Source organism: Cryptomeria japonica, chromosome 6 (assembly GCF_030272615.1).
Source record: "Cryptomeria japonica chromosome 6, Sugi_1.0, whole genome shotgun sequence".
In the NCBI taxonomy this organism is placed as follows: Eukaryota; Viridiplantae; Streptophyta; class Pinopsida; order Cupressales; family Cupressaceae; genus Cryptomeria; species Cryptomeria japonica.
In genome coordinates this window covers 546703517-546775605 of record NC_081410.1, presented here as the reverse complement: position 1 = coordinate 546775605, position 72089 = coordinate 546703517, and positions in this window count along the sequence as shown.

The window sequence follows — 72089 nt, the reverse complement described above, 5'->3', positions numbered from 1 at the left end:
CTGAAACAGGGCCACATTCTCAAAGGGGATGGAATTCCCAGTTTCATGGGAAGAGGAGGGGTCTCTTAGTGATTTTTTAGGGGGTTTGTGTTGGCAATATGAAAGAATTTATTATGTGTTGCATTGATGTTTTGTCATTGATGTCAACACTAGTTGTTATGATTAGTTACCGACATATAGATTTTGGTTACCGATAGAAGAACCAGTGTTACCGACAGAAGGGACTATCAGTTGGATACTACCCACATGTTTGGATCAATGGAATATGTTTGGTTTGATGTTTCTGGAGTATGTTTTGGTCAGTTGGTATTGACTTGATGATCAGATTCTATCATACACTCTAGTAAGGCTATACCGGTAAGGGTTTAAGGTTTTACTGACAGAGATTTTACTGAGAATCTTTGACAGGATGTATAAGTGGTGTTGGTGCGGCTTCTAGATGGAATTCAGGATGCAGAAGGTGATCTTTGTTCATGCCTCGACTAATTGGAGTCATCGCCTTGGTGTGTGTGGACCCAAATCAGGTCTGGCACCTATCTAGGTTATGAAACGGTATCATGTTACGTGTTCTCTACACGTTACTGGGATGATTTATGGATTGGTTAATGTTGTTTTGGTCTAAATCTGACATGGTATATCATTGTAATGATCTTATTGTAATATCTTTTAGGTGGCTGACTTAATTGGTTTAGGCCTTAGGGTTTGTATAAATTGATGTAAGATCTCATTGTAGATCATGGTGGTCATGGTCATAGAATGAAATATTATATGTGAAAGAGATTTGGTCGATCATAGGTGATCAAATTGGGTTTATGTAAGAGGTCAAAGGCCTCTGGTATTGAGCTTAACCAGGACTGTAATAAGGCATGGTAGATGTTATCATCGGTAGTTCATTCTTTTGGATTGTTCTCCAATTATATTGAGATGATTATAACCTCTCTGTAGTCAGTGAGACTCCTTTGTAATGAGCAATACGCTCTAGGTAGTGTGCCTTCCTACATGTGTAGGCCCCTTATTGTATCACATACTTTTTGTAGAAGTATTATTTGACTGTGGGTAGGCTTCACACCATGGTTTTTCCCTTTATTGGGTTTTCCACGTACAAATCATGGTGTTATGTGGTATGGTTGAATTGTGTTGATTCTCTGTTTCACTCTTAAGTTTTATTGTTTACCGATATCTATTTTTTCTATTCCGGTATTTAATGTTTATGTGCTCCAATTAAAGGTTATAAAGTGGTTTGATTAATATAATCCATTGACAACTGATTAAGCCCCCCCCCCCCCTCTTAGTTGTCCACCAGTTATTGTAACAATTAGTATCAGATCTTTGGTCCTCTTTTGTAGAAGCTTAACCGCTTGAGGTAGATCCTATGGCAACGAAGCTATTTTCAGAAGAGAAACCCCTAAGCTTGATGGAACAAACTATGGGATATGAAAAACCCGAATGGAGACTCATCTTAGGTGTCTTGGCAAGGATATTTGGGAGATCACTGAGAAAGGATATACACCTTATGATCCGGCGTCTGGCAATCCTGCTCCTGCAAACTTGGACAAAAATATTGAAAATGATTGCAGAGCTAGAGAAGCCCTCTTGTGTGCACCCATTGATCAAAAAATCATAGGATTGATTGATAAATCATCTGCAAAGGTTATGTGGGATAAATTGCAAACCCTAAATGAAGGTGACCCTACTATCAAAATTGCTAAACTTGATGGTTATCGGGTAAGATATGAGAACTTGAAGATGGAAGATAATGGAAGAATTGCTACATTTATGGAAAGACTAAATGAGATTGTCATGGGAATTCAATATTGTGGAGGATCTCTGAGTGAAGATAAAATAGTTTCTAAAGTTTTGAGATCCCTACCACCGGCTTACAAGATGAAGGCTATTGCAATCAATGAATTAAGAACAATGGAAAATACTTCAGTTAACAGAGAAATTTTGATTGGGAAATTATCTGCTTTTGAGCTTGAAGAATTTGGACCCTCTGGAGTTGTAAAGTCTGAACCTGCTTTTCATGCATCATCATCTACTGACAAAAGTGATTTGAAAGCCCTATATGCAAAAGAATTGGAAGACATGAGGAAAGAGGATGAATAATTTGGGCAACTTGAAGCCTTATTTTCTAGAAGAGTACCTAAAGGACCGACATGAAGTAAGTATGAAGGAAAATCACCTTTTAAATGTTTTGCATGTAATAAGATTGGTCATTTTGCATCTAGATGTCCTGTAAGGAATGCAAGATTTGAAGAAAGAGTTAAGAAATCATTTAAGCCTAATCAGAACAAATATAGATTCAAGAAAAACAAACTATGCTACATAGTAGATGAGGAAGGTATTACTGTTTCAGAGGATGAACCAACAGAAGACTCTTCTAGTGGATCTGACAATGGAAAGGAATGGGTGCTCTATGCTATAAAGGAAGATGAACCAGAACCGATTATCAAGAATGAAGAAAAGGCCCTGGTAGCAAAAGTTGAAGACAAGGATGAATGGGTAATTGATAGTGGATGCTCACATCATATGACTGGAGATAAAATAATTTTTTTGTCCCTGTAAGAATACAATGGTGGTCAAGTCAGATTTGGGGATGACAAAGCATGTATGATCAAAGGTAGAGGTATTATTTCTCTAGATGGTAAGCATAATACTGATAATGTTTATTATGTAGAAGGTTTAAAGAATAATCTTTTAAGTGTTGGTCAATTGGTGGATAAGGGATTCCAACATCAGTTCAAAGATAGAAAATGTAAAATCATTAACAAAACTGGCTTGGAGATTGCAATCGGTACTACGACTGGAGGTAATATCTTTCACTTGAACACTGGTGATAAGACATGTTTGATTGCTCATATTGATGAGAGTTGGTTATGGCATAAGAGGTCATGTCATATTAATTTTGATTGTATTGTTAAGATTAGTTCAACAAAGGCAGTTAGAGATATACCTAAGATTATAAAGCCTCATAATCCGGTATGTAAAGAATGCCAATTGGGAAAGCAAGTTAGAAATTATTTTAAGAGCATACATGATAAATCTAATGATGTGCTTGATTTGATTCATATTGACTTATGTGGTCCAGCAAGGACTAGAAGCTTTCAAGGTGATAGGTAGCTCATGCTAATAATTGATGATTATTCTAGAATGATGTGGGTGACTTTTCTAAGAGAGAAGTCTGAAGCTTTTGAGAAATTCAAGATCTTTAAAGCAAAGGTGGAAACAAAAATTGGATTGAAAATCAAATGTCTGAGATCAGATCAAGGTAGTGAGTTCATATGTCATAAATTTAATAGTTATTGTGAGATAAATGGAATTAAGAGATAATTATCTACACCTTTTAACTCCTCAACAAAATGGACTAGTGGAAAGGAAGAATATAACCATTTTGGATGCAATTAGAACAATGATGATGGAAGCCAAATTGACTCGCATCTACTGGAGAGAAATAGTAAGTACAATAGTCTACACATTCAACAGAGTTCATATGAAAGGTGAAACCGGTAAGACTCCTTATGAATTATGGTTTGGACATACACCTTCTCTTAAATATTTTTCAAAATTTTTAAAAGTAAATGTTATATCAAAAGGGATGATTCAATTAGGAAGTTTGATCCAAGATGTGATGAAGGGATATTTCTTGGATATTCAATTCAGAGAAAAGCATATAGATGTTATAACAAAAGATTACAAAAAATTGTGGAGAGCACAAATGTGAAAGTGGATGAGAAATGCAGAGATAAATCTATATCATATGACAGAGAACCAGAAAGTGGAAGTGATCATAACTAATCTGACAATGCCTCAACCAGTACAAGACAATGAGACAATTACACTGGTACAATCAAAAAATTTAATTGTGATTGATGATCAGAATAGAGAACCTGAAGTTAAGAAGACACCAAGGTATGTAAGATTAAATAATTCTGAAGATCAAATCATTGGAGACAGGAACAAGGGAGTTATGACAAGAAAAAGATTGACAAATGAAGAGGTATGCCTTATTTCTGAAATTGAACTGGCATCTATTATTGAAGTTTGGAAAGATAAATATTGGTTAAAGGCTATGGAAGATGAATTAGATCAGATAGAGAAGAGCAAGGCTTGGACTTTAGTTCCCCGACCTAAAAATAAGAATGTTATTGGAACTAGATAGGTTTTTAGAAATAAACTAAATGAGGATGGTCAAGTTGTAAGATACAAGGTTAGACTGGTTTGTAAAAGGTATTCTCAAATGGAAGGAATTGATTATGGTGATACATTTGCACCAGTAGCTAGAATTGAAGGTGTTAGACTATTTCTTGCCTATGCAACATACAAGAACTATAAGGTCTATCAAATGGATGTGAAATGTGCATTTTTGAATGGTGAACTTGAGGAAGAAGTATACATTGAGCAACCTGATGGATTTTCACTTACAGATGACAAGGATATGGTTTGCAGGTTAAGGAAAGCATTATATGGATTGAAACAAGCTCCTAGAGCTTGGTATGCAAGGTTGGATAAATATCTTTTGAAGCTTGGTTTTACCAAAGGCAGTGCTGACAGTAATTTATATTACAAGATCACTGATGATGATATTCTAACTATTGAAGTATTTGTTGATGATATCATTTTTGGAGGTGAAGATAAATTGTACATGGAATTCTCTAATAATATGAAGAATGAATTTGAAATGTCTATGACTGGTGAGATGAGATTTTTATTAGGTTTACAGATTACTCAAACTAACAAAGACATTTTTATCTGTCAAAGAAAGTATCTAAGGGAATTGTTGAAGAAGTTTGGCATGGATAATTCCAAACTGGTAAATACTCCTATGGTGACAAGTGAGAAATTATCTATCAAAGACACATCTGCACTAGTAAATTCGACAAGGTACAAGTCTATGATTGGTGGCTTGTTATATCTAACTCAAACTAGACCGGATATTATGAATGCAGTAAGTATTGTTTCAAGACATCAAAGTAATCCTAAAGAAAATCATGAATGTGCAGTAAAGAGGATATTTTGGTATTTGCAAGGAACAACATAATATGGCTTATGGTACTCTAGAGATGATAACTTCACTTTATGTACATATAAAGATGTAGATTGGGCAGGAGATACCGATGATCGGAAGAGCACTTTTGGTGGAGCTTTCTTTCTTAGAAATAAATTGGTTTCATGGATCAGCAAAAAAATAGTCATGCATTTCTTTATCTACTACAGAAGCTGAATATGTTGCAGCAACAACTAATTGCACTCAAGTCTTGTGGATGAAGCAAATGTTGAAGGATATCAAGGTAAATTACAGTGAACCGGTAGTTATCTATTATGATAACTCTGCAGCTATTGACATATATAAGAATCTGGTATTTCACTCTAAGACTAAGCACATATCAATAAAATATAACTTTTTGAAGGAAAAGGTGAAAGAAAAGGAAGTCAAATTGGTTTATGTGAACACTAAAGAGCAGATTGCAGATATATTCACTAAACCACTGTCTAAGGAATCATTTGAATATTTGAGAGACAGGCTAGGGGTATCTACCCTGCCGACATAAACTTAATTGATGGAGCAAAGCATTAGTCTGGTATGCATCACCAGCTTTATCCTTTGCTCCAGATTGATGTAGTGGTGCTACTACTCAAGGGGAGTAGTTAGCTTTGAGATTCACAAGATTTTGATATCTATGTCATATCTTTGGCATTGATGTCAAAGGGGGAGAGTTATATGTGAAAAATAATGTCATATTATGTCATATGGGAGAGATTCAGACCAGTTTCAGATTTTGCTGCACTCCTCAGGGGGAGTTGTTGGGATTTTTTAGTTTTTCATTATTATATCTTCTATGAGAAATTTTTGCCATTTCTTGGCACTTAGATGTTTTCTTTTTCACATCTAGTGTTGCCATCAATGCCAAAGGGGGAGATTGTTGGCAATATGAAGGAATTGATTATGTGTTGCATTGATGTTTTGTCATTGATGTCAATACTAGCTGTTATGATTGGTTACCGACATACAAATTTTGGTTATCGGTAGAAGAACCAATGTTACTGACAAAAGGGACTATCAGTTGGATACTATCAACATGTTTGGATTAATGAAATATGTTTGGTTTGATGTTTCTGGAGTATGTTTTGGTCAGTTGGTATTGACTTGATGATCGAATGCTATCATATACTCTAGTAATCCTATACTGTAAGGGTTTAAGATTTTATCGACAGAGCTTTTATTGAGAATCTTTCACATGATGCATAAGTGGTGTTGGTGCGGCTTATAGATGGAATTTAGGATGCAGAAGGTGATATTTGTTCATGCCTTGACTGATTGGAGTCATCACTTTGGCATGTGTGGACCCAAATTAGGTCTGGTACCTATCCAGGTTATGGACCGGTATCATGTTACGTGTTCTCTACACATTACTGGGATGATTTATGGATTGGTTAATGTTGTTTGGGTCTAAAGCCAACATGGTATATCATTGTAATGATCTTATTGTAATATCTTTTAGGTGGCCGACCTAATTGGTTTAGGCCTTAGGGTTTGTATAAATTGATGTAAGATCTCATTTTAGATAGTGGTGGTCATGGTCATGAAATGAAATATCATATGCGAATGAGATTTGGTCGATCATAGGTGATCGAATTGGGTTTATGTAAGAGGTCAAAGGCCTTCGGTATTGAGCTTAATCGAGACTGTAATCATGCATGGTAGATGCTATCATTGGCAGTTCATTCTTCTAGATTGCTGCCCAATTATATTGAGGTGGTTATAACCTCTCTATAGTCAGTGAAACTCCTTTGTAATGAGCAGTACACTCTAGGTAGTGTGCCTTCTTGCATATGCAGGCCCCTTATTGTATCGCATACTTTCTACAGAAGTATTATCTGACTATGGGTAGGCTTCCCACCATGGTTTTTCCCTTTATCGGGTTTTACACATACAAATCATGGTGTTATTTGGTATGGTTGCATTATGTTGATTCTCTATTTCACTCTTAAGTTTTATTGCTTATCAGTATCTGTTTCTGCTATTCCAGTATTTAATGTCTATGTTCTCTGGTTAAAGGTTATAAAGTGGTTTGATTAATATAATCTATTGACAACTGATTCACCCCCCCACCCCCCCTCTCAGTTGTCCACCAATTATTCTAACAGTTTGGAGGCCAGTCTCATAGAACGACAAGGGGTGTTGGCCTCATCTATAATTTCCATATCAGAATCAATCTCCCAGATTATAACTTTCTTAGGGGTTCTAACATCCTCAGGAGGGCGCTTTTTATTTTTCTTACTGCAGGAGCAAATTTCAGGTAGCTGAGGAGAGCTTGTATCAGTTTTAACAGTAGCAATAGCTAGGGGACAGTTTTCAGCCACATTCTGGACAAAGATAGTTCGGGGTGGGCAAAGGGCCAGGTGGAAGTTGTAGAGATGAAGGATGAGGCCTTGGTGTAGAATGGGGAAGTCTTTTTCATTTTTCTTGGCGTCGACAATATCCTTAACATTTGAATCCAGTGAATGAAGCAGGAAAAATAGAATGGAGATGTAATCCTTGTTTCTAAGGTGGTTAAGGAACGAGAGGTGGTAATAGTAAAAGATTCCATACCTTCCTTCCAGAGTGAAGTATTTCATAATGATATGGCAGACCTCATGCCACGGCGGTGGAAGCTCCTTCTGGTTGAAGCTGACCACCCTCTTCACCGGGTTTTCACCTTCATGAAAAAATTGGTTCAGGCTAGTGGTATCTGAAATGCGGCTTTGTTTCTTCCATTTCCTTCCCTCCATTGACAGACCCATCGCTTGGGAAATTACTTCTTCATTTAATTAGAAGGAGATACCCCCCATGGTAACCCTTCTATCCTCCCAGCAAGACACTAATTTCTTAGACAATCTCTCATCGTTCCCTTTCATTCTTTCCATAAATTGATAGTAAGTAATGACGTTGAAGCCCCAGGGAATGAATGAGTAGATGAATTTATGTAATAAGAGATAGTTTCTATGTTGATATTTCCATTTCCGTTATATATGATCATGATGTCTTAATCATTAATGTAGATATTAATTTATGATTTTGAATAATGATAGTTTATTATATTGCATTTGTAGCTGTTTTAATTTTTAATTATTTTATCTCTATTCTTATGTTAGATATGTTTATTTCTCTAAGGTATTTTGGTGGGCATTACACTAGGAAATATCACCTCCTCTCATGTGTCCCCATTAGGGTTGTGAAGAAATAACTTATCTCCTTATGATCCAAGATCAATAAACTAGTTGAGGAGTAGAGGAACTACCTACATTACATGATAAAAAGTTTGAAAAAATCTTTAACATCTGATTAATAGTTACTAATAGTTGAATTCCTATTTATAATAATTTTTTTTTATATCAAACATAATGACAACATTACTAATAAGTTGTCATAAGAATAGATTAATCCATCTAAGGGACAATGATACCAATATAGAGAAATACATTCTAAGGTTTTAAGAAAAAAAAATTATGACCACCCATCCTAGAAGAGTTCCTACACTCTCATGGTATAGGCCTTGATGTGTGACATAGGATCTCCCACTCTAAAATTTGAAATATTAGGGATAGTACATGGTAGAATGTCATTGAGAATTTTGAGATCTAGAAACTCCTTAAGATAGTACAAGTGTTGGGATCCAAGAACACTAAGAGGGGGGGTGAATCAATGTTCTACTGGTATGAAGAAATTTAACCTTATTAACACAACAACTTAGTGTTGGCATTATAGTAGACAAAGGAAGATTGTTGGCATTCCAATTACAAGAAGAGATTGTTGGCATTTCAATGAGGATATTGAGAAGGTTGTTGATGATTATGGATATAACTGATTAAGGATATTTACCGTCTTAATATTATTATTTTGTCATTGATGTCAAGAAATTGATTTTCTAATTCAGTATGATGTTGCCATATCTTAAGAAGTATGATTTGAAGAGAATTAAGATGTCGGTAAAAGACACAGAAAGAATATGATGAATAAGGGGTGGAATAAGTTATTCAATGGGCAACTATTACCGAGTCAGACAATGATGAGATCATGATGTTTAGATTGTTTTGATATCCTACATATGTTGTTGATTGTAAGGTTAATGCTATTCTATGTTACCGAGTAAAGAACCTAGTCAGTTAACCCTAAGGAACCTAGTCGGTAAACCCTAAGGTTATTGCTATTGGTTAATGAAGGCGGAATGTCTACCGAGTAAAGTTTAGTATTCACCGAGTTGCAACCGAGTAATAACAGAATGCATTGAATGAATACATACGTTATTTAATGATGGAAGCTGATGAGCTGGTTATGATTAAATGATTGATACAACGTGTATGAAGTTTGTTAAAGAATCTATGGCAATGAAAGATCGGCAGGAAGATCTACAACTCAGATTGAACCACAATACCTTAGCACAAGTTCCAAGAAATATATGCAAGTTCCAAGGTGAGGTAAAACATTTTCAGATTAAAGGATACATTGAACCTAGTCAAGTTTGAAGATCTGATGGCTATGATTGATCATGGGAAATGTGATCAAGGAGATTAAGCGGTTAGCAAATTGTTTATAAATAAGGAACTATTGATAAACAATGTATGCGGGCAAATGTAAGCACAAGGATGCTACATAGTGATTACCGAGCACAAAAGCTTGAAGACCTGTTTGATTAACAGAGTATAGAGCCCAGCAGAAGGACAAGATAAGTCCTATGACTAGATTGTATTGAACAAATAAGAATCTGCTTTAGCATTTTTAGATGTGAAGTTGCAGATATATTTTTATTACTATTATTTTGTAAAGTAATAGAAAATCTCTTAACTGAGTGGACTTAACAGTCTTATTTGTAAAACCCTCTAGCAAGGTGACATTTTGAGTGAGTGTTTGAAATCCTTTAACAAGGTCACTTCTAACAAGGTGAAGATCCTAATAGATCTAAGGGAAATCCCTTAACCGGGTCACATCTAGCAATGTGTTTGTAATATTTAACAGGATTTGCTTTTAACCGAGCATACTCTAGAAGAGTATATTTCTTAGTGGGTCCGAAATCCCACAATGGTTTTTCCCTATTTGGGTTTCCACATTAAATCTGGTGTTAAATGTTTTGTGATCTTATTTGTTTATGAGTCTGCATGCTTTACTATTTTTTTGATAAGGTTACCGAGGTTGAATCTGTTGTTTTTATGGAAGATTAAGTTTGTATGATTCACCCCCCCCTCTCATCTTGTTAGCTTGGCATCTGTACTAAACATTTAGTATCAGAACTATCACTTAGCAACTGGTAAACATAAAAGCATATAAAAATAAGAAACAATTCAACCGCAAAGATGAGCAACATAACACCACCGATTTATACGTGGAAAACCTCAAAGAGGAAAAACCACGGTGGGATTGGAGACCCACAACATCTATCCATTGATTAGATGAATAAATATTACAACAAGGGGCCTGCACATACATGAAGGCCAACAACCTAGAGCACATTGCTCATTACAAAAGGAGTCTCATTGACTACATAAAACATCAGACTACAATCTATAATGAATATCGAACTGCAAGTATAACATCTTCTATGCCTAATACAGTTCTGGTTAAGCTCAATATTGAAGGTCTTAAACCTATTTCACCAACCCAATTTGATCAACTATGACCAACCAAAATCTCTACATATGATTACAAATTTATTCACACACATATAATCCCATAACCTTAATCCCATACCATAACCATGATCTACAAAGGGATCTTACATCATATTTATATCGACCAGGGACCTAAATAATTAGGTCAGCCACCTAAAAGATAATACAATAAATTCATAATATTAACCTACAATCCAATGAACAACCAAGTTGGCCTAAGACTGAAACAACATTAATCCAATCAATAAATCCAACCGGTAACACATCAAGATCATCCACCAACACGTTACATAAACCGGTCCATAACCTAGTAGAATAATATAGCATTAGGTCTGGTCCTAAATGCAACAACACCGATCAATAGGAACACAAATAAGATAATCAACAACATCTTGATAACCTTCTAGAAGCTGCACCAACACCACTTATTGGATTCATCAAGATATCTTCAACAAAGCTCTACTGGTAAAACCCTTAATGGTAACCAAAAGGCTTACTAGAACAAATGATAGCTCACGAGTCATCAAATCCCAAACCAACTGATTGTGATACGCATCTGAATAGCATGAATGACATATCCAAACCAATTCCACAAAATAAAGCATACCGGGGCATACCAGATCAATATCATAATCCAACCGCTCTACCGAAACCTACCAGAAACTAGTAAACAACTAAAACAGCTGGTGTTTCCATCAATGACAAAACATTAATGCAACACATAATCAATTCTTCCAAATTGCCAACAATCTCCCCCTTTGGTATTGATGGCAACACTAGATGTGAAAAACTCCCAAGTGCCAAGAAATACCAAACAAGTCTCCCCCAAAGGAAGACATTCAACAATCTCCCAAAATGATATAACAATGAAGTTTTGAACCAAAAGACCAAACTCCCCTTGTGGGATACAACCAATTTGAAATTATGTTCCTCCTCCTTGTGCAAACAATCTCCCCCTTAGACTGATATCTGTATTAAGCTCCATTTTTCACATATATCTCTCCCCCTTTGACATCAATGCCATAAATCTGACATAAACACCAAAGAAAAATTATAAATCCTCTGAACCACACTGCTGACTACTCCCCTAGAGTAGTAGCACCAACACATCAATCTGGAATGAATAGTATCTCTTTAAATGCACACCAGACTAATGCCAATCAACATCACTCAAGTCTCTACTAGAGGGGCAGAAAATCTCAATCTCTCTTTCAAGTACTCAAATGAATCCTTAGGGAGGTTTAGTGAAGATATCTATAATCTACTTTTTAGTGTTCACATAAACCATTCTGACTTCATTTGATTCCACCTTTTCCTTGAAAAAGTTGTACTTGATAGATATGTGTTTTGTCTTAGAATGAAATACCAGAGTCTTTGATATGTTAATAGCAGCAGAGTTATCACAGTGAATAACTACCAGTTCATTACAATCCACCCTTATATCCTTCAACATTTGCTTCATCCATAGAACTTGTGTACAATTAGTAGCAACAACAACATACTCAGCTTGAGCAGTAGATAAAGAGGTACATGACTGCTTCTTGTTGATCCATGAAACATGTTTCTTTCCAAGAAAGAAAAATTCATCGGATGAGCCTATCCGGTTACCTATAACCCTTGGCTAATCCACATCTAATCATTCTCATAGTGTAAAGTCATCATAAACCAAAAATCATACCTGAAAAATCCTTGAAAATATCTGAAAATCCTAGCTACCAGAGCAAGGATTCAACATAATCAATTCCTTCCTTCTGAGAATATCCTTTGCAAACCAATCAAGCCAAGTTCCAATAACATCCAAGTCCATGTGTTGTTCTTTTCTAAGTAATCCAATTCCTCTTCCATAGCTTACATCCAACATTCATCCTTACAAGCTTCATCTACTGATGCTGGTACGACTAAAGAAATTAAGCATACCTCATCAACTGCCAACCTTCTTCTTGTCATCACTCCTTTATTCTTGTCTCTAATTATCTAATCTTCTAAATGGTTTAACCTTACATACTCATGAGTCTTTTGACTTTATGTTCCTCTTCTCTGATCTTCAGTTACTGTTGATTTTTCTGATACTGCCAGAGTAACTAGTTCAACATTCTGTTTTGGTGTAGGTGCTACTAGTTCAATTATGATCCTCTCCACTTCCAGTTCTCTCTCATAAGTTCTGATTTGACCTTTGTATAACTCATCCACCTTGACATTAGCACTCTCCATAATTCTGTACAATATTTTGTTATAACATCTATATGTTTACTTCTATTAGAATAACCAAGAAATATCCGTTCATCATATCTAGGATCAAAATTCCAATTCACTATCAAAGATTCTGAAGTACTTAATTGTAGGTGTATGACCAAACCATAACTCATAAAGTGACTTACCGGTAAACCAAACCAGATCCAAGATCCAACAAATATTCACCAATTAACCTTCAAATTGACTCCTCCAAATTTTGAAGTAGGCTTTCAGACCACTACTAGGGGAAATACAAGATCTATCTTCAATTTGCCTCCCCTAAGGCGAATACCTTAGATACCAGATGAGTTTACTGTCAGTGCAGGAACATTCTTCTCTGTCGATTGAGTAACCGGTGAATTTGCCTCTGTCGGTTGATCATTAGACTTCATAACCCACTTCTTCTCATGCTCCTTCTAAATATCATCAACCCTCTGCTTCCCCATCTCATTAGATTTATCACTTCCTACCGGTAGGTTCTTGCTTCTGCAAAATTTAGCAATATGTCCTACTTTGTTCCATGCATAGCAAGTAACATTGTTCTTCTGAATTTCCTTACTGTAACCATTCCTTGACCTACATTGATTAGCCATATGTCAAAAATTTCCACATGCATGACATCTCACATTCATTCTACAATCTTCTATCCTATGACCATACTTTTTACAGTTTGAACATTGACTGAGAAATGCATTATTATTCCGATTTGCTCTATTTCTGGAATGTCTTGCCATATGACCAAATTTATTGCAAACAAAACATCTACCATTAAATTCATGTGCATTGGGTTGCCTTACCGGTGATTTCGGGTTGTTGATAAGTGGATTCTCCTTCTAACCGGTTGCTTCAACTTCATTCGTAGTACCAGAGATTCCTCCATGCTCAAATCCAAGACCTCTAGTGTCTCCAGTGTCTCTTTGATCCTTCAATAACTCATCAAGCTTAGTAGAACTAACCTTGAACTTATCTTTGTATTCATTTGCAGTATCCAGATCTCCCCTTAAGACTATTATCATTTTTTCCAACTTCTGCTCATTATTCTGGGATTGCACCAATTCAGTTCTCAACATATCATTCTCATGTGACAACCTAATGCATTCCTCTGATCTGTGTTGGTATTTTGGTATGGTTTTGTCATTGATGTCAACACCTACTAAAAGCACTTTGGAGATCCAGCAAACATTCACCAGCAAGCAAGTAACTATTGCACAATTACTAGTATATGGTACACCGACAGGATATAATGATCACCGACACTTGGAATGGCATGGAAGACACTTGGTAATGTCGAAGACATCTTGTGGACATCTTATCTTGGAGATTTGATCATTAGTATATTCATATTTGCATATTTTCTTTCACCGACAAATAGGTCCAGGGTTATCCAGGGTTACATCAGCAGGCTTATCTTTTCCAGATCAGCATGGCACACTATGGAGAAGATTAATTAATTTTGTAAACGCATTAAGCCGACATGTTAAATCGGTTATTACATCGGATATTATATTGTTTGTAAAATGTTTTTATTGTAATATCTTGTAGAGCCGACCTACTAAAATTGGTCTAAGGTTATGGTATAAATGTAAGATCTTAACTGTAAGATCAAATGTGGAATGCGAAGAAGGTATATTGTGAAGGGATATGCGAGATTAAGCAGAGCTATACATGAAGACATCATTTGAAGGTGAAGCTAGGTTTCTGTGAAGACATATTAGCATTACATCGGTACTGGATCTAGCATATGAAGATGCTATTTTAAGCAGTACATTCTTATTGGATTTAACCATCCAACTGTAGTCAGTGTGACTCCCATTTGTGTTTGAACAGTGAACTCTAGGTGCTTGGCCTTTCTACATGTGCAGACCCCATTTATGTACACTTACTATCTGCAGTAGTATCATCTGATTGTGGGTAAGGTTTCCCACCGTGGTTTTTCCCCTTACAGGGTTTCCACATACAAATATTGGTGTCATGTGTTGTGGATGATTTTATGTTTTGATTTCATGCATTAATCTTTACTGGTATTGCATTTATCTGTCAAATCTGTCTACCGGTATAATAGACTATCTCACTGGTATTAAAGCAGTAATTGATTAAGTTGTTTTTGGTTTAAATTTTTAGACAACTGATTCACCCCCCCTCTCAGTTGTCCCTGAGACCTAACAATTGGTATTAGAGCCAAGTCCTCTTTTGTAGAAGTTTAACAACTTGAGGAGATCCAATGTCTACTAATTTTGTCAAAAAGGACAATCCTAAACTTGATGGAACCAACTATGGGATATGGAAGATCAGAATGGAGACACATCTGAATTGCATTGGAAAGGACATGTAGGAAGTTACAAAGAATGGTTATACTACTGCTATACCAGGTCAGCCCAGTCCACCTAACTTGACAAAAGATGAAGAAAATGATTGCAAAGCAAGAGAAGCACTTTTGAGCGCATTATCAGATCAGCAAATCATGGGACTATTAGATAGGTCTACTGCTAAAGCTATTTGGGATCATTTGGAAACACTGAATGAAGGAGATTCCATAGTCAAAATTGCAAAACTTGAAAGCTTCTGAGTCAGGTATGAACATCTGAAAATGGAAGAAGATGAAAGAATCTTTGCTTTTATGGAAAGAGTAAATGAAATTGTTTTGGGTATTAAATGTTGTGGAGGAACTTTAAGTGAGGATGAAATTGTTTCAAAAGTTTTAAGAGGATTGCCACCGACATACAAAATGAAGGTTACTGCAATAAATGAATTAAGAACAATGCCTAATACATCAATAACTAGGGATACATTGATTGGAAAACTTTCAGCCTTTGAAATTGAGGAATTTGGTCATGTTGCTACTATAAAAACTAATTTAGCTTTCAAAGCATCAACATCATCTGCATCATCATCTGACAAATCTGATTGGAAAGCTTTTTATGCAAGAGAACTTGAAGAAAGTAGGAAAGAACTTGAAGAACTAGAAGAACTTGAAGCACTATTTGCAAGAAAAATGCCCAAAGGTCCAGTTATAGTAAGTATGAAGGTAAAGTACCTTTTAAATGTTTTAACTGTAATAAGATTGGTCATATGGCTTCAAGATGCCCTGATAGACATGCTGGACTAAGAGAAGAAGCTAGAAGGACATACAAACCTAACCCTGAATATCAGAGATACAGATTCAAGAAAAATAAGGACAAATCTTGTTATGTAGCTGATGAAGGAGTGACTGATGATTCTGATGAAGATCCGGCAGACAATGGATGGGATTTTGTTGCTATAACAGAAGATCAATCGGCACCTGCAGTGCAACTGATAGAACAGGCCTTGGCAGCTAAAATTGAGGTAAAAGATGAATGGATAATTGATTCTGGATGCTCACATCATATGACAGGAGACAAAGGAAAATTCTTGAACTTTCAAGAATACAATGACGATTTAGTAAGATTTGGAGATGACAAAGCTTGTCAGATCAGAGGTAAGGGTTCAATATCTCTTGATGGTAAACATAACACTGACAATGTCTACTATGTTGAAGGTTTAAAACATAATCTTTTGAGTGTTGGTCAATTAGTTGAGAAAGGATTTCAGTTACAATTTAAGAATGGAAAATGCAAAATCATGAATAGAATTGGTTTAGAAATTGCAACCGGTAACCAGACTAGGGGTAATATCTTTTATTTGAATAACAGTGAAAAGGCATGCTTGATTGCACATATAGATGAAATTTGGTTATGGCATAAGAGACTCTGTCATGTAAACTTTGATTGCATGGTAAAGATCAGTACTACTAAGGCAGTTAGAGATTTACCTAAGATTGTCAAACCTCAAAACACAATTTGTAAGGAATGTCAATTTGGAAAACAGGTTAGAGCTAGTTTCAAAAGTATTCCTAAAAAATCAAATAATGCTCTTGATTTAATTCACACTGATTTATGTGGTCCTGATAGAACTAAAAGCCTACAAGGTGATAGATATTTCATGCTAATCATTAATGATTACTCTAGAATGTGGTTGGGTTACTTTTCTCAGAGAAAAATGAGAAGCACTTGGTAAGTTCTAACTGTTCAAAGCAATGGTTGAAAATGAAACCGGTAAGAAAATAAAATGTTTAAGGTCAGATCAAGGAGGAGCATTCACATCTAAGGAGTTTAATACATTCTGTGAAGTGAATGGAATCAAAAGACAACTATCAACACGTCGGACACCACAACAAAATGGAGTTGTTGAAAGGAAAAACATAACTCTCTTGGATGTAGCTAGAAGTGTGTTATCTGAAGCAAATCTACCACATGTATATTAGAGAGAAGCAGTAAGCACAACGGTCTATACATTCAACAAAGTTCACATCAAAGGAGAAACCGGTAAGACCCCGCATGAACTATGGTTTGGTATTACTCCCACTCTTAAGTATTTCAGAATATTTGGAAGCAAATGCTACATTAGAAGAGATGAGTATATTGGGAAATTTGATCCTAGAAGTGATGAATGTATATTTCTTGGTTATTCATCTAAGAGTAAAGCATGTAGATGTTTTAACAAGAGATTGCAGAAAATTGTTGAGAGTACAAATGTAAAGATTGATGAAAAATTCAGAGGAACTTCAAGGTACATAGATTCTGAACCGGCAAAAGAAATTCAAATAAATGAGCCTACACTAAATCCACTGGTACAGAGTGAAGATCTAGTTACACAGGTATCATCTGAAAATTCCACTGTGACTGAAGAACAAGAATAAACGAAGACACATCGGTATGTAAGACTGAATCATTCCGAAGATCAAATAATTGGAAACAAGCATAAAGGAGTTATGACTAGAGGAAGATTGGCAAATGAAGAGGTATGTCTTATTTCTCAGATTGAACCATCATCAATTAATGAGGCATGTGAAGATAAGTATTGGACTAAAGCTATGGAAGAAGAATTAGAACAAATTGAGAAAAACAATACTTGGACATTAGTTCCCCGGCCTAAAGATAAAAATTTAATTGGAAATAAATGGGTATTCAGAAACAAACTTAATGAGGATGGTAAGGTTATAAGGAATAAAGCAAGACTAGTGTGTAAGGGATATTCTCAGAAAGAAGGAATTGACTATAATGAAACCTTTGCACCGGTAGCTAGAATTGAGGCAATTAGATTATTTTTGGCTTTTTTAGCACATAAGAACTACAAAGTATATCAGATGGATATCAAATGTGCATTTTTGAATGGAGATCTTGAAGAGGAGGTTTATATTGAACAACCTGATGGATTTTCTTTGATAGATGAAAAAGATATGGTTTGTAGGTTAAGGAAAGCTTTATATGGATTAAAGCAAGCTCCAAGAGCTTGGTATGCAAGATTGGATAAGTATCCTTTGAAGATTGGTTTTTCTAAAGGTAATGCTGATAGTAACTTATACTAAAAAATGACTAATGATGACATCTTGGCTATAGAAGTTTTTGTTGATGATATAGTATTTGGAGGAGAAGATGGATTGTGTAAAGACTTTTCTATCAAAATGCAGCAAGAATTTGAAATGTCTATGATTGGTGAAGTAAGATTCTTTTTAGGATTGCAGATTTCATAGACTAAAAAAGGTATATTTTTGAGTCAATCAAAATACTTAAAAGAGTTGCTTAAGAAATTTGGAATGGAGAACTCTAAACCGGTAAGCACACCTATGACAACAAATGACAAATTATCACAAAGGGATGAATCTACACCTATGAATCCAACTAAGTACAAATCTATGATAGGAGGTTTACTGTATTTGACACAAACCAGACCTGATATTATGAATGCAGTATGTATTGTTTCAAGATTTCAGAGTAATCCTAGAGAAAATCATGAATCAACAGTAAAAAGGATTTTTCGGTACTTACAAGGCACCCCAAATCTTGGATTATGGTATCCTAGAGATGAAAATTTTGATCTATGTGCATACACAGATGCAAATTGGGTAGAAGACATTGATGATAGAAAAAGCACCACCGGAGGAGCATTTTTTCTTGGAAACAAATTAGTTTCTTGGTTGAGTAAGAAACAGAGTTGTACATCTTTATCAACAATAGAATCAAAATATGTTGTAGCAACAACTAACTGTACACAGGTACTTTGGCTTAAACAAATGTTGAAAGATCTGAAGGTAAAATGCAAGGAACCTATAACTATCTATTGTGACAACACTGCAACAATTGATATATCTAAGAATCTGGTATTACATTCTAAAACAAAACATGTTTCTATTAAACTGAATTTTCTAAGGGAAAAAGTTGAAGCAAAAGAAATACAACTGGTTTATGTGAATACTAAAGAACAACTTGCAGATATTTTCACTAAACCTTTGCCTAAGGAGACTTTTGAGTATCTCAGAGAATAGCTTGGGGTCATACCCCCACTGGTAGACACTTAGAGAGTTGATGTCTATCATCAACTGACAGAATTAACAGAGATATATTCTTACTCCATTTTTGATGAGGAAGCTACTTCTCAGGGGGAGTAGTTGGTATAGTAAAATTAGTTGGTATTTTGTAAGTAACAATTGGTATGTTGAAACTTTGGCATTTGATGTCAAAGGGGGAGAGATATCTATGGAAAAACACATTATCTTTTGAGGAAAGATTGGTATGGGAAAACTTTGGAAATTACATGTTGCTCCCAGGGGGAGAGATTTTAATTTCTGGTTATGATCTTTTTGGAGATTGTTGGTTTTTGGTACTTGGCATTTCTGTTTTGGCACTTTGATGGTTTTTCCATCTTTTGTTGCCATCAATGCCAAAGGGGGAGATTGTTGGTATTTTGGTATGGTTTTGTCATTGATGTCAACACCTACTAAAAGCACTTTGGAGATCTAGCAAACATTCACTGGCAAGCAAGTAACTATTGCACAGTTACTGGTATATGGTACACCGACAGGATATAATGATCACCGACACTTGGAATGGCATGGAAGACACTTGGTAATGTCGAAGACATCTTGTGGACATCTTATCTTAGAGATTTGATCATTAGTATATTCATATTTGCATATTTGCTTTCACTGGCAAATAGGTCTAGGGTTATCCAGGGTTACACCGGTAGGCTTATCTTTTCCAGATCAGCATGGCACGCTATGGAGAAGATTAATTAATGTTGTAAATGCATTAAGCTGACATGTTAAGTTGGTTATTACATCGGATATTATATTGTTTGTAAAATGTTTTTATTGTAATATCTTGTAGAGCCAACCTACTAAAATTGGTCTTAGGTTATGGTATAAATGTAAGATCTTAACTGTAAGATCAAATGTGGAATGCGAAGAAGGTATATTGTGAAGGGATATGTGAGATTAAGCAGAGCTATACACGAAGACATCATTTGAAGGTGAAGCTAGGTTTCTGTGAAGACATATTAGTATTACACTAGTACTGAATCCAGCATATGAAGATTCTATTTTAAGCAGTACATTCTTATTGGATTTAACCATCCAACTATAGTCAGTGTGACTCCCATTTGTTTTTGAGCAGTGAGCTCTAGGTGCTTGGCCTTTCTGCATGTCCAGACCCCATTTATGTACACTTACTATCTGCAGTAGTATCATTTGATTGTGGGTAAGGTTTCCCACCGTGGTTTTTCCCCTTACAGGGTTTCCACGTACAAATATTGGTGTCATGTTTGTGGATGATTTTATGTTTTGATTTCATGCATTAATCTTTACCGGTATTGCATTTATCTGTCAAATCTGTCTATCGGTATAATAGACTATCTCACCGGTATTAAAGCAGTAATTGATTAAGTTATTTTTGGTTTAAAGTTTTAGACAACTGATTCACACCCCCCCTCCCCTCTCAGTTATCCCCGGGACCTAACAATCTGTCCTTCAGAGATATAGCAAGATTTTCTTCGTTCTTCTTTCGGTATTCAATCTCCTTAGACATCCTCGTAGTCATAGCTTGCATTTCATTCTTAATGACACCATTCTTCTGACTCAGCTTTTGACATAGTTCCTTTAAAGCATTCTTCTCTCCATCATCCTGATTTTGTAATTGATCACAAAGTTCTTTTCTTTTAGCTTGTGCAAATGACAACCTCTCCTATAGAGTAAAAATAAATTCCTTCGGAGATATCAACTTATCTTGTAGCTTCATGTTCCTCAACCTTTCAACATCATAGTCTTCAAGTGCTACTTGAAGTTCCTTTCTCAAACTCATCTCCACAGGTTTTGAATACAGGATCTTCCTCAAGCTATTAGACTTACTCCGAGGCACCAAGCTCTGATACCAATTGTTGGGATCCAAGAACACTATGGGGGGGGGGGGGTGAATCTGTGTCCTATCGATATGAAGAAATTTAACCTTATTAACACAACAACTTAGCAACCGGTAAACATAAAAGGATATAAAAATAAGAAACAATGCAACCACAAAGATGAACACCATAACACCACATATTTATACATGGAAAACCTCAAAGAGGAAAAACCACGATAGGAATATTGGAGACCCACAATATGTATCCACTTATCAGATGAATAAATATTACAACAAGGGGAATGCACATGCATGAAGGCCAATAGCCTAGAGCACATTGATCATCACAAAAGGAGTCTCACTGACTACATAAAAGATTAGACTACAATCCGGAATGAAGATTGAACTGCAAGTATAACATCTCCTATGCCTAAGTACAATTTCGCTTAAACTCAATACCAGAGGTCTTAAACCTCTTTCACCAACCCAATTCAATCACCTATGATCGACCAAAACCTCTGCACATGATTAAAAATTTATTCTCACATAGATAATTCCATAACCTTAATCCCATACCATAACCATGATCTACAAAGAGATCTTACATTATATTTATACCAACCTGGGACGTAAACAATTAGGTCGGCCACCTAAAAGATAGTACAATAAATTCATAATATAAATCCACAATCCAATGAACAACCAAGTCGACCTAAGAACAAAACAACTTATTCCAATCAATAAATCCAATTGGTAATGCATCGAGATCATCCACCGACACGTTACATAAACTATTCCATAACCTAGCAAAATAATATAGCCTTAGGTCCGGTCCTAAATGCAACACCACCGATCAATAGGAACATGAACATGATAACCAACAACATCCTGATAACCTTTTAGAAGCCACACCGACACCACTTATTGGATTCATCAAGAGATCTTCAAAAAAGCTCTACCGGTAAAACCCTTACTGGTAACCAAAAGGCTTACTAGAACAAATGATAGCTCATGAGTCATCAAATCCTGAACCAATTGATCATGATACACATATGAATAGCATGAATGACAGATAGAAACCAATTCCATAAACCAAAGCATACCAAGGCATACCAGATTAATATCATAATCCAACCGCTCTACCAGAAACCGGTAAACAACCAAAATAGTCGGTGTTGCCATCAATGAAAAAACATCAATGCAACACACAATCAATTCCTCCAAATTGCCAACAACAATTACATCGACAAAAATCCTAGTTGTGTATGGATATAGTTATACCCACAAATATAAGCCCTATAGATGTATAGTACTATGTTTTCTATGTTTGGAATGGTATGGTAGGTCTCTAGTAACCTAGGAAGATAACATGTTTAAGCATTATTGAGTTTTGTTTCTAAAAACTAGGTGGGGTCATTTTTCTTTAATTTTGTATGACAGGTATCCCATATGATTGATTCAAGGTTTCCATGTTGAATATTAAAGGCAAGTGAGGCATGAAAGTCTAATTAATTATGTAAATATATAAGTTATCATAGGAGAAAATTGGGGTACCCCTTAATTTTTTCATCTATCTCCATTTAAAAAGTGTTGGTGTAAGGCTAGTGGTTCTAAGAAATTGGTCTCTCAATTGCTTGGGTGGAGTTGTGCGTTGGTTAATCAAAACTCCCATCTTAAGAGTTCTAATCCATTGGATGAAGGTGACTTCTACTACATGTTGTATATCTCTCCACCATTAGATGTATTTACATACTCAATGTGTGGTGGTTGAGTAGCACTAATAGTTCTTTCTTCAAGAAAGCTTTCAATTTTTGTTTGATGTGTTATAGCATATTTATTTTTAAAATCTATATGAAGATCCTCCTAAGCTACTAAATAATATTCTAATTTAATTTCTAAGTGGATCACTTGTAGTGTTGCAAATTGCACCTAGTGCATTTATTATACTTTTTCATTGAGCTCGATGCATTTATGATAGAAGTTCATGATCGATATTTTACCATCTTGACATCATGGATCATAAATGTCATTATATTTTCATAGTACATTAATCAATATGTATAATGCTTTTGGATTTGATTGTGTGAGATTTTTTGCATCAAGGTTTTGGATCACACTCTATGATCCATCATTAGGATGATTAGATAGCACCAGGAGATGAAGTAGTGCTAGCCAACCCTAAGCTAGATTTGGGGTTAATTTTATGAGACAATAGAATAATATGCAAACATTTGTGCAGTACATAGATGTCTACACGATGCGCTAACATTTCAAGAATATCCTGAAATCAAATGAGCATATTCTATTCTAGGCCTTTGTTGATGCATGTCCCTTGTCTTGTGTGCATCCGAAATAGTCATTACTACCCATGCTAAGAAAAAAAAACCCTTCTTTCTCCTTCATTTGCATGGGTACTCACTCTTGGCTCTCTTTCTCTTATGACCATAGCGAAGCTCTGTTAAAATACACACTTGATCTTGCAACAACTTTATCTTCTCTCAAAACACGATCACATTATAATCTCAAGAAAGGGGTCTCATCTATGTCCAAGGAGCATGGAACTAATTTCAAAGTGGTTTATGGTTATTTTCTATTCTCTAGTCATACAGATTATAGCATGGCATGCATACGTCCGAAGTCGAGGTTGTGTTAAGTTGATGGTAAAATATGTGTTTCATTAGTTGTTTAGTTGTTGCACTTAAAACATTTCCTTTATGTTACATGCTTTTGTTATTTTGCAACTTTCATTAGTTAACTTAGCATATTTTTACTTTCCTATTGCTGATCTTCCTAGCTCACCAAAGTGCTAGTTGAGTGATGTAGTAAAGGCCAATTTGTTCCTCGAGATCTCCTCAACTTGAGGGTAGTGAATCCCCTCTACATTTTGGTGAACCCAACGTGAATCAACTTATGTCAAATTTCTCCTGCTTATAGTTTGATGCATTCGATAAGGTGTTCTCAAAGGATGAATTGTATACGTTGGATGATTCCCTAGATGATTTCCTCGAGGTGTCTCCTTCTAATCATAAGGTTGTTAAGACTAATATGTGAATAGACTCTTCTTCTTTGAAGATTGAGAAGTCTGTGAATGTGATCATAGTATTTTTCACTTCAAAGCCTAAGAGACCAACTATTTATATGATTGTGGCTAGTCATTCTCATATGATAGTTAAGTATATCTATGGGAAGTATTTTGAGAGTAACTCTCTTGATTCATTTACAAGGTTTACCCAATATAATGGTACTTATTATAATTCTATTTCTCATATGTATAATACAAGAAGGAATAGGCAAAATGTTGATCAACCTAGTGCTTCTTTACCACCTTCTCAACCTGACCTTCCTTAAGCACCTAAGCTCATAGCCAAGAAACTCAGTGACTACAATCTTGTCAAGCAACTATGTGTTACTCCTGCTAACATCTCACTATGGGATTTGGTTTAGACTGCTCCAATGTATCAAGGTATTCTTTAGGAAGCTCTTCAAAATAATTTGTTACCCACTTCTATTAGATTGATAGATGTGAATGTGTTGATGGATCGTGTTCATGTAGATATGTTGAATATTAATTTCTATCCACATGTGACACCATATCTGAAATAGGAATTTAGCAAACCCATTGATGTTAATGGTGTTGGCATTAGGTGGACTCTCATTGACACTAGTTTGATACTCAACATTTGTAGTCTAGAATTCTTACCGAAAATCAAGGTGGATCCAAATGCTCTTATTGCATCCTCTTTATTCATTTGTGGGTTTGAAAACATTTGTAAAACCACTTTGGGCACGATTATTTTGCCTTTGAAGATCGAACCAGTTACTATTCCAACCTTGGTATATGTAATGTCAGGGTATCTACCTTATAATCCCCTTCTACATAGGTCATAGCTGCACACTTTAGGAGCAATTTCATCTACCCTTCATGGTTTTGTTAAGTTTGTTGGTAACAATTAGGTGATCATAATAAAGGATAACACTGATTCTATGCACCTATGTCAAATGGAAACAATTGGTAGATAGCAATTATGTCATCTTTTGAAAACTACATTCCATCATTGTCTTCTATAGTAATGACCTCTTCTTTTGTGGTATCCTATAAGGAGGAAGCCCTAAAGAAGGAGGTTATGTCTAAAGAAGAACCACCTAAGAAACATCATCCTCACAAAGAGGACCCTCCAAAGATAGATCCTCTTAAAGTGGAAATTCCTAAATCTACCTCTGTTCAATAAGCTTCTACCTCCTCTCCAACTAAGTTGTCTTCTCCATCTAAGGTGAATGTATTTTCAGGTGATGATTGGGGATCTTTAGGTTTCATTGACTCTCACATTGGTAAATACAAGGTTAATTTAGTCCACCTAAAGATTCCTAAGATTTCCTTCACCTTGTCTACAAAGGACAATTATGTTGGCAATATGGAGGAATTGATTATGTGTTGCATTGATGTCAACACTAGCTGTTATGGTTGGTTACCAACATACAGGTTTTGGTTACCGGTAGAAGAACTAGTGTTACCAATAAGGGTTTGAGGTTTTACCGATAGAGCTTTTACTAAGAATGTTTGACAAGATGCATAAGTGGTGTTGGTGCGACTTCTAGATGGAATTCGGGATGCAGAAGGTGATCCTTGATCGTGCCTTGACTGATTGGAGATATTGCTTTGATGTGGTGGACCCAGATTAGGTCCGGTACCTATCTAGGTTATGGACCAATATCATGTTAACGTGTTCTCTACACGTTACCGAGATGTTTTATGGATTGGTTAATTTTTTTTTGGTCTAAATTCAACATGGCATATCATTGTAATATGAATTTATGTAATGATCTTATTGTAATATCTTTTAGGTAGCCGACCTAATTGGTTTAGGCCTTAGGGTTTGTATAAATTGATGTAAGATCTCATTGTAGTTCATGGTAGTGGTGGAATATGTTTGTGGTCATGGAATAAAATATCTTATGCGAAGGAGATCTGGTTGATCATAGGTGATTGAATTGGGAGGTAAAAGGCCTCTGGTATTGACCTTAACCGGGATTGTAATCAGGCATGGTAGATGCTATCTTTGGTAGTTCATTCTTTTGGATTATTGTCCAATTATACTGAGGTGGTTATAACCTCTCTGTAGTTAGTGAGACTCCTTTGTAATGAGCAATATGCTCTAGGCAGTGTGTCTTCCTACATGTGCAGGCCCCTTATTGTATCACACACTTTCTATAGAAGTATCATTTGACTATGGGTAGGCTTCCCATAGTGGTTTTTCCCTTTACCAAGTTTTCCACGTACAAATAATGGTGTTATGTGGTATGGTTGCATTATGTTAATTCTCTATTTCATTCTTAAGTTTTATTGCTTATCGATATCTGTTTCTACTATTCTGGTATTCAGTATTGATGTGCTCCAGTTAAAGGTTATAAAGTGGTTTGATTAATATAATCTATTGACAACTGATTCACCCCCCTCCCCTCTCAATTGTCCACTAGTTATCATAACAGATTATGCATCTATAAAGTCAGGTGATACTTATCATGTTGATTAATTTTTTATATACCAATATTCTTACCTCTAAAGAATTGTATTGTATCTATAGGTTTAGGTTTGATCTAGTTTCTAAATATGGATATAGTGGTAGAGGTTGTGGACCTAATGAACAAGGTATCCAAGTTCGTTTGGAGCCTGAGATTCATCATCATAAAACTAGACTTTGATACCATACTACATCCCGCAAAGAAAAACTGTGGTTGAATGTCAACATGATTTTTACTGAGCCTCTTCCTCTTAAGATTTTTCATCCTAAACACATGGATGCCATTACAACATCTAGTGACATTCCTTTAGATATTTTCTCATTAGAGGAATCCCCTTGGGGAGTTCTTGGGTGTCTATTCTAATTTTCCTTCTTATCACCATAATTATTGGTTCCCATATTGTTTGAATAGCAAGCATATTTTGCTAAATCCATTATGAGAGTAAATGATGGGGACTCTTTGTCTTTTGATGGAGAGAACATGTTTGTACTTCATCCTACCAACTGTAGTATGCTTCTTAAAGGAGATACTACTGACATTATCATGGAACTTGATTCTTTTAAGAAGGTGATTAAGATAGGGAAGTGCCTTTTCTCAGAAGAATCTAAATCATATTTTGATCTCCTATGTTAGTATTCTAATATCTTTGCCTGGTCATATGAGGATATTCCTGGTATTGATGAATATGTAGTGGTTCATAATATTATCTTATGTTTTGATGCCAAGCCCATCAAGAAAAACATTTGTAAGATGAATCCCAAGGTTGCTTTATTAGTCAAGACAAAGACAAAAAATCTTTTAAAGGTGGGGTTTCTCTATATTATCAACTATTCACCTTAGATCTTGAATAATGTTGCATTGAATAAACTTGATGATCATATTTGTGAATGCATTAATTTTTGGGATCTTAGTAAGGCTTCTCTCAAAGATAATTTTCTGCTTTTGTTGGTATGATTATTGATTTGACTGCAAGCCATGGCTTACTTTTCTTGATGGATGGATTCTCAAGTTGCAATTAGATCCTTATTAATCTAAAAGATCAATATAAGAATTCACTATCCATTGGTATATCTTCTATTATGTAGTCATGCCATTTGGGTTGAAGAACACAAGAGCAACCTATCAATGCACAATGACTCTAATCTTTCATGACTTCATTAATAGGATCTTAGAAGATTATGTTGATGACATTTTGGCAAAAAAATTATCTCGACAAGTTCATCTAAAGAATATTTAGTTTATTTTTGAAAGGCTTCATCTCTATAAGATGAGGCTTAATCCTCTTAAGTGTGTCTTCCATGTTGATGCCATCAAACTTTTAGGGATTATCGTCTCTTGTCATATATTCAAAGTTCATAAAAATAATATCCATGTAATCGTTAACATTCCTCCACCTAGAAACATCTCAAGAATTGTGTAGCTTACAAGGAAAGATTTAGGCAATTCATTGATTTGTGTCTTAATTGGCCAATCCTACCCTTCCTTTATATTTTTTATGAAGAAGGATGTGCATGGGATGAAAAGTGTCAAAAGGATTTTGAATCTATCAAGAGTTACTTGGCTAATCCTCTTAGCTTGATGTCGGCTATGCAAGATAGATCTTTCCTCCTATACATCTCAACATCATCTAATGTTTCGACAACCTAGTTGTCTCAATATGATGACAATGGAAAGGAAAGGACAATCTATTACACTAGTCTTGTTCTTGTTGACTATGAAAATCGATACTTTACTATGGAGAAACAATTTCATGCTCCCATTTTCACAACGCACAAGCTAAGTAATTATCTTCTTCATGCAAAAACTCAAATAATTGTTAAGAATGATCTCCTTAAACATCTCTTCTCTAGAACTAATATTTCTAGAAGATTAGAAGAATGGGTAATGTTTCTTTCTAAGTTTTACCTTAAGTTTTGTTGTGAGGTTTCACAACACACCCCATTTATTCTATGAGAAATGGGGACCAATCATTTTTAGGAGCTAAAATGAGATTAAGACTAAGAAAATAATGTCCTTTAAAGTGAAAAAATTACCTTAAGAACAGTTCAAAGGCCTTAAAATTAGGTTTAGGAGATGCAAGTGAGGTTTGAAACAAATAGAATAACAATGGGTGTTGAATAAATTAAAATGAAAGTTTATTCTACAACCCACAATATAGGTTGAGCAAAAGAAACAGTTAGGAAGCATAGAGTTTTGTGGGTGAGATCAAAAGAGAAAATGAATTGAAAAAGAAACAATAATTACCCCATAGGCCGCAACCTGCTAACCACTAAAATGACATCGTGATAAGTGCTAAAGGCTTTAACTTAGTGGGTGTTGAAATAATTATCGAGATAACAAATTTGGGACTTGAGTGAAATAAAATAGTCCATATGCAAACACCTCAAAGAGAAAAATATCCACATTTGCAGGTTGCAGAGAAGAAGTGAGCATGTAATAGTTTAAGTTGAAAGTGTAAAGAATAGTCATACTTAAACTATCACATTTTATAACGAATCATAAATTACACATTTCATGCTTTGCTAAGAGACATAATCACAATGATAAAGAAATGATTAAGGAAATGTTGGAGTTAATAACAACTACATTGTCGATGAAAATATATGAAGAAGCAAGAATTCTTACACTCAGTGGAACTTTCATCTCAATTAGAAGGTGATTCTTCAATTCTAGCAGGTATGTATTGTAGACCCTAGCTTCAAAGTGTGTTCGAGCATCTTACTGGTTAGTGGAAAATTCGAAGGGTGGATGTATTCCATCATACAAGTCATTAGAAGAAACAAAGGCTTCTTCAATTTGGCACAATTCATTAGTGACTCAATCTATAGATATGTAAGAGAGTCTACAACCAATTTTTACATGACTTCCTATGTGACATATGCCTACACAATCAAGGCCAATATTTAGGGTTTGAATACAATAGGAGTCTTGAGAAATAGACTAGGGAAAAACTTCTTGTACTCCTACTACCCTCAACTCACCATAAAGAAATCTTACCTTAGATATAATGAAGCGAGCAACTTCTTCATAATACTATTGACTAGAAATCAAGAAGGGATGATAGGAGATAGAGGGCCCGAAGAAGTTTGATATATAATCAAAATCTATGGAGGTTGGTATATATAGTTTCCCACCTAGTCATACATGCAAATACAAGGATTTAAAGGGAAGCCATTTCGGCTACCTAGGTACCCTTCAAATTGGGCATGTTTAACAGAGTTTTGTAGACAAATTATGGATTTTCATGATATTTATCATGGCTCACATCAAAAGTTAGGGTTCATATTTCCTCTAAAAATAGGTGGATTCATATGTGATTTCCTTGCATGTGCACATAAAGAAGAAGATGACCTTTTGGCTAGGCACCTACAATATTTTGATCTTCAAAGAACATCTTTTGATCCATTGGAAAAAATGAACAAATTTATTTCAAAGAAGATAATACATGTCCCTAATATGGAAGATTATTGGATAGACTGTAAGGATAGAAAGGAGGTAAGGAAGAGACAATATCAAAGACTGTCTCTAAAGTATATGTAAAGTCTTGGTTTTGATATCCCACCCCAAATAACTAAAGGTGATGAAGAGGTATTGCATCCAAGATATATAATAGACAAGGTTGAAGAACAACCAATTTCAGAGCCATATTGGAACCAACTATTGCCCGTTTTTGTATCTTATACTAAAATGGGTTTGATTCTATTTTATTTTTGTCATTTTTGATAGATTTCCTAAGGGTCCTGAGCATGTCATGTTTTGAGGGCTAAAAATTAAGGATTGTTTTCTCACATGTCTTATAAATGTGGAAGGAAGCTCCTATGGTTGGAAGAGGTAAAGAGAAGTTTGGTAACATGAGGAGATAATATTGGATAGTTTGATGACTTGAATAGTTGGTTGAGTAGATCTAGGAGGAGGTTGAAGACTTCTTCAAATAGATGAGTAAATTTAGGAGGTCAATTTTGACCACTTCCAAGGCCTTTTCCAAGCATCTAGGAGCTGATTGAAGAGCTTAATCAATATGATAACTTGGGAATGAATTTTCTTCATCTTCTTCAAATAGATGAGTAAATTTAGGAGGTCAATTTTGACCACTTCCAAGGCCTTTCCCAAGCATCTAGGAGCTGATTGAAGAGATTAATCAATATGATAACTTGGGAAGGACTTTACTTCATAAAAACCACTTTTTGGAATTGATTTTAAGGCTAAAAAATAGCAACAAATAGATTGGACATCCAAGGAGGATTGATCGAGCAAAATCAATGTAACACATGTCCTTGTCATTTATTTCTTGGTATATGTTCCTTTGTTGTAGCAAGTTGTTGCATCTATAAAGCTCAACCTTAGGATTCATTTTCAAGTTAGTTCTTGTTTCTCTAGGCTTGTATTGTAATGTGAAATAGGTTCTTTCTTGCCTATTGTTTATTGTAACTCATATTCAGATATGTACAACTATTGTAAGTACATTTTTTTATTAATAAATCAAGTGTTTACCTTCTCTAATCTATATTTTGTGTGCAACATGGATGAATGATGTTTTTCTAGTGATTCATATGTCAATACTTTGATATGTCTTTCTTCCTACATTACCATCATATAAAAATAACATGTTTTATACAAGTTATAGTTTGTGTTATGTCTTTCATCATTTCTTAGTTGTGAAAATTCTCTCTTTTCCTTCTAAGAAGCTTAAAATATTAAACTTATTATGAAAATATGATGTATAAACACATGGAGCTTGAGTTGTGTGAGAGAAATCTTATTTTTGAGACAGATTATGTGTTAAAATAGAATGTATAGGTCTCAAAACTAATTTGGTGCATCACCACTAATTGTAGGTTTCATTATGCAATTTCTCTTTCCTTTTACCAACAAGCAAGTAGTTTAGGTGATATTTCCAAGAAGGATTAGCTTTCTCTAGAGATTCAGTCCAAGTTTTGGGCAACCCATAGGCCGAGGAGTGTTTCAATGTTTCAATAGATTGTTGAACTCTAGGTTGAGTAGGGTGAAAATATTATTAGTAACAATAGCTTGAAGTAATATCTTTGGATGTAGTAAATGAGCCTATCCTGAGGGCTAGCCGAAGATGGGTAGAAGAATACAAGGTATATTTAAAGAAAAAGAGACACAAGGTTATTGCTTCTAGGAAGAGAAAAATAGGAGAAATAAGAGATGAGGACTATGATGGTTTTCTAGTTCACAAAAGAAGAATAGAGATGGACAAAAATGCAGATTCAACATCTACGATAGAGGACCCAAAAACATACATGATAGGGGTTGAAGTTGTCACAACTGATCTAGATTTAAATCAGCCGGCTAGAAGTAAAATCTTAGATCCGCAGGATCAAGTCAGTTAGACTTATGTTAGTGAGGCCTCTACTTTTGGACAACCTATTATTCAACCCATATCTATACAAACTAGATAGGTATTGAGGGCCATGCCAAAAACAACATCACAACCCATAGCTAGTTTGTTTACCTACCGTCATGTAGAACACAAGCTTACTACTGAGAAGGGGGGTGAATTAGTAGTAAATAAAACTTAAAATTCTTATCTAATTAATAATCTTCAAATTGAAATAAAAAAATAACATCAACTGAAGCATAAAGTAATGCAACCACACTAGGAACAAAGTACAAGAATACGTGGAAACCCAAGATGGGAAAACTAGGGTGAGACATTCTACTAGGATCTACTGTCTTAATCCAGCCTCACAATTGAAACTTTAATTACAATGTTTAAGGGTACCAACACTATTGAGTCACCAAACCCCTTTCCTCGAAGCACCAACTCTTATATTAATTCAACCACTACTTTAGAGCACCAACTCTATATTAGGTCCCAGAGACAACTGAGGGTGGGGGGGGGGGGGTGAATCAGTTGTCTAATAAATTCAAACCAAAAACAACTTAACCAAACTTAATGCTTAATACTAGTAAAACAAAGTTAATGCCGATAGATAGTTTATCAGTTAATTGCAGCACCGATAAAGATTAATGCATGAAACATAAAGACAATAACATCCACAACACATAACACCAATATTTGTACATGGAAACCCTGTAAGGGGAAAAACCATGGTGGGAAACCTTACCCACAATCATATGATACTACTACAGATAGTATGTGTATACAATAAGGGGTCTGCACATGTAGAAAGGCCAAGCGCCTAGAGTTCACTGCTCAAACACAAATAGGAGTCACACTGACTACAATTGGATGGTTAAATCCAATAATGGTGTACTGTTCAAAATAACATCTTCATATGCTGGATTCAGTACCGGTTTAGTTTTGATATGTCTTCACAAAACCTTCCTTCTACCTTCAAATGATGCGTGTATAGCTCTTCTTATTCTCGCATATACCTTACTTCATTCACATTCCTCACTTTCAACTTCGATCAAATAAGATCTTACATATATACCGAAGCCTAGGACCAAAATGTATAGGTCGGCTTTACAAAAGATATTAATAAAACAATTTACAAGTAAAAAAATAACCGATTCAATATCCGATTCAACATGTCGGCTTAATGCATTTACAACATTAATAAATCATCTCCATAACATGTCATGCTGATCTAGAATAGATAATCCTGTCGGTGCTTATCCTGGACCTATTTTCCAGTAACAACAAATATGCAAACACGAATATACCAATGAGTAAATCTTAAAGACAAAGTGTCCAAATGATGTCTTTGACATAGCCAAGTATTTTTCATGTCATTCCAAGTGCTGGTGAACAATATATCCTGCCGGTGAACCAGATACCAGTGACTGTGCATAAGTCACTTGCTTGCTTGTGAACATTGCCAATTCACCAGGTGCCATAGTTAATAAGTGTTGACATCAATGACAAAACCATATCAGCATATCGAAAATACCAACAATCTCCCCCTTTGGCATTGATGGCAACACAAGATGGAAAAACCATCAAAGTGTCAAAACAGAAATGCCAAATACCAAAAACTAATAATCTCCCAAAAGAGATCATATCCAGAAATCAAAATTCAAGTACAGAGGGTAATCAGTCTCTCCCAAAATAACAATCTCTCCCCAAGGGATAAAGTCTCTCCCCCTAGGAGTAACATGTATTTTTCCATATCAATCTCTCCTCCTTTGACATCAAATGCCAAAGCAATACAAAAACTAGGTTCAAATAGAAAATACCAACTACTCCCCCTAAGAAGTAGCTCTCCTCATCAAAGCTGGAGCAAAAAGATTTCTCTTTTAGTTCTGCTGGTTGATGACAAACATCAACTGTCTAAGTCTCTACTGGTGGGGGTATGACCCCAAGCTGATCTCTGAGATATTCAAAAGTCTCCTTAGGCAAAGGCTTAGTGAAAATATCTGTAATTTGCTCTTTAGTATTCACATAAACCACTTTTACTTCTTTTGCTTCAACATTCTCTTTCAGAAAATTCAATTTGATAGAGACATGATTAGTTTTAGAATGTAGTACCAGATTCTTAGATATATCAATTGTTGTTGTATTATCACAATAGATAGTTATAGGTTCTTTGCATTTTACCTTTATGTCCTTCAACATTTGCTTAAGCCATAATACCCGTGTACAGTTAGTTGCTGCTGCAACATATTCTGATTCTGCTGTTGATAAAGATGTGCAACTTTATTTCTTACTCAACCAAGAAATTAATCTGCTTCCAAGAAAAAATGCTTTGCCGGTGGTGCTTTTTCTGTCATCTACATCTCTTGCCCAATTTTCATCTATGTATGCACATAATTCAAATTTTCATCTCTAGGATACCATAGGCCAAGATTTGTGGTGCCTTGTAATTACTGGAAAATCCTTTTTACTGCCAATTCATGATTTTCTTTAGGATTACTCTGAAATCTTGAAACAATACATACTGCATTCATAATATTAGGTCTTGTTTGTGTCAAATACAGTAGACCTCCTATCATAGATTTGTACCTAGTCAGATTAACAAGTTTAGATTCATCCCTTAGTGATAATTTGTCATTTGTAGTCATAGGTGTGCTTACCAGTTTAGAGTTTTCCATGCCAAATTTCTTTAGTAACTCCTTCAAGTACTTAGATTGACTCAAGAAAATACCTTTATCAGTCTGTGAAATCTGCAATCCTAAAAATAAATTTATCTCTCCAATCATAGACATTTCAAATTCTTGTTGCATTTCAATAGAAAAGTCTTTACATAATCCATTTTCTCCTCCAAAGATTATATCATCAACAAAAAATTCTATAACTAGGATGTCATCATTAATCACTTTATAGTATAAGTTGCTATCAACATTACCTTTAGAAAATCCAATCTTCAAAAGGTATTTATCCAATCTAGCATACCTAGCTCTTGGAGCTTGCTTCAACCCATAAAAAGCTTTCCTTAACCTGCAAACCATATCTTTGTTATCTGTCAAAGAAAATACATCAGGTTGCTCAATGTAAACTTCTTCTTCAAGATCTCCATTTAGAAATGCACATTTAACATCCATTTGATATACTTTGTAGTTCTTGTGTGTTGCAAAAGCCAATAATAATCTGACCGCCTCAATTCTAGCTACCGGTGCAAATGTTTCATTGTAATCAGTTCCTTCTTTCTGTGAATATCCCTTACACACTAGTCTTGCTTTATTTCTGATTACCTTACCATCTTCATTAAGTTTGTTTCTGAATACCCATTTTGTTCCAATTACAATTTTGTCTTTAGGCCAAGGAACTAATGTCCATGTGTTATTCTTTTCAATTTGTTTTAATTCTTCTTCCATAGCTTTAATCCAGTGTTTATCTTGACATGCCTCATTAATTGATGCTGGTTCAATTTGAGAAATAAGACATACCTCTTCATTTTCCAGTCTTCCTCTTGTCATAACTCCTTGATATTTGTTCCCAGTTATTTGATCTTTAGAGTGGTTCAATCTTACATACTGGGGTGTCTTTGTTTGTTGATGTTCTTCAGTTACAGTGGAATTTTTAGATGATACAGGTGTAATTGAATCTTCATTCTATATTGGTGTGTTCAATATAGGTTCATTTGTTAGTGTCTCTGTTGCCGGTTCAGAGTCTATATACCTTGAAGTTTCTCTAAACTATTCATCAATTTTCACATTTGTACTCTGAACAATTTTTTGCAATCTCTTGTTAAAACATCTATATGCCTTGCTCTTAGATGAATAACCAAGAAATATTCCTTCATCACTTCTAGGATAAAATTTGCCAATATACTCATCTCTTCTAATATAGCATTTTCTTCCAAATATTTTAAAATATTTAAGAGTAGGAGTAATACCGAACCATAGTTCATGAGGGGTCTTACTAGTTTCACCTTTGATGTGAACTTTGTTAAATGTGTAGACTATTGTGCTTATTGCCTCTCTCCAATATACATTTGGTAGATTTGCTTCTGATAACATACTTCTAGCTACATCCAAGATAGTTCTATTTTTCCTTTCTACAACTCCATTCTGCTAGGGTGTCCAGGGTGCTGATAACTGTCTTCTGATTCCATTTACTTCATAAAATGTATTAAATTCCTTAGATGTAAATTCACCTCCTTGATCTAATCTCAGATATTTGATTTCCTTACTGGTTTCATTCTCTACCATTGCCTGAAATAGCTTGAATTTACCAAGTGCTTCTGATTTTTCTTTGAGAAAAGTAACCCAACATATTCGAGAATAGTCATCAATGATTAGCATGAAATATCTATCACCTTGTAAGCTTTTAGTTCTAGTTGGACCACATAAATAAGTATGAATTAAGTTGAGTATTATTGGATTTTTTTGGAATACTTTTAAAAGATGCTCTAACTTGTTTTCCAAATTGACATTCCTTACATATTGGATTGTGAGGCTTAACAATCTTAGGTAAGTCTCTAACTGCTTTAGTTGTACTAATTTTCACAATGCAATCAAAATTTACATGACAGAGTCTCTTATGTCATAGCCAACTTTCATCAATATGTGCAATCAAGTATGTCTTTTCATTGTTATTCAAATGAAAGATAATACCTCTAGTTTGATTACTGATTGCAATTTCCAAACCAGTTCTATTCATAATTTTGTATTTCCCATTCTTGAATTGTAACTGAAATTCTTTTTCAACTAATTGCCCAACACTCAAAAGATTATGCTTTAAACCTTTAACATAGTAAACATTGTCAGTATTATGCTTACCATCAAGAGATATAGTACCTTTTCCTTTGATCAAACAAGCTTTATGATCTCCAAATCTTACTAGACCTCCATTATATTCTCGAAAAGTCAAGAATTTACTTTTATCATCAGTTATATGACGTGAACATCCTGAATCAATGATCCATTCATCCTTAACTTCAATTTTAGCTGCCAGGGCCTTCTCTACCGGTTGAATAGTAGGTGCCGATTGATCTTCTATTATAGCAATAAAGACCCATCAATTGTCTGCCAGATCCTCATCAGAATCATCAATGACTCCTTCATCAACAAGATAACAAGACTTGTCTTTATTCTTCTTAAATCTGTATCTCTGATATTCAGGGTTAGGCTTGTATGTTCTTCTAGCTTCTTCTTTCAATCTTGCATGTCTATCAGGACATCTTGAAACCATATGACCAATCTTATTACAGTTAAAACATTTAAAGGGTGCTTTACTTTCATACTTACTTCCAACTGGACCTTTAGGCATTTTCCTTTCAAATAGTGCTTCAAGTTCTTCATTTTCTCTCCCGCTTTCTTCAAGTTCTCTTGCATAAAAGTCTTTCCAATCAGACTTGTCAAATGATGATGATGTAGATGATGTTGATGCCTTAAAAGCTAAATCTATCTTTATAGTAGCAACAAGACCAAATTCCTCAATTTCAAAAGCTGAAAGTTTTCCAATCAATGTGTCTCTAGTAGCTGATCTATTAGGCATTGTTCTTAACTCATTTATAGTAGTAACTTTCATTTTGTATGCCGGTGGCAATCCTCTTAAAACTTTTGAAACAGTTTCATCTTCACTTAAGGTTCCTCCACAACATTTAATACCCAAAAAAATTTCATTTATTCTTTCCATAAAAGCATAAATCCTTTCATCTTCTTCCATTTTCAGATTTTCATACTTGACCTAGAAGCTTTCAAGTATTGCAATTTTGACTATGGAATCTTCTTCATTCAATGTTTCCAAATGGTCCCAAATAGCTTTAGCAGTAGATCTATCTAATAATCCCATGATTTGCTGATCTAATAATGCGCTCAAAAGTTCTTCTCTTGCTTTGCAATCATTTTCCTCATCTTTTCCTAAGGTTGGTGGATTAGGTTGACCAAGAGTAGGATTAGTATAGCCATTCTTTGTAATTTCGTAGATGTCCTTTCCAATGCAATTCAAATGTGTCTCCATCCTGATCTTCCATATGCCATAGTTGGTTCCATCAAGTTTAGGACTGTCCTTCTTGAAATAGTTAGAAGACATTGGATCTCCTCAAGTTGTTAAACTTCTACAAAAAGTGGACTAAGCTCTAATACCAATTGTTAGGTCTCGGAGACAACTGAGAGGGGGGGGGGGTGAATCACTTGTCTAATAATTTCAAACGAAAACATTTTAACCAAACTTAATGCTTAATATTGGTAAACCAAAGTTAATGCTGGTAGATAGTTTATCAGTTAATTGTAGTACCAGTAAAGATTAATGCATGAAACGGAAAGACAATAACATCCACAACACATAACACCAATATTTGTATGTGGAAACCCTGTAAGGGGAAAAACCATGGTGGGAAACCTTACCCACAATCAGGTGTATACAATAGGGGGTCTGCACATGCAGAAAGGCCAAGTGCCTAGAGCTCACTACTCAAACACAAATAGGAGTCACACTGACTACAATTGGATGGTTAAATCCAATAATTATGTACTGCTCAAAATAGCATCTTCATATGCTAGATTCTGTACCAGTTCAGTTCTGATATGTCTTCACAAAACCTTCCTTCTACCTTCAAATGTTGTCTGCGTGTATAGCTCTTCTTATTCTCACATATACCTTACTTCATTCACATTCCTCACTTTCAACTTCGATCAAATAAGATCTTACATATATACCGAAGCCTAGGACCAAAATGTATAGGTCGGCTTTACAAAAGATATTAATAAAACAATTTACAAGTAAAACAATAATCGATGCAATATCCGATTCAACATGTCGGCTTAATGCATTTACAACATTAATAAATCATCTCCATAGCGTGTCGTGCTGATCTGGAATAGATAATCCTACCGATGCTTATCTTGGACATATTTGCCGGTAACAACAAATATGCAAACACAAATATACCAATGAACAAATCTTAAATACAAAGTGTCCAAACGATGTCTTTGACATAGCCAAGTATTTTCCATGTCATTCCAAGTGCCAATGAACAATATATCCCGTCGGTGAACCAGATACCGGTGACTATGCATAAGTCACTTGTTTGCCATTGAACACTGCCAATTCACCAAGTGCCAGAGTTAATAAGTGTTGACATCAATGACAAAACCATATCAACATATCCAAAATACCAACACTCTCGTAGCAATATAAATACAATGTGTACAATCACCCCCACAAATTATCAAACTTAGAGCATCAACTTTGAATTAGAATTTCAAATCAATAATAATATGATACAATAGTGTTCTTATTTACAATTCAAATAGACTGAAAGTTAAGTCTTAATTGAGATAGACTACAATTTAAAAAAAATCTGAATATCATGTGTTCTTGTATGTCTGCAATATAACAGACTAAAACATATGTATTAAATCTTATCAACACTCAGGAAGATAACTAAATCAAATATACCAAATGGAATAGGCAAGATGCCTATGTAAGTTTGAAGAATGAGATAAACTTGCAATCAACTTGTCTTTGAATACTAATACTCTAGTCAATCAATAAATTAGTCAACAAAAGAACCCTTGAAATTTGAAAGAGACTAACATTTAGAATTATCGCTGTAGTATTATACAAAAATACCAATCTCAAAAGAGATATCTACCTAATGAAAACATCAATCTCAAAGGATATATATATATATACCTGAGGATTCAAACTTCACAAGTCTATACTCTTCTTAAAAAATTCCTCACTATTGTTTTTTAGACTTTTACCATAGATGACTTTTACACCATCACGTCTTCTTCCTTCTAGAGCATATTATAATTTTTTAGACTACCCTCTTTTTGAACACGACAAAGTCTATGCTCATGTTTTTAATTTTTCTTGAGACAAAAGCATTCTCAATCAATCCCCAATTTGACTTCCTTGGATTGCTAAAATAGAGAATTTTTAGTTATAAATGTAGTTCGATAGGTTACTAGCTAAGATAAATAATAACCAACCACTGAAAATACAAATACTATTCCATTCTATATCAACATATCTGCATGTTCCATGCTATGTATTTTATGTTTATAATCTGAATAAGTTGTTTTGACATTAATGCTAAACTAAACTACATGCCAACACCTCCTTATGTGACTATTGTGACGAGTGGAATAATGGGAATGATTGCCATTGACAAAGCAAATAATGATCCAAATATGCTCAAAATGTATCAAGATATGAACCATGTATTTTTAAAGTATATGGCATAAGAAAAGGAAGGAACAAGACAACTTGACAAAGGGAAGGCTTTGCAAATTCATGAAGATGTAGAGGAACTAACACATTAGGTGGGAATAAATCAAGGCCATCCCTAGATGAAATCATAGACATTGAACAAGGAGGTTTCATAGACACTAAAGAAAGAGAATCATTAGGGTTTGGAGATATTGAAATTGAGACAGATATTGAAACAAATGTAGAATCAAAAAGCAAAGAGCCTCCAACCCCACAATATTAGTTGAAAGGAAAATAGGTAGAGATAGTAATGTTAATACTGAAGAATACAACGAAGGAAATGTTTAGGATAAGTTTTGGAATTATTCGCGCATAAGGAATAAGATGCCTAACATACTCTTGGCCAAAGTCAAATAGAAATGGAGTAAACCATGCTAGAAAGTACAAAAGAGGTATTAAATCAAATAGAATCTCTGTTGCAAAATCAACAACAATGTTAGAAGAAGAAATTGGTATAGCAGAATGAGATTGCTCAATTGATTTCTTGACTGAGCCGGCAGTAAATTTAATTCCAGGCCTACGATCTCTTAACCATTTCCCCGTTCTCCTTATTACATTAAAGGTTCTTGACTGAATATTTTCTTCTTCTTCTTTCCTATCCCAATCAATTTTAGGAATAGGTTGCACATGAACTCTTTTATTGAACTCCGGGTCCAGTACATCTTCATCTTCTACTTCTTGTATTCCTGCAATGTTCATGGGCAATTTCAAAGTAATGATTTGCTATAAAGTGAACCTTGAACATAACCTTCTCTGGACTTCAAATTCATTATAGCAATCTTCCCAATAGTCTTCTAGCTGGGGTATATGTGAAAAGTTCACATCAACATTTAGGTGCTTCACTGCATATTCTTTGCTGTCGAACCCCTGCTGAGCAACATATGGTGGCAAATTCATCTTCTTGAGTTCCAATTCTAAGTTTAAATGCATCAGAAACAGTTTGTAACTATAATGTCTGAGTTCAACTGGGAAAATTGCTTCAGATTCACTTTTCATCCCAAATATCTTATCCACATGAGCTAGCCGTCTGCTAACTTCTAAAAGTACATAACTATCGAGAACATATCTGGGTAATCTGAAAGGTTCATCTTCAAAGCCTCCAATTCTGATGTAAGTAAATCTAGGAAATTGAATAAAACAACTCCCATATGTGGTGACCAACTTTAATGTCTCAGGTGACATTCTATTGTTCAAATATCCTTGCAGTTCAAAAGTTAATCTTCCCACCAAGACATCATTCCATCTCAAGAAATTTTCTGTGTATCTCTGTATTTGCAAATGTGGATAGCACTCGTAGACCTTCATTCCATTAACCCAAGGTTCCTGATGTAATCCCGGCCATTCTCTGATACATGCTAAAATATAGAACAAGTATGAAGTCATGTGAAAATTAGCTATTCCAACAAAATTACTCAATCCTTCATGCAATCTCTCAGCAATTACTTGCACCCAGTCCAGGTATTTTTCACCAGCTAATAATACCTGAATGTAAAAATACTTCCAGTCCTCCCAATAGAAGGCATGTGAATTCCCCTTAAGCCTGTTCAAAAGGATCACGATATCCCTAACTTCTGTGATGAAACTCTCTCTTGTTGAGGGTTTGGGCAACCTAGAACCTCCCTTTTGTATTTTAAGGAGCCAGTTCCTAGCTATGACGCTCTGATAAACACTTCTCTTCTCAGTGAAAAATGTTTATGAGGTTCCTATGGACCAATCTTCATATTACTCTTTGTGAGGAATTCCAATTGCAGCCATTACTGTTTCTCTGTCAATCTGCACTAGCATATCTCCATTATTGGCTCTAATACACCTATTACTAGCGTCATATCTGTTCATGCATGCATATACTAATTCTGGGCAAGGACCAGCAATTGGGAATGCAACAGCCTCAACAAGACCACTGTGAATTATCTTTTCCATCATGGAATTAGCTGTCGGGTTCTTGGCCCTCTCTAGAAAGTTATCTAGCTCATCCTAGATGAAGGCTGTATCATCTAACTCTGGAAGGGTACTAACCAAGCATGATGTTCGACCCAACTTGGGTAGAGTTGGTCTCATTTTTGCTTTAAATTGCGTCAATTAGACAACATTCAACTCCGAAGCAAAGAATTACACTTTCCAATTTTTAGAACTAAAACAGAGTAGGGGAAAATAAGCAATTGAACTCACCTGTCTTCAACATCAAATTGTGAAACCCTCAGAAGAACTGAACTAAATTACCTTCTGCATCTCCACTCTTCACCAACGGCAACAATAATTATCTTACCTGAGATGCCCCATATTTAAAGACGGAAAAGACTGGAATGAACCAACACACGCTTCGGCCCAGCTCATTCATCCGTGTGAAACCACTTGTGATTTGATATAATTCTGACATGCTTATTAATTAGAAATCAACTCCACATAGTCGACATGCCTTCTCATGATTGTTTCCATAATTACAATTTGAAAACACAAAAACCAAGGAAAATTCTGGTTTGATTACGCTGCCTTTTCCTTCCAAGTCACCATCGGGCTGTTTTGAAAAAAAAAACCGCTTTGAACCTTGAACTCATTTTAAAAGAAGTTCATTGGTTCAAAGTTCAATGATAACAAGTCACATTTGTGAATAGGCAGAAAGAGACAACAGGGACATTCAATAACACGAGAATGAACCATGAACCTTGAACCGTTTCAAAACAAAAGTTCAATGGTTCAAGTTCAAAGTGACCACAAGACTAGTACTAAAAAGATAGCCGCAAAGCACCAATAAAATGACCAATTGAACCTTGAACCTTGAACCGAAAAGGTTCAAAGTTCAAGTTCAATGACTATGCTAATGACAACTTAGAACTTTATGGAACACATTTCTCTTGAACTCGAATTGTGAACTTTATTAAAGGTTCTACGAATGAGTACGAAGCTCATTTAATGAAGACTTAAGTCCTAGGAAAATAATTACCCCTTTTTTTGATAGGCTCTAAATGAAAAATAAAAAGGGGGCAACAATTGGCTCTGACTGGGGACCAGGACTGTGAAGGACTAGGAAGGAACTTAGGATCTCTGGTTTCACACTAAAACAAGGACAAGGATACAAAAAAGGAATGACTTGACATAACAAAACCGACACAACAAAACTGAGCTATGTACAGAAAATGTGAGGAACACTCGCTTGCAATTTGTAGAGCTTGAGATCCTATCCATTATAAGACAGGGGAAGAACAATACCATCCATATATGCGATTTTGAAAGAATTTAATCCCTTCACCTCATGAATTAGAAACGGACCTTTCCACAAGAACTCAAATTTTCCATGTGCTCCTCTCGGTGTTGGTATTTTGGTATGGTTTTGTCTTTGATGTCAACACCTGCTAAGTACACCTACTTTGGAGATCCAGCAACATTCACCGGCAATCAATAAACTGTTCAACAATCACCGGTATATGGTTAACCGACAGGATATAATGTACACCGGTACATACAATGACATGGAAGACACTTGGTAATGTCGAAGACATCATGTGGACAGTTTTCCTTGAAGTAATATTATTGGTATATTCTTATTTGCATATTTGCTTTTACCGACAAATAGGCGCAGGTTATCTAGGGTTACACCGACAGGTTTATCTTTTCCAGATCAGCATGGCACGCTATGGAGATGATTTATTATTGTTGTAAATGTATTAAGCCAACATGTTCAATCGGTTATTGCATCAGATATTGTATTATTTGTAAAATGTTTTATTGTAATATCTTGTAGAGCCGACCTACTAAAATTGGTCTTAGGGTATGATATAAATGTAAGATCTTATTTGTAAGATCAGATGTGGAATGCGAAAAAGAATTGTAAGAAGGTATATGTGAGATTAAGAAGAGGTATACATGAAGACATCATTTGAAGGTGAAGCTAGGTTTTTGTAGAAGCATATCAGCATTACACCGATACTAAATCCAGCATATGAAGATGCTATTTTGTGTAGTACATTCTCATTGGATTTAACCATCCAACTGTAGTCAGTGTGACTCCCATTTGTGTTTGAGAAGTGAGCTCTAGGCCGTTGGCCTTTCTACATGTGCAGACCCCTCTTGTACACTTACTATCTACAGTAGTATCATCTGATTGTGGGTAAGGTTTCCCACCGTGGTTTTTCCCCTTACAGGGTTTCCACATACAAATATTTGTGTCATGTGTTGTGGTTGACTTTGTGCTTATGTTTCATGCATTAATTCTTATCGGTACAACATTTCCTGTTAACATTGTTTACTGGCACAATTAACTGTCTTACCAGTATTAAGCAATAAGTTGGTTAATAAGATTTTGGTTTGAATTTATTAGACAACTGATTCACCCCCCCCCTCTCAGTTGTCCCTGGGACCTACACTCGGCTCCCTTCTTTTGTCCCAGAGTAGAACTTGATCTCCCTGCATAAATTTCCTCGGCCTGGCTTTATGGTCAAAAATCTATTTAACCCACTGCTGATGTTCTATAATGTGGTCAACCAACTTTTCCCTTTCCTCTTCTATTCTAGCCAGATGCATAATCCTCCTTTCTAGTGCATTTTGAAAATGTGAATCTTCAATAACTGTCTGTAGGTTGGAAGCTGCCAATTCAAGAGGAAGTGAGAGCTGAGCCCCAACACCATACACTAGTTCAAAAGGTGACATACCAATTGCTCATTTTGGTGATGTCCTATCTGCCCATAGGGCCTCATATAGCCTTTTGTGCTAATCGCTAGCATTTTCGCTGACCAATTTCTTCATGATGTTTATCAGATTTTTGTTACTGGATTCTGCCTGACCATTACCTTGTGGATAATAGTCTGAGGAATGCACCAAGGAATTACCATGATCATAACAAAACATGAATATTTTTGTAGAAGAAAAACTTGCAGCATTGTCAGTCACTATGTTCAATGGTACCCCAAAATGAACCAGAATATTTTCCTTTAAGAACTCACATATTACTTCTGAGGTCATTCTCCTAACAGGCACTACTTCTACCCACTTAGTAAAGTAATCTATAGCCGTGAGAATATGTGTATGCCTAGCACTGGAAGAAGGTGTCAGCAGACCAATGAAATCTAGTCCCCATTGCTTAAAAGGTTCTTCCACAACTATTGGCTTGAGAGGTAAAACAACTAGTTGTGGTTTCCCTGTAAGGAATTTACATTTATCACACTTTGCAACCCAAACATAAGCATCTTTAAACATATCGGGCCAATAATAGCAATTTCTTAATATTTTGTATGCGGTGACTGGAGAGGAGAAATGACCTCCACAAGCATCATCATGAAATGACTTCAGCAAGGACTCACGTTGTGCTTTATCCACACACCTCAGGAAGGTTCCATCCAGTCCTTTCTTATATAATATGTCACCAAAAATAACATATTTAGCCGCTTTTAATTTCAATTTTCTCTTTTCTCTGGGGGACAAATGTGTAGGACATTCTCCATATGTCAAGAAAAAGGCTACATCAGTGAACCATTCATCCTGAAGGCTAACAAAAAGAGCTAAAGGCAAACTTTCTTCTTCTTTATTTTTTGCCATTAGACAACACAATCCCTGTCCACGAACTAACTTCGTTGGCCTGATATCCAAGTCAAATTCTTGAACCTTTGAAATCCAAGTTGCTCTATTATTCATTCCCACCTCTTGCTGAGTCAAGATACTTTTAACAACAGAATTAGGCACAAAAAAAATTGAATGAGAATGCAATATGTAATATCTAAAATGTTTAACAACTTTAACAACTGTGAAAGCTAGCTTCTCATTCAATGAATAGTTTAACTCATTCTTTTTAAGCGGAATGCTCATAAATGCAATAGGAAACTCTTCACCAAGTTCATTCTTCTGCAAGAGAATACCAGACATTGTGTGTTTTGATGCATTACAGTAAATAATGAAACCTTTCTTGAAATCAGGATTAATTAATGTTGGAGCATGAGCAATGGCCTTTTTAACTTCTTCAAAAGCTTTCTTTGCATCCTCTTTCCATTTAAAGATCTATTTCTCACTCATCATTCCTACAATATGCTTAGTGATTTCAGCAAAATCTGGCACAAATCTCCTAAGAAAGCTCACCTGACCAAAGAATGATTTAACACCACTCCTGTCTGACGGCAAACTTAACCATTGAATAGCTTTAACATGATTAGGATCGATCTTGATACCATCTTGAGAAACTATATGTTTTAAAAGCTTTCCTTCAGTAACACAAAAAACTGACTTCTTTGGGTTAAGGGAAATACCATGATCTCTACACCTTTGCAACACAGTTTCTAAATCCTTGAAATGATCTTCCCTTTTCTTGGAGAAAAATGTCAAATCAACAAGATACACTACAATAATTTTACCAATCAGATGATCAAAAGAAAGGTTCATTGCCCTTTGGAAAGTAGCTCCAGTGTTTATTAGACTGAAAGACATGCGATTATAGGCAAAAGTTCCCCATGGTGTTGTAAAGGTAGTTTTGTGTTGATCTTCTTTTGCCACGCTTACTTGATTATATCCAGAGAAACCATCAAGCATCAACATCATTTCAGATCCGGCAACAGTTTGGAGAGTGTGATCCATTGCAGGTAAAGGATAATTATCTTTTAAGCTAGCCTGATTTAGATTCCAGAAATCAACACAAATTCTTATCTCTCCATTTTTCTTGTGAACCAGAACAATGTTAGCCACCCATGTTGAATGATGAATTGGATAGATTATCCTTGCCTGAAGCATTTTATCTATTTCTCTGAAAATTGCATTTGCAACTTTTAGGCTATAATTCCTTAATTTTTGCCTGAAAGGAGTCGCTTCTGGTTTTAGGGGAATATGATGTTGACATTGACCATCTCTGAAATCTTTCAAATCTTCATAGGACTAGGCAAAAACATCAAGAAACTTTCTCAATAGTTCGATGTACAAATGCCTTTCTTTCGGAGTGCAACATTTACCCAAATTAACCATTTTTAGATTCTTTTCCTCACCAATATTAATCTTCTCATATTCACCTGATGTATAAGCATCATGAGAATCAGTTCTTCTTACAGACTTGTCGTTACGGTCGAACAGGCTCTCTAAAGTCACCAATCCTTTTGGAATTCAATTTCCCTTAAGTTGAACTACTCCCTCTCTGAAGCTTCCCTTCTCATCTGGACAAAACTCATTACATTGGTTTTCTGAACCTTCAAAATAAGAATAAGCAAACATAGCAACATTTTGTAAGAACTTATCAATATGCTTATCATCTTCAGACACTTGCCAGAAATATGAATTATCAGGGACGTTTGGGCGATACACTACTTCGATTCTATAAACATCTGTACCAAAATCTGGATGTGGAAGTAGTAATGATGCTGATACCGCTAGAGAATCTGCACGAGAATTTTGACTTCTGGGAATAGCTTCTATTGAAAATGCATCAAAATACTCAATTTCATCCCAAATTCTATTTCTATAATGCTTGAGCCTCTCATTTTTCACAGAATAATGATTGCGTACCTGATTAACAATCAATTTTGCATCACCTTTTGCACACAACATTTTAATCCCTTTCTTCTTGGCTTGCTCAATTCCTAGCAACAATGCCTCATATTTTGTGGTATTATTTGTATTTTTAAACTCCAACTTGAATGAAAAAGGAAAATTTTCTCCCTGTGGGGAAATAAGTACCACTCTAGCACTGGATCCAGCAGATGCACAACTCCCATCAAATTCCATTGTCCACAACCCTACAGTGTGATCATCCACATCCTCTGACATATTTTTTGTGTCCTCAGAGAAAAGCAAATAGTTACCAAATTCACATTCCTGATACAATATTTGTGATTTTGGATCCTCTGAAGGAAACACTATAGATTTGGATTTTGGTTCTGGTATGAGAGTGATCTTCTATCTTCCTATAGGAATCATTGCCTCAGACCAATCCATTTTAATCTCACCACCTAGGTCTTTACAAAAAGTTTTGCTCAGCAACATTCCATAACTTGCTGGAATATCAACAACCAATATTGTGAGCTTTACTCTTTTATTGGGATGAACTGCTAAAGCCACTTGAGCATCTTTAATCTGACCAAGTAAAGGAATTTGTTTAGAATCCATTGAGAAGCATTTGCCAAAAGTTTTAGTAAGTGTGAGACCTAATGCTTTGGCCACTATGGAAGGCATTATATTATCTGAAGCTCTCGAATCAATAATACAGTTATTAAGTTTATAACCATTGATAAATAGGGAGACATAGAAAGGTTCAGGTTTCTAATCAAGCACATGTGATGATCCTACAGATTCATTCACTGACATTTTTGATGTAAAAGCATTCGTTTGTTCTGTTAACTGGGTTTTAGTATTGAATGGTAAGGACTCAAAGTTTGTCAATACATCTGAGGGCTGCAACTGAAAGTTTTCCCTCCGCACATACTTAATCAACTTTTCCAGCTCTTTGGGATTCAGCCTGAGGTATTCAGTAGGAGAGATTTGAATTTTGGATGTTTTATAAAACTCAACGATATCAAAAGGGATATCAGACTTAGGTCGCTTCAATATTTGAACCTCTTGAACTCTTGAACTTACTTCTGAATTTCGGTTCATAGGTTCCTTACCCTTAGTTGAATTTCCATAGGATGATGGAGTGCTTGTATTTTTAAATTGATGCTGGTTTCTAGTGAAAATGACACAAGAGGAATCTTCAAGGGTTACCAATATATCTCCTCCTCTATCTGTTTCAGATTCATATTCAAGGAAGTGTATTCCAGAGTCGCCAGGTTGTCCATGAATTTCCTCTATTGAGTTGGGTTCATTTAGAACTTCTCTTGTGCTAAGCATTTGTGCATGTCTCACCATTTCTGGACAAGAGTTACCATCATAGTCATTTGTTAAATGAAAGATGCACATATTTTTCCTGGGAGGGGGTGCTTCAATGGCTAGTCTTTGCTGTGTTGGGGGCAATTGTAAAGCTTTATTTCCTATTCCGGCAGGCTGATTATTAGGCCATCTTGGAATGTCTTGATAAGGTTGGGGATATGATGTGTTAGCCTTGGGGAGCTGTCTCTTGAGAGTGATCACATCATTAACCAACTTTTGGATTACAGGATCAGAGGGAGTTGTGGAAGTTGATGGCTGTGAGTTAGCAGCTTGAACTTCTCTTCTCCATTTGCCTGCATTGATCAAATCATCTTCTAATTCTACTGCAGTGGTTTTGGCAGTGGCTAAGTCCTGGACCCTTTGTCTATGAATAAAGAAACTTATTTCAGCAGGCATTGCAATAATGAAGAAACATTTCAAATTATCATCAGAAGGTCTCTGGTTAACCGGAATCTTATGAACAATCTTGTCAAACCTTACTACAAAGTCTCTCATGGATTCAGGTATTTCCTTTTTTAGTTGAGCTAATTGGGCTAAAAGAGAATGGTCATCTTTTGCCACTTTAAACCTATCCTCAAACCTAGTTTTCAAATCCTGCCAGTTTGTTATTACACCATTCGGCAAATGGTAAAACCAGTCGGCTGCTATTCCAGTCAATGTCTGAATAAACAACCTTATTGCTACATCTTCATGCTAAACCACCAACACACCACATGCAACATTAAAAGCATTAAAATGCTCATCAACTGTAAATTTTCCATCACCATTAAACTTAGGTAAATGTTCTCTAGAACCTTTAGGTATGGGATTCAAATTTGCTCCAAGGGCAAGTGGTCCTACTGCTGGACCCCAGGGATTATTTGCAGCCATAGGAAGGATAATATTCAGAGGGGTAGGATTAATCACAGTAGGAAAGACAACACCATGTAAGGTCAAGGAGTGACAAATAGAAGATTGGGAAGGAACAGAAAGAGATCTTGGGGGCCTACTTCTTGCCCTTCTTTGAGGTGTAAAGGAAGGGAAGGAATTTAGATTTTGCAATTCTTCAAAAGCTGAATCAACTAATCCTTCTCGCCTTTGGGATCTAGTATATCTTCTGGTCTCCAGTGTGCTCACACCCTATGGACTTCAAAATAAACTACAAACCAATTCAAAATAACTTATGGCTATAAAACTAATCTTATTATTCGACTCCCCAGCAGAGTCACCAAAAATCTGTTGGTTAACAGATTGGATTTCTCAAAATTTACAAATAAATACTCCTATTGCCCAAATAGAAAACCAATGATAACCAGTAGTTGGGTAAATAATTATTGTTTTTACCCTCTACATTAAGGTACAACTCCCTATATGATATTCAATGAATTTTGAATAATATATTTTTTTTATGTGATTCACTTTTAACCAGAAAGTAAATGAAAGGCTTCAACATTCACTAGTCGACACAATATGAATGCTTAATCATGGATAATAAAATTCATAACAAGACATTTGATCTCAAATGGGAATTAACTCATAGGATGATAAAAAGAATATTTGAACTTTGATTGACACTCACTCATGTCTCACAGGACAAGGGGAATCAGAAAATTCAAAAGCTTACAGCTAGTTTCATTTGCCAAATTGATTCGCAGACTTCCAATGAAAAATCAGAGAAAAGAAACTGATACATGAACACATAATAATTCCAACAGAAATTTACACATTCAAAACACATAGGTTTCTCAAATTGTATCATATATTTCATTCCACTCAAAGGTGGATATTCCACTGAAATTACAAGTGAGATTAGTTTGGTCCTCCAAATTATACACCAAAAATTCTATATCGCGCAAAAACATCCTTACAAATATATATAGCTGCCAGGCTTAATTGTCTTTTTTTTAAACAAAATGTAAATATGAAATTCAAGAGACAACCACCTATAACTGAAATTAACTAAAACGACTACAAGCAAAAAATAGAGCCATAACGGAAAGAACAGAAAACAACCTAAATTGTCTTTGAAGTGTGCGTGGTGCCACGTATATTTCGCCACTCCATATGAGCCGCGGAGAAGTTATGAACTACTTGGTAATGTGGGAAACCAATGTGCAGGATGCGTTGCTTCCAAACTTCTTTATCCATACCCACTTGTGTGACTTTAGTTTTGTGCACTTCTAAGTGATCTGAACAGACAACCAACATGGATTCAATGCGGGCCACTCTAGTGAAGTCATCACGGCTGAAGGATTTTGATTCTTTAATAGAATTGATTTTCCCTTTGAAACTCTGCACCATATCCACCACCTACTCAATATTTTGTCCATCTTCCTTCAAAAGTTATACATCAATGCATTTCAAGTCTTTCTGCATCACGACAATGAGTTCTTTCAATTCTTTTAACAACTTAATGGACTCTTCATGACCTTGTTTTATGATTGAATTCCTCCATTCAATGTTTTCCTTGGCCACATATAGTACCTTGTCATCCAAATCATTTACTACCTTTTCTATACGGAAGTTCATGACACCATACTTCTGTACATCTTTCATTTGAACCAGTACTGCAACCCATTTTTTCCTTTCCTTTTCCCACGCCGACACTTTTGTTTCCAGCTCTTGAGTTATAGTCACAACATCCTCATACACCTTTACCAGATTAGCAATATACTCTGTTCCTTGTTGAATTATGAACTCAAGACACTCTTCAAAGGTTTCTTCCAGCACATGATTTCTCTGAACCTTATCCAACAAATTCTAGTTCATGGGAGATTTAGGATCAAAATTCTGAGGAACCTGTGACAGGGGCTGTGGGCTGGGATGATGAATGACATTAATATACTCCGCCATCTACTTCACGGTCTGTTTCAACCCCATTTGTATTTCTCATCCTTCCATGTTTTGGATAACATTCATTTAGCAGAGGACTCTAGGTGTTTTGTATCAGCAACCCTTGAAGCAGGTCCTGAATCAAGCTTTTCAACAACAAAATCCTGCTCCATTGCGTTTTCTGGATCTTTGTCTAAAATAGGCCTAGCCACTTCAGCTACCCAGTGCCCTGTATTCTCATCCACCTCCAGCATAGCTTCTACTTTTAGCTTTTTAGACTTAGGTGTTTTTCTGAGGCATTTGCTCACCATATCTTCCATGGGTACACTGATAGGGACTATGTTGCATTTCTTACTTATTGATGCTCCTAACCATCTTGAAATGTTTGAGGATATCTTAGCTGGTGACGTTTGACATTCGGATGAATCCATGGTCACCAAAGTAGTCACTTGATCGGGGCCTTCCCCAAACTGCTCCTTTTCTTTACTTGCATCTTGAGCTAAAAGAATGTTTGTTCCTTGTTCACCCATAATCACTTGCGCCTCCTCAGTATCAAGAACTATGATGGTTTCTTTTCCTGTGATGTCTGCACCTTTCCTTTTACTTCTGGAACAGGTGACTCAAACCGTTGAGGGGCCAAACAGTGGTTCTTTAAGTCTTCTGGTTTGAACCTTTTCACTTTGAGTACCAGTGACACCTGCAATATCAACAACAATGTTAGAAGAAGAAATTGGTACAGCAGCATGAGATTGCTCAATTAATTTCTCGACTGAGCCGACTGTAAATTTTATTCCAGGCCTACAATATCTTAACCATTTCTTTGTTCTCCTTATTACATTAAAGGTTCTTGACTGAATATTTTCTTCTTCTTTCCTATCCCAATCAATTTCAGGAATAGGTTGCACATGAACTCTTTTATTGAACTCTGGGTCCAATACATCTTCATCTTCCGCTTCTTGTATTCCTGCAATGTTCATGGGCAATTTCAAAGTAATGATTTGTTGTAAAGTGAACCTTGACCATAACCTTCTCTGGACTTTAAATTCATCACAACAATCTTCCCAATAGTCTTCTAGCTGGGGCATATGTGAAAAGTTCACATCAACATTCAAGTGCTTCACTGCATATTCTTTGCTGTCGAACCCCTGCCGAGCAACATATGGCGGCAAATTCATCTTCTTGAGTTCCAATTCTAAGTTCAATGCATCAGAAACAGTTTGGCAACTATAATGTCCGAGTTCAATTGGGAAAATTGCTTCAAATTCACTTTTCATCCCAAATCTCTTATCCACATGAGCTAGCTGTCTGCTAACTTCTAAAAGTACATAACTGTCGAGAACATATCTGGGTAATCTGAAAGGTTCATCTTCAAAGCCTCCAATTCTGATGTAAGTAAATCTAGGAAATTGAATAAAACAACTCCCATATGTGGTGACCAACTTTAATGCCTCAGGTGACATTCTATTATTCAAATCTCCTTGCAGTTCAAAAGTTAATCTTCCCACAAAGACATCATTCCATCTCAAGAAATTTTCTGTGTATCTCTGTATTTGCAAATGTGGATAGCACTTGTAGACCTTCATTCCGTTAACCCAAGTTTCTTGATGTAATCCTGGCCATTCTCTGATACATGCTGAAATATAGAACAAGTATGAAGTCATGTGAAAATTAGCTGTTCCAACAAAATTACTCAACCCTTCATGCAATCTCTCAGCAATTACTTGCACCCAGTCCAGGTATTTTTCACCAGCTAATAATACCTGAATGTAAAAGGACATCTAGTCCTCCCAATAGAAGGCATGTGAATTCCCCTTAACCTATTAAAGAGGATCACAATATCCCTAACTTCTATGATGAAATGCTCTCTTGTTAAGGGTTTGGGCAGCCTAGAACCTCCCTTTTGTATTTTAAGGAGCTAGTTCCTAGCTATGACGCTTCGATAAACACTTCTCTTCTCAGAGAAAAATGCATATGAGGTTCCTATGGACCAATCTTCATACGACTCTTTGTGAGGAATTCCAATTGCAGCCATTACTATTTCTCTGTCAATCCGCACTAGCATATCTCCATTATTGGCTCTAATACACCTATTACTAGCGTCATATCTGTTGATGCATGCATATACTAATTGTGGGCAAGGAGCAGCAATTGGGAATGCAGCGGCCTCAACAAGACCACTGTGAACTATCTTTTCCATCATGAAATTAGTTGTCGGGTTCTTGGCCCTCTCTAGAAAGTTATCTAGCTCATCCTGAATGAAGGCTGTATCATCTAACTCTTGAAGGGTACTAACCAAGCATGATGTTTGACTCAGCTGGGGCAGAGTCAGTCTCATTTTTGCTTTAAATTGCGTCAATCAGACATCATTCAACTCCGAAGCAAAGAATTACACTTTCCAATTTTCAGAACTAAAACAGAGCAGGGGAAAATTAGCAATTGAACTCACTTGTCTTCAACATCAAATTGTGAAACCCTCGGAAGAACTGAACTAAATTACCTTCTGCATCTCCACTCTTCACCAACGGCAACAATAATTATCTTACCTGAGATGCCCCATATTTAAAGACGGAAAAGACTGGAATGAACCAACACACGCTTCGGCCCAGCTCATTCATCCGTGTGAAACCACTTGTGATTTGATATAATTCTGACATGCTTATTAATTAGAAATCAACTCCACACAGTCGACATGCCTTCTCATGATTGTTTCGATAATTACAATTTGAAAACACAAAAACCAAGGAAAATGCTGTTTTGATTGGGCCGCCTTTTCCTTCCAAGTCACCATCGGGCTGTTTTGAAAAAAAAAAACCACTTTGAACCCTGAACTCATTTTAAAAGAAGTTCATTGGTTCAAAGTTCAATGATAACAAGTCACATTTGCAAACGGGTAGAAAGAGACAAAAGGGACATTCAATAACATGAGAATGAACCATGAACCTTGAACCGTTTCAAAACAAAAGTTCAATGGTTCAAGTTCAAAGCGAGCACAAGACTAGTACTAAAAAGACAGTCGCAAAGCACAAAACAAATGACCGATTGAACCTTGAACCTTGAACCGAAAAGGTTCAAAGTTCAAGTTCAATGACTATGCTAATGACAACTTAGAACTTTATGGAACACATTTCTCTTGAACTTGAATTGTGAACTTTATTAAAGGTTCGACGAATGAGTACGAAGCTCGTTTAATGAAGACTTAAGTCCTAGGAAAATAATTACCCCTTTTTTTGATAGGCTATAAACGAAAAATAAAAAGGGGGCAATAGATGGTATTAATGCTTATTGAATTTATGTGTAGAAAAGATGTTTACTATATTGTTTTCTTTGGGATTAGGGTGAAAGGAATGATTTCATATTACTCATTTGTGAGCTCCATATGACATCATGATTTCCTTTATATATATATATGTTTGTATGCAAGATGTTTTGTGTAGGTTGCAGGTTCCAGACATCGACTCCACCTATTCCAATATGTTTGAGCATTTCATTAAATCCCAATGGTGGTATAGAAGATAATACAAGACCCAAAATGTATCTAACCCTAGCCATTGTCTTAACCTAGGGACAATTATCTAGTTTTTATTTTTATTTTGCCAGGTTTGTTATGTAGACAATATCTAATTACATTGTTATTAGTGGTAAGTCTTAATTTTATATTAGTATTATTTTTATGATTTGTAAATTGGAAAATTTGAGCTCAACAAATTCACCACATGGAAGGGACAAATCACTAGGTCAATTTTCACTTGGAGGACTTTACATTCAAAAGAGGAGATGAAACCACTAGATCTAATCCTAAATGAGACAAGGACTGAATACCAAGTGGAATGGATTGATTTAGGTTTCCCTCTTCTGTAAGTCGATTTGTTGAAATAAGTAAAATGATGAAATTGAAGAAAAATAAGTGGAAACAGTGAGCTACAGATTCAAGATTTTGTCGTGCACCCAGATCTGAGTAATATGAGCTAATTCAGAACTACCCTACTAAAATTATCAAAAATAGCAAGGAGCGAATGCAGGGACCAGGATGCTCCCCTTTTGGTCCTCCGAAATTTTTGATCGTCAAAAAGGTTTTTCCTGTCTCTGTGTTTGAAGCTTATTTCTAGAAGTACAACCACACACCTATTTCCTGCACATAGAAGGAAAGGGAAATGTGTTGGGAATAGGGGTTTGCCTAAGTCAAACCTCAGTTGAGGAATAAACCTTGAATTAAATATTGCAAATAATAAAATAAATAATGGAAAAATATACCTTAGATCTACATTGATTGATAATGATGCTTTGATTCTTGAATGTGATCATATATGTTGTATGATATGGCATGAACATGACAAAACCCTAATACACACACATGCTTGCAAATGAATGATGTAATGTTTCTCTAATGAAGAATATGCAACCTTGAAGAATTCTTGAATACTTGATGTAGTCTCCTTGTCTTCTCCACCTTGCTAACTTATATGCTCCTTATGCTTGTTATCATGCTATGTCAAAATGAGAGGAGGAGACCTCCTTATATACTTTCCTATCGTCAAACATTCTAATTTTCTGACATGGGCCGACATGAGGAATTTTTTTCCTTCTCAAATTTGAGATAGGGCCTAGGGGCCACAATGGGTGCCGATTGGGGAGGAACAAGGCATAGCACCCTGGTCCCACCCCAAATTGGGTCATGAACAAGGGGCTATTCTATGTGCAAGAAGAAAAAAAGAAGCTTGGTTGCATGGGGAAGGCACAAATAGGTCCTGATCAAGCATGGGGATGAGACCACGGAGGTGAGGGTCCTAAATGTGGTTAAAATTACAAGGGGTTCAATTTTAGGATGGTATGTTTAGCCCCCACTTTAGCAGGAGTATGAGCTTATGCAAATACTCACGGTAAAGCAGAAGAAAGAGAGACAAAGAAGATGAATGTGGAGAAAAATCACAAGGAGTATAGGATATCACTAATTTTGAGGAACTAAACCCCTAATCTTATGATCTTAACTCGTTCAAAACATCTGCAAGGACACACAAAACAAGACAAAAACAAAAAAGGCAAGTGAAGAGAAAAAGACAAACAAAGGCAAAAGACACAAAAAGACACACTGTAGATACTTAAATTAATTATTTTAATTTATTTAAGTTCCTCGCATAATTAATTTCTTAATTGTGCCAATTCCTATTCCTTCTCAACATTAATTAAATATAATTAATGTACTCACTATAGTCTGTTTGATTGATTTATTTAATAAATCAATCTAACTTTGTTCTTCTAAAATCCCTAATATTAATTCTCTCCAAATTCCTCCTTTTTAAATTTCAATTAATTAATTAATCTAGGTGATTCCTACAAATCACCTTTTTCATAATCCATCATTAACCTAATGAATTATTCTAGAAGACCCCTAATCTCACTTATCATTATTCTTCTAATTTTTAATTCCCTCCACTCATTCTCTCTCCTAGTCAAATCCTCCTACAAAACCCATCTACCCTAATCCCACGTAATCATTCTTCTAATCCATCTCCTAATGAGGTTGCTAGTGGCTAATTATCATGATTAACCACAAAGTCAACTCCTTGTCCCTTCCATCCAACTACCTTCCTTAAATGCTATTTTCCTAGGTGAATGTGAGATTTTCAAATTCTAACATTCCTCTAGGCATCCCATCCTCCAAGGAGATTTTAATTCCTCATTCCTCAAATCCCTATGATCATCCTTTTTGAAGAATTTTTAATTCCTCATCCCCATCCCTCAAGGAATATTTTACTCCTTTCTCTTCCCTATGCACATTGGGAAGTCTTCCCAATGAGCCTTGAGGAGTGTGGAGACAAGAAATTCCTTTAAGGCATATCTCTTGATCTCCACACTTGTCTTGTCACCTCCTCTTGGGCCATGTGTGGGCTCACAAGAAATACCGACCCTTCATATTGGGTCAATCCTAGCCCTCCATTTCTCCTCCTCTCCTCCTATAAATTGAGGACTCCATCCCCTTGTTTCTCATCTCCAAATCTTGTAAGTGCATGTTGCTAATTTGCTTAGTGAAATACATCGAGGTACCCAAACTATAGCCAAACCATCCTCACTTGCATACTTAGCCATTTTGATCACCATACACAACTTCACTCTCCCATCCATCTATCCATCTTCATCCTCATTTGTGCACACTTTAGAGAGCCAAGCGCATATCTACATTGGACCAATCCAATCAAGCTAAGGAGTGGTGTATTCTTGGCTTCATCAAGAGTCCAAATCGAAGGAACAAGAGAACTCTCTTGTCAAGGTATAATAGATTGTTGTTTATGTATTTTATTTGTATGTTTTGTGCTTTGATTTGAATTGAAAATCTAACCTTGCACTAGGATTTTTCCCTTGGTTCACACACAATAAAAGCTTAGAACCAAAATCAACCAAGACCTCAAGTCAACTAGCCAAAGAGACCTCAATATCAAAATGCCTCAAAAACTAATATCATTATTGAAAAAAATGCCATCTCATGAAAATAAATGATCACATAATAGAGAAAAGCAAGAATCATCAATGAACTATCAATAGAAAAACTGTGAGCCCATGAGAGGAAGAAGAGAGAACATGAATACACTCTAGAGGTGTTTATCCAGGTGATCCATGTGAAGAATGATGAGAGAGGGCATGAACTACTCACCCCTAGATATTTTTATCTAGGTGATCCATGGTGGGCAAGGACATGGACAACTCGCCCCTAGATGTTTTTATCTAGGTGATCCATGTGGGGAGGAGAGTAAGAATAGTCTAGTTATTTTTAGCTAGTTCCACCCATCCCTGTGCATGTGCAAGTGATGTCTGGTTTCAAGTGTATAGAACCTCGCGTAAGAGTCTTTGCTCTTTTTTTGAGTGTGCTTCAACCCATTTATGTAATTTAACTACAAATGGCTAGTGGTGAATGACATATACATGTCTGGTTTTGAGGCCATCTCAAAACCTAGAGTCTTTGCTGTTATTTTGTTGATGTGTAACCCTGTCTAAGACATTTATCAAATGTTGCGTCTAGTTTTGAGTGTGAAGAATCTTGCTATAATATTTTTTACTTTTGTTCTAATAATGAACACCCCATTTAAGGCATGCAAAAATAATATGTAGGAGTATAGTACAATATAGTACAAAGGGAGTAATATGGGTGCCCCCCCTAAGATGTCAATATAAACCTATGTTGATGTCTCAAGGAAGCTAGAGATAAGGATACCTTACCTTCAACACCAAGGAGATATCCTTTAGGCAAAAATGTCATAAATCCAAGGTAGAGAGGGAATACTCTTCAAGAAAGGAAAATATAGTTGAAAAAGAGATATCTTCCAACAAGTATAAAGGGGCTCCTTGGAGGAGAAGAGATCTTTTCTCAAAAGACATCTACCTTCAAGAGGAGCTATCTCAAAAAAACATAACATGGTCTACCAAAAGAAAGAAAAGAGAACAAGAATTCATACCTTCCTCTTATTGCTAGGTGAAAGGGATTCTTGATGAAGGATGACACACTTTTGACCCAATGTAAAGGGGTAAGTTCATGGTAGATGTACATTGCCAAGTGAAGAAGATGTTGTATCTAAGGAATTACACCTCTTGCATAACAAAGAATCCTTGAGCAAACAATAACTTCACACAAGGTATGACGCCAATTCATGAACAAACACCACTCAACAAAGGAAAAGTAGATCCTTAGAGTGAAGAGAGGAGGAGAATGTTGGCATATGTGCAGATCATGTTGACATGATGATATTGTGTTGTCATTGATGTCAATATGCTGAAGAGAGAACCGGTAATATGCTGAAGAGTGAACCGGCAATATGTTGAAGAGTGAATTGGTTTATTGAAGTTAAGAAACTGGCAAAGTGAATCGGTATATGTTATGAACTAGTATAGGTGCAAAAGGTGAAGTGGTATGTTTGTCCAAGTGAACTGGTATATGGAATGTTCTCTATCAAGGTTTAATATGGCATGACTATCGGTTAGTAGTTCCCTAGAATCCATCATTGCAAAGTTGACAGCCTATGAGCTAAATAGTTTTGATGGCAGTGTTTAGAAGACTGAATCAACCTTTAGAGCATCTGCTGCTCCATCTAGAAAAGGCAAAGAAGCTAGTACCAGTGGTGAACCAAGATAGAGCAGAGAAATGGATGATGAGAAGATCCTGATGGAATTTGAAGCCCTTCTTGCCAAGAGACTTCCTAAGGGAGCCGGTAAATACAGAGGTAAGCTCCCTTTAAAATTATTTTCTTGTAATCAAATAGGATACATTGCTATAAACTATCCAAATGGTGATAGCAAGGACAAACCAGAAAAGTTCAAGAAGTTCAAAGGAGGAAACTGGAGAAACTATTTTGTAGCAATTGATGAAGGTGTCACTGATGAGGAATTAGAAGATGAAGAAAATGAGGATATTGTGTTTGTAGTAGTCAAGGAAGATGTGTCAGACAAGAAGGCTCTTGTCTCTCACTTTGACAATTCCAATGAGTGGATTATTGACAGTGGTTGTTCTCACCATATGATTGGTGACCAGAGTGAGTTTTGTTTCTCTGGAAGAGTATGATGGTGGTGTGGTTCATTTTGGTAATGATGCACCATGTATGGTAAAAGGCGGAGGGTCCATCTCTCTGAATGGAAGAAGTAGTGCTGACAATGTGTATTGGGTAGAAGGTCTAAGGCACAACCTTTTGAGTGTTGCTCAACTGAATAATAATGGACTCACTCTGGAATTAAAAAATGGAGTGTGCAAAATCAAAGGAAAGAGTGGTGAACTGATGGCTACCGGTATGAAGACCAAAGGTAACCTATTTCAGCTAAATGCTAATGTTAAAACATGTCTTATGGCTAAGTTTGAAGACAGTTGGATATGGCATAGGAGACTCTGCCATGTAAACTTTGACAATATTGTGAAGGCCAGTAAGATCAAGGCAGTTAGAGGATTGCCGGTGCTAAGCAAACCAAAAATCCTTTGTGCAGAGAGTGTCAACTGGGGAAAATGTCTTCCTCAACTTTCAAAGGTAAATCTTTCACTACAGACAATTTACTTGAGCTTGTGCATACTGATTTGTGTGGTCCTATGAAAACCAGGAGTATGCAGGGAGATAGGTATTTTATGATTCTTATAGATGATTTCTCAAGAATGATGTGGGTCACATTCTTGAAGGACAAGTCCGAAGCCTTTGGAAAGTTTAAAGCTTTCAGAGCATTGGTAGAAAAGGAAAGCGGTAAAAGAATCAAATGCCTTAGAACTGATCAAGGGGGGGAATTCACTTCCAGTGAATTCAACAAATATTGTGAAGAGAAAGGTATCAAGAGGCAACTGTCTGCCCCCAGACTCCACAAAAGAATGGCTTAGCAGAGAGGAACAACTGGACTGTGGTTGAAGCGGCTAGAACTATGTTGATCCAAGGAAAGGTTGCTCACACCTTTTAGAGAGAAGTGGTGAGCACTGCAGTCTACACAATGAACTGGGTACTCATCAAGAAAGGAAAGGATAAGACTCCTTATGAGTACTGGACTGGTAAGACACCAGTGGTAAGCTACTTTAGAGTATTTGGTAGAAAATGTGATATCAAGAGAAGTGAACATTAGAGTAAGTTCATTGCAAAATGTGATGAGGGAATATTCCTAGGATACTCCACCAAGAGTAACGCTCTCAAATGTTTCAATAGTAGGACTCAAAGAGTCATTGAAAGCATCAATGTTAGGATTGATGAAAACTCTGAGAAACCTAAAGAAACTAACAGTGAGCATGTAGGAGATGAACCAGTAGTAAACTTCTAGGAACCAGTTGCAAATCTGCCTAGTACCAGTAACTATGCTCCTACACCGGTAGATGCTGATGCTAATGAAGATGAGGATGAAGAAGAAAAGAAAGAGGAATTTGTTAAGAATATACCTAGGTATGTCGAACTCAATCATGATCCAAAGTAAATCATAGGAGACAAAGATGCAGGAATTCTTACAAGAAGAAAGGTCAGAAAAAGCTCATGTATGATCTCTGAATTTGAGCCTAAATCATTCGAATAGGCACATAAAGATGAAGAATGGATCAAGGAAATGGAAGAGGAACTTGACCAGATAGAGAAGAATGGTACATGGTCTTTGGTACACAGACCAGAGCATAAAAATGTCATTGGAACCAAATGGGTTTTTAGAAACAAGCTGAATGAGGATGGCACAATGGTAAGGAACAAAGCCAGACTAGTATTCAAAGGATATGCCCAAGAAGAAGGAGAAGACTATGGAGAAACCTTTGCTCCAGTAGCAAGATTGGAAGGAGTTCGTATGCTTCTTGTATATACAACTTTTAAAGGATTCAAGGTATACCAAATGGATGTAAAATCTGCATTTCTAAATGGAATACTTGAAGAGGAGGTGTATATAGAGCAACCAGATGAGTTTGCCTTATCAGAAGATAGTGACATGGTGTGTAGGCTACATAAAGCCTTGTGTGGACTGAAGCAGGTACCTAGAGCATGGTATGAATGCTTGCACTCCCATCTTGTGAAGATTAGATTTGAAAGAACAAGTGAAGATAGCAATATCTACTTGAAATTAGAAGGAGATCAGATTCTGATCTGTGAAGTATTTGTTGATGACATAATCTTTGGTGGAGATGACAAGATGAGTCATGACTTTGCAAATGAGATGAAGAAGGAATTTGAGATGTCATTCATAGGGGAGATTAAGTTCTTCATTGGACTGCAGATTCAACAAATGAAAGATGGAATCTTTATTACTCAGTCCAAGTATGCCAAAGAGGTGTTGAAGACCTTTGGGATGGAAGAAAACAAACCGGTTGGTACACCAATGGTGACCAGTTGTAAACTATGAAAAGAGGATGACTCAGCATTGGTAAATGAGAAGGAATACCGATCAATGATTGGTAAGTTGCATTATGTAGTGCATAGTAGACTGAACATTGTACATGTAGTGGGTATTACTACTCGGTTTCAAAAAAGCCCAAGAGAATCCCACTGGGTAGCAGTCAAGCGGATTCTTAGATATCTAAAGGGAACTATTGACTATGGATTATGGTATCCTTACAATGATGCTTTCAACCTGAAAGTGTTCACAGATGCTGATTGGGCTGGTAATGTGGATGATCGGAAGAGCACAACTGATGGTGCTTTCTTTCTCAGTGGTAGACTAGTCTCATGGATGAGTAAAAATCAGAGTTGTATCTCTCAGTCTACAATACAAGCAGAGTATGTTGTAGCTTTTATGAACTGCACCCAGACTATTTGGATGAAACATGTATTGAATGGTTTCAAAGTTCCTGTATTTGAATCGGTAAGTATATTTTGTGACAATACAAGTGCAATTAACATTTCCAAGAATCCAATTTTACATGCTAGAACCAAGCACTTTGAACTCAAGTACCATTTCTTGAGGGAAAAGGTTTAGAACAAAGAGGTGGTATTGGAACATGTTTCCAGTAAGGAGCAGTTAGCAAACATATTCACCAAGCCTCTATCAAAGGCTGCCTTTACCTATCTGAGAGGTGAATTAGGGGTGCTGCCCCTTCAAGAGGCAAACTAAAGGTTTGTGATCCACATCAGTCAGATCTTACTTTGTTATATCTTTTCAGGATTGATGTGTTAAAGGATGGTACTCCTCACGGGGAGCAGCATAGTGGAACAGGGAAGCTCGTGCCTCAACTTTGGCATTGTTGTCAAAGGGGGAGATGATGTGAAGTGGGGAAGATACCTGCAGTATTAAGGAGAAGATGTGATGCAGAAAGAGAGATATCTTTGTATATTGCCATCAATATCAAAGGGGGAGATTGTTGGCATATGTGCAGATCATGTTGACATGATGATATTGTGTTGTCATTGATGTCAATATGTTGAAGAGAGAATCGATAATATGCTGAAGAGTGAACCGGCAATATGTTGAAGAGTGAACCGGTTTATTGAAGTTAAGCAACTGGAAAAGTGAACCGGTATATGTTATGAATCGGTATAAGTGCAAAAGGTGAAGCGATATGTTTATCCAAGTGAACCAGTATATGGAATGTTCTCTATCAAGGTTTAATGTGGCATGACTACCGGTTAGTAGTTCCAGCCTCAGGGTTTTCGGTTGAAGTGTTTCGAGCCTGTGTGATTCAACCAATGGCATTGTGTGATGAGTTAGCATTGCAATGAAGATCAGATTGTGTTGCCATGTCAGCCTTGTGCGCATGAAGGATCTTGCATGAAGGGGATTGTTCCTATCTACCTCGAGAATGTGTGAAGTCCCTGCAAATGGTGAAGAACGCATAATGGGTTATCGCCTCCAAGAAATGGTGAAGAATGAATGATGGAGAATGTCTTGAGATCTGTTCAAGACCATTGTATTCAAATGCAAAGTGTTCAATGGTCAGGATTGAACCGACTGATTTGCTGAACCTAAATGTCTAGGGTTTATGGTTTATGCTACCAACCTATATGTTTCCTATAAGGTCGATGTTGTTTTTATTGTTGAAGTTGTTGGCAAATGTTGTGTGTATCTAAGTGCAAAGATATGTGATTTGTGCCAGACCAGATAAGAGGAGTGATACCTATAGAGTGTGTATTTAGAAGGAAGGAACTAAAGTGGGTTTGGACTGACATTGAGTGCTAATACCAAATCATTGTAATACGTATTGATCTCTAATCACTTCAACAGTTGGAAAATCTCTTAACAGGGTAGCTTTAACCAGCTTGTTGTAAATCCTTTAACATGGTGACTTAAAGGCATTGAGTTCATAAAATCCTCTAACAAGGTAACCCTTAACTGAGTATTCTAGCCATCCCTTAACTGGGTGATCCCTAACAGAACCTATTGTAATCATCTTTAACCGGACTAGGCTCCTAACAGAGCGGACTTCTAAAGAGTTCAAAAATAGCTTGTGGGTATTCATCCCCACCGTGGTTTTTCCCAGTTGGGTTTCCACTTGAAAAATATGTGTGTCATGTGTGATTCCTCTTTCTTGTGATGCTTTGTTATTTCCTATTTAAGTGGTGAATCATGTTGATTTAGCAAGTTATTATATCTCTGATGATAGATTACCTGTTTATGCACAAGGATAATGTAGAAATGAGAAGATAGGTAATGTGGAAAGATAAGTGTTTTCGGTTTATGTCTTTCACAGTCTCATTGTGGTTAATCAGTAGTAATCTAGTTCTGACCAGTGTTAGTGATTGCCAGTTAAGTTAACTGTTTGCAGTCAAACTGGTTCAGGAAAAGTTTTTGTGTCTATACTAATTCACGTCCCCTCTTAGTACCGGCTTGGTACTCACTATTCATCATTGAATTATCAGAGAAATCATTGCCCCCCAAGTGTAAGGACAATCAGAAGAATTAAACAACTTCTAAAGAGAAATTATTGATAATAGACATGTCGTTTCAAACAAAGAATGGGTCCTAACAAGGGACACATATGTACGCGCATGAAGGATAACTCTATTCAAGAAAGGACACCACATTATGAATAATGCAGCACAAAAGTAGATATAATAATCAGAGAGAGAGAGAGAGATCATAAAACTTCTTTAAGGAGAGAACATTCATAAAATATGTATCATTTCAAACAAGGAATAGGTTGTAACCAGGGAACAAACATGTGCTCGCATGAAGGATAATTGCATGCAACAAAGGACATCAAGTTATGAAAAATGAAACCCCCACACAGAATAGTGATACTTTAGATAGCAAGAGAGAAAGGGAAAAAGCTATCCTTGTGCCCCAAGTAAGAGTAGTAGCATAAAACAGTAGCAGAAAAAATTACAATCACGCTGATCTAAGCAGTTGCACTATTGCACAGGCATTCGCATCAAAACAAGAGGAGTTAGCGCCTGAAAAATTCAAATTCAAATTTTAAAGAAAAAGCTCGCGCAAGTCGCAAGGCGGTCGCGCTGAAGTGACAATTGAAAAAACACACAACTAATCTAGTGTACATTTTGGATTTTTTTTAATTAGATTTTACAAAATAGAGATAGAAGTGAGAAGAATGGAAAGAATGAAGAAGAGGAGATGGATGTATTTTTGCAATGGTTGCACTAAAGCATAGTGAGGTGCTAGAATTTTTTTCAAATTTGATGCGGTCATGTCGAAGCCGCGATGATCGCACTGATTAGCAGATAGTCATGCTAATCTACCAAGCAGCCACAACTATGCGTGTGTGCTGAAGCATGAACTTGTGAGAAACCTTCACAAAAAACTTAATTTTTTTGTTAAATTCATGATGTGGGTCCCATCGGGCATGCCATAATGAAGAGGGAAAAAAGCTTTGGAAGGATAATGAGATGGTTAGATTGCAAATAGACAAGCAATAAAGCATGAAACACAAACAATGCAATAAAACCCAATTATACCTTTTGTAAAGCGGAAAAATCGAACCCTAGTTGTTCTCCCCTCCCCAACTCCAAGGAGAGAGAAGGGAGAGTCACTAGGGTTGATGGTTTTCACTTAGGGGAAACTTTACATTCAAAAGAGGGGTTGAAACCCACAAGATCCAATCCAACACAATGCAAGATTGGATTCTATATGAGTTTCAAGGGTTAAGACATCAAGGATACCCTCTTTTGTAAAGAATGTAGATAGGAAGATTGAACTAGGAATGCATGTAAAGTAGGAAAGATTCACTTATAAACAGAGATAGGGATATGGGATGAAGCTGTGGACCTGGAGTTAGTAGTAAAATGTCGAGACGGTGCTATTCTACAAATTTGAGCAAAAGTTGATAGGACGATGGTGCCCGATGTGCACACGGTCCTCCGAAAAATCCGCGAAACGAAGAGGGATCTGTTCGTCTCTGCACAAGGATTCCAGATCTTCAATTACAGCCGCATACCTGCAACCTACACATAGAAAAGAAAGGACGATTGGGGGGTTAGGGATGAGGGGTTTGCCTTTAGGTCAAACCCCAGTTTTGGAATTAACCAAGAAATGAGAATGCTGTAAATGTAAATGTTTGTAATGTAAACAAGTACTGATACCTTGTTGTAAGAATGTTTGTATTCTTACATGCGAAGGTGTAATGTATGTAGTATGTTGTATGTTGTATGTGATCTCCTCTTCAATGGTTGAATCCTTATCTTGAATGCAACACTTAGCCTTGAATGGAGATTTAGAATGCTTAATTGCTTGAAGGAATGCTTGAATGCTTGAATGCTTGAATGTTTGAATATCGCTTCCGCGTCTTGTACACATATGTCCTTCCTCTCCTTCTTTGGAAGAGGAAATGTAGTTTATATACTTGTCAATTAGGGTTGATAGGCTGATTTTACCGACCTTAGGCCAACCAAGAAACATTATTTCCCGAATTGCAAACTTAAAGACCCGATGCCCAAAAGAGACCGGGCCCAAAATAGGGCCAGGGACCAGGGCGCTGGGCGCCATGGTCCTGGGGGACCAGGGCGCTGGGCGCCATGGTCCTGGGGGACCAGGGCGCTGGGTGCCATGGTTCTGGGGGACCAGGGCACTGAGCGCCCTAGTCCTGAAGGACCAGGGTGCTGGGCGCCATGGTCCCACCTCCCGGGACATCAGGGTGCAAGGAGGATCAGGCCAGGGTGCAGAAAAATGCAGTTTTTGATGTCATGAACAAGTTTCGGGGTCTCCATTCAGGTTTTGTGTTGCATCGCCATCGTGAAGACCCAAATGTAGTCAAAATTGCAAGTGTCACAATTTTAGGATGCTACATTTAGCCCCCACTTTAGCGGGAGTATAAGCGTACGCTCATACTTCCGGTAAAGTACAAGGAAACAACATTGAAAAACTTTCACCACGTCAAGGAGGCAAGATACACCAAGCCCCCAGTGGACTAAGGATCTTACGACTTCGATTGACAAAGTAAAAGGGAAGATCACGAGGGAGAACCATGACTGTCAGTAGTAAGGTTCCCTCACTATGAGTCATGCAAGAAAGATATCAAAAATTTTCAAGGCAAAGCTAAATTTGTCAAGAAATTTTCAAGTATCTTGAAAAGATATGAATGGGATCTATGCCCCCCTACGTTAAAGAGATCGCACATGCCTCACTGGGGGTGATTGCTTTAAGGTAGTGATACATATAAGAAATGAGAAAGGAGCACATTATCACAAGGATTTAGCCCCCAAGTGTGAGATAAGCCCAAGGATAATAGACACAAAACACAAAGCACAAGGTGACTTCGCTTTCCTCGGGGTCAGTATGCTGTATGATAATTCATGTATATCATATGTATGTATGCATAATTGTTCTTCATTCCCCAATCAAGGAAGGTCACCTAGAAGAAGGGAACACATGTGTCTTTTGAGTCAACATGAGAGAGACCAAAAGAGATCTCAATGTTTTGCATCGTCCTCAAGTAGACAACACCAAGGACAACAAATAGAAGAATGAGAGTAACACATAGAAGAAGTAACAAAAGAGAGGAGGAGAGAGTCTGCTATGCTAATGAAACTAGTCTAGCACGTCATCTACCCCCCAATCTTGTTGATCAATATTTCAGGAAGGTAGGAAACATGCTAGAGGAGGAACATCCAACATAGCAGATGGAGCTATCACAAGATCCAAACAAGGGCTATGATCATGTTCCGAGCCACGTTGTTCTTGTCTAGGAGCTAGGAGAAGTGCTTTAGAAAATTCGTTAGATAGATGGTTATCAACATCAACATATTCATATTCACTATCAGAATGAACAGGAGTAACATTTTCATCATGAATAACATTTTCATCTATATCATCATCAAGATTTATAAAAATAGGATCTTTAACTCGCACATGATCAAGACCATCATGCATCTTATGTTTAGGAGATTTCGGCTCAATCGTCGGCTAAGGAGAAAATGGAATAATACTAGTTGAAGGTGTTTTTGGGGATTGCAAAGTTTGAGAAGCAGTTGCCTGAGCTCTAAGACGACGCTTTCGTCGGCGTTCACGTGCAGAACGATTTCATCTAGTCTTAGTAGGAAGTTGCGAAGATTGAGGAGGAGGAATGTTCTCATCCTTATCACTTGGGTGTTTAGGTTGTGGTCTCTTAGGTTGAACAATAGGAGAAGAGGAAGGTCTCTTCTCTCCGTAAGAGGAAGGAGGAGGAACTGCTCCATATAAGGGAGGAATATTTGGTTTAGGAAGGAGACCAAGTCCATCATGACGAGGAGGGATAGGTCTACTGTTAGGAAGTTTATTAATCATAGGCATAGTCACATCCATAGGGATGGGTTGGGAATCTTCTTGAGGAAAGACATTAGTTTTATCTTTCAAAGGAAGAACTTCCTTCTCAAGAACGATAGGAATGTCAAGTTTAGGTGTTCTAGGTTCACTTAGAGATAGGATCATATCTTTTTTCCACTTTTGATAAGATTTAAAAAGATGATCACTTCGCGGAGGAAGAGATTGGAATTGTTTAGGCCAAAAGTAATCAATAGGAACGCTAGAAGTTCTTTCAGCTGGTTTAAAGAGACTATGATTGACAGTAACAACTTCACCATTATGGGGAAATTTCAAACACTTGTGAATAGGAGAAGCAATAGCTTTCATGGAAGATAGCCAAGGATAGCCTAGCTTCACACGAAATTGTTCGGATGATGGAATAATAGCAAAGTCCACATCAATGGATTTGTTATGGATCTCAATAGGTAATGTAATAGAACCAATTGCAGGAGAAGAAAATGCATCAAATAGTTTCACAATCACATTTGTTTCATCATAGATCACTTGATTCAATTGCAAAGTAAAAAGAAATTCTTCAGTAATGATATTAACTATACAAGAAGGATCAATAAGCACTCCACGGCAAGGTGTATTCTTGACTTTTGCAACTATATATAAAGGACCATCAGGTGCCCTGATAGTTTCACTAGAATCAAAGGTGATGGAAAGTTCTTTAGGGATTTTCTGCTGCTCCACAAAGTTAATCACATTCGGAGTCATGGACACAAGATCATCAGGTGAGACAGAGGAATTAGTAGTATCAATCGCATTAGAGGTATGAGAAGGTGATGGATCAGTAGAAATCTAAATATTTTGGTTAGAAGGAGCTACAGATGTGTTGCCTTTATCATTCACTCCAGAAATAGAAATAGTATTATTATCAATCAAATCTTGAATTTTACCCTTTAAAGCAAAACATTTTTCAGTATCATGCCCAGGATGACGATGAAATTGACAAAAAGATTTGTTATCAAAATAGGGTGAATTAATCTTTGCAGGATCTATCTGCCTTACAGGAGGAAGAGTAAGCACATTTTGTTCCAATAACTTATTCATAATACTATGCAATGATTCATTCAAAGGAGTGAACTTTCTTTCTTTCTTGAAAAATTTAGAAATAGGAGGCACACCTGATGCCGCATTCACTTTGTTGTTGATGATGTTTTCATTGAATTTAATGGACTCTCTGTTCAGTTTTACACTTCCCAAATGGTTGTTGACTACTATCACCCTTATCACTCGGAGCCATAGGATTTGCTTGTTCCATTTGACTCATAGTCAGTTGATAATTGTGAAGAGTTGCACACAACTGTTGGAAAGAAGTAAACTCAGAAAACAAAAGTTTTTCTCTAATATCTTTTTGTAAATTAGAAATAAAGATTCTTTGAATGTCATTGTCAGGTACTGGAAAAGAAATTTGAGCATACAAATGCTTATATCTACCAATGAAATCAGTCACTTTTTCTTTAACACCTTGTTTACAATGCATTAAATCAATCAAAGTAACTTTAGGACTTTTATTGTTTTGAAATTGTTGAATAAAAGCATTTGCAAGTTGTTCGAAAGAAGAAATAGAATACGAAGGCAACGAGCAATACCATTGTAGGGCTTTATCTCTTACTGTTCTAGCAAATAGTTTTGCAAGCAACCTTTGGTCATAAGCAAAATCAGTGCATATTGTTTGAAAGGTCTTAACATGTGTTAGAGGATCACCCTTACCATTATAAAGCTCCAAATGCGGAATTTCAACATGTTTAGGGGGGATAGCTCGAATAATGTCAAGAGAAGGTGGGCTCGCAACATCAAATGTGGGCACACTAAACTTAGATTGATTCATAGAGGCAATTTGTTGCTGTAAAGAAGAGACAGTTTGTGCAAGATTGTTAATGGTCGCTTCAGTCGAAGAGTTCATATTAGACGTGTTGGATTGTGATGGAGGTGTTATGTTATTGAAAGAAGGTAGAGAGTAAGGTGGTGGGACACTATGATAGTTAGTCATAGGAGATGATTGGAAAGGAGGAACACTACAAGGAGGAATGGAAGGGTTAAATGAATTGCCCCCTTGCGTCATGTTCATTTGTGGAGATATAATAGGGACACTCATTGAAGGAAGAGGGTTGATTGAAGAAGAAGGATTGCCCCCATGACTAGTGATCATAGGAGGAATGTCTTGTATTGAAGTAGTCATTATGTTTGATGTAAAAGTAGGTATACTAGCAATAGGAGTTGTCAAAGGAATAGAATGATTGTCTTGAGTAGGAGGTTGTGTATAACCCAAAGTTTCAGCACAACTCTTCATAGGCATCACATTTGAATCCACAATGTGTGCAATACCACGCAAAATATCAATTCCATTCTTATCACTTTGAAGCATACATTTTAGACCCTCAATTAAAGGAAGAGCTTGACTATCGGGGTATTCTTGAGACATCCATTGTCGAAAATCATCAAATTGGTTATCCAATTTTGAAAGTTGTTCTACAGAAACCTCATGGAGAGCTTCTTCATCATTAAGAGGATTAGAGGAATTACCCATGTCCTCGTTAAAAAGGCCATTCAAATTAGGTTCCATCTCCTCGGTAATTACACCTTGGAAAGACTTAATTCTAAGGCTTCGTCTAACGGGAATAGTGTAAGTAGGACTTATTGTTGTAAAACTCATGCACTAAAGAGAGAGGTAAGATTTTGAATTTTAGAGGCAGCAAATTTCAATAAAACCAGCCAATCTCCTAGATTTAAGCTGTTAAATGCAATCAGGACAATCTCCCAAAATTTCGGAAAAAATGTCCGGGACCGTGGCGAACGGAGTGCACACGGTCCTCACAACTTTTTTTGAAATTTTCAGGGATGAAAGTTATGATGATTTTAAAGATAATCTGAAAAAATTGAGTGATTTTACGATCTGTAGATAGGCCAATTAAAGTTGCAATCTTAAAATTGAACCCTACCAAGATTGTTGAAAAATGTAAAATTTGAATTTTGAAAAAAGAGGGGGAAACTGAAACTTTGAATTTTATGATTTTAGAGGGAATACTGAAAGCAATGCAAGTTTTGAAATTTAAAAGTTCACTCGATTTCATGCAAAATTTGAATTTGAAAGCGGAAATCAGAGTTGTTGTAATTAA